Source organism: Dromiciops gliroides, chromosome 2, assembly GCF_019393635.1.
Source record: "Dromiciops gliroides isolate mDroGli1 chromosome 2, mDroGli1.pri, whole genome shotgun sequence".
In the NCBI taxonomy this organism is placed as follows: domain Eukaryota; kingdom Metazoa; phylum Chordata; class Mammalia; order Microbiotheria; family Microbiotheriidae; genus Dromiciops; species Dromiciops gliroides.
This window is the reverse complement of record NC_057862.1, coordinates 328012249-328080463: the sequence shown is the minus strand read 5'-3', so window position 1 is coordinate 328080463 and position 68215 is coordinate 328012249. Positions and strand designations below refer to the sequence as shown.

The 68215-nt window shown below is 39.6% G+C and overlaps 2 protein-coding genes across 4 annotated transcripts; both read right to left on the bottom strand.

The window, feature by feature from the left end:
• Positions 1-20798: 20798 nt before the first annotated feature.
• On the bottom strand, positions 20799-36979 carry LSM11 (LSM11, U7 small nuclear RNA associated). Its single transcript, XM_043988105.1, has 4 exons — positions 36499-36979; positions 27832-27971; positions 26746-26829; positions 20799-26250 (listed from the first exon to the last, which is right to left on the bottom strand). The coding sequence occupies exons 1-4, from the start codon at positions 36968-36970 to the stop codon at positions 25858-25860; spliced, it is 1089 nt and encodes a 362-aa protein (XP_043844040.1). The 5' UTR covers positions 36971-36979; the 3' UTR covers positions 20799-25857.
• A 6306-nt stretch (positions 36980-43285) lies between these two features.
• On the bottom strand, positions 43286-53100 carry THG1L (tRNA-histidine guanylyltransferase 1 like). Of its 3 annotated transcripts, none has more exons than XM_043980686.1 (6): positions 52904-53100; positions 51046-51222; positions 48700-48869; positions 46992-47080; positions 45590-45697; positions 43286-44820 (listed from the first exon to the last, which is right to left on the bottom strand). In XM_043980686.1, the coding sequence occupies exons 1-6, from the start codon at positions 53098-53100 to the stop codon at positions 44659-44661; spliced, it is 903 nt and encodes a 300-aa protein (XP_043836621.1). In that variant the 3' UTR covers positions 43286-44658. The 3 variants fall into 3 exon arrangements, with proteins under 3 accessions (XP_043836621.1, XP_043836622.1, XP_043836623.1); XM_043980687.1 differs by having other exon boundaries at positions 46992-47053; XM_043980688.1 differs by lacking the exon at positions 52904-53100 and having other exon boundaries at positions 48700-48774; positions 51046-51112.
• Between the last annotated feature and the right edge of the window lie 15115 nt (positions 53101-68215).

Below are 68215 nucleotides of genomic sequence, written 5' to 3'. Positions count from 1 at the left end.
CTCCCCTAGACAGCAGGTAATCTGATATAGGTTTTATATATATATATATATATATATATATACACACACACACACACATATATACATATATATGTATATATATATACATACACATACATACATATATATACACATAATAACATTAATCCTATTTCTGCATTAGTCATTTTATAAGAGAAAAAATCAGAGCAATGATGAAAAACCTCAAAATAGAAAAAAACAACAGCACCAAAACCAAAAGAAATAGTATGATTCATTCAGCATCTATATTCTGCAGTTCTTTTTTTGTTTTTTTCTTGGATTTGGAGATCCTCTTCTATCATGAGTTCCCTGGAACTCTTCTGTACCATTGCATTGGTGAGAAGAATATAGTCCATCACAGTAGATCAACACTCAATGTTGATGATACTGTGTACAATGTTCTTCTGGTTCTGCTCATCTCACTCATCATCAGCTCCCGCAAGACCCTCCAGGTTTCTCTGAACTCCTCCTGCTCATCATTTCTTACAGCACAATAGTATTCCATTGTATTCATATACCACAACTTGTCCAGCCATTCCCCAATTGATGGGCACCCCCTCAACTTCCAATTCCTTGCCACCACATAAAGAGCAGCTATAAATATTTTTGTACATGTGGGTCCCTCTCCCCTTTCCATGACCTCTTTGGGAAAAAGACCCAAAAGTGGTATTGCTGGTTCAAAGGATATGCACAGCTTTATCGCCCTTTGGGCATAATTCCAAATTGCTCTCCAGAATGGTTGGATCAGTTCACAGCTCCACCAACAATGCATTTGTGTTCCAATTTTCCCACAGCTTCTCCAACATTTATTATTTTTCTTTTTTGTAATTTTAGCCAATCTGATAGGTGTCAGGTGGTACCTCAGAGTTGTTTTAATTTGCATCTCTCTAATCATTAGAGATTTAGAGCATTTTTTCATATGGGAATAGATAGCTTTGGTTTCTTCATCAGAAAACTGCCTGTTCATATCCTTTGACCATTTCTCAATTGGGGAATGACTTGTAACATCCTTTGTTTTTGAATCTCTGGTCATGAAAAATAAAGCAGATGAGGGGTCAGTGGTCCTTTAGACTCTTCTTTCTGTTTCTCTTGTGGGTGGCTCTCCTCTCTCCAAGCTACTAACACACACTAAAGCTTATGGCCCTGTCCTCAAATTAAGGTTCTTGTAAGCAATCAGAGAACACAAAGTTTAGCTTGCGAAGGTTTTTCCAACCTGAGTATCATTAGGCTGAACTAAAACATGCATTACAGGTTTGTGTAATGAACAAGCCTCCAGTTAAGTTCACCAGGCTCCGGTTATCAATCATTGCATGACTGAATTATTTAGGAAGGCACTTTTGCAGTGATTTTCATTTAAGTTTTGCCCCCTTGATATATGTTTGTAAAAATGACTAATCTAATGGACACAGCTATTGTACTTTTGCATCCATCACTTTCAAGCCATTCTTCATAATTGGTTTATTAATTATAGCATCTTAATGATCTGTTTAAAATAAATAAACCATTTACACCATTTCAAAGGTATTTTGTGATGCTCAGCTGATATTAAAATAGCACCAGCCTTATGTGCTTTTTCAGCAAGTGACCTAATTAGTTAATAAAGTAATTGAATATTAAAAAGGATGTTGCAAGTGATTAAAATTTAAGAGCCTTCAGAACATTATTAAAGCTATAAATCATACATCACTGTTTTAATTTGCATAGCTACAGAATTACTAATGGTCCCACGTGCATGCAGTACTTGGCAATTAGTCCTTTAACAAAATGTTGATGATGATGGGTTACCACCAAATTCTTTCAGCTCTTTCAGATTTATACAGCTGGCAGCTGGCTTTGGTGGAAGAGTCTCCAGGTCAGGAGCCACCAGTTGGGGTCACTTTTGACTTTTGGCAGTACCACAACCTTAGTTCCAATCTAGGCATTTGTGGGTTTGGAGCAGGGTTACCAAAGGAAGCCTCAGTATTTGCACTCTGAAGGGGAAGACCGTATCATAGTTTCCCAAGTCAAACCTCAAAAGCTGTTTCTTAACCTCACAAACTTGACTGAACATATTGTGGTTAGTACTGTTGAAAGCTCAGGAATAATCTGTGAGTGGCACTGAGCTTTTAGAAGAGGAGGTCCTGGTCTGCCCCCATGTGCCGGGCTTGCCCTAAAGTAAGATTCCCCTTGACTGTTTATAAAGTGCTGTGTTAAGAGAAGTCCCTGAGCTTCACTGATGTGGTCCTCCTTCAGCGCTTGGACAGGGGTCCATTTTTAAAAGATAGATGATTGCAAGATAAGCTACTAGAGATTTTTAATCTATGTCTAGTTTAAAAGAACCTGGCTTTGAAGGAAAATCATGTAATTACTCTTGTCCTCAATGAATGGAAGGAGGATGAAAAAAAAGTAGGGGGCTAGACGAGCCAGTTCATCCCTTTAGAGTTAACCTGGTCCAATGATCCTCAATACCCCACAAATGGTAGTTTTCTGTTTTGTTTTGTTTTTGCTGGGCAATAAGGGTTAAGTGAATTGCCCAGGGTCACACAGCTAGTGTCAAGTGTCTGAGGCTGGATTTGAACTCAGGTCCTCCTGAATCCAGGGCAGCTGTTTTATCTACTGCACCACCTAGCTGCCCCCAGAAATGGTGTTTTGAATATAAAACCTTATGCCCACACATAGCTCAACAAATAAGGCACTAGGTTGGCACTGGAGATAGAAAGGCAAGACAGCTTCTGCTGATAAAGATATCACTGGGGAAGCTAGGTGGTGCAGTGGATAAAGCACCGGCCCTGGATTCGGGAGGACCTGAGTTCCAATCTGGCCTCAGACACTTGACACCTACTAGCTATGTAACCCTGGGCAAGTCACTTAACCCTCATTGCCTTGCAAAAAAAAAAAGTATATAAAAAAGATATTACTGGCTGGACACAATATGTACACAGGTAAGAAAATACAAGATAATCTGAGGAGGGGCAGAGATTCCAGAAAGGCTTCTTGTAGGAGAAGACAACTGAGCTGGACCTTGAAGGAAGCTAACAATCTTAAGAGGCAAAGGTATGGAGATGAGAGATGGAGGGCTAAGCTCAGGGAATAGTGAGTAGGACTGGCTGCCTGACTGGAATATAGTATGAAGGGAAATCATATTAATTAAGTCTGGAAAATTAGGTAGGAATCAGATGGTTGAGGACTTTAGATGCCAAGCAGAGAAGCTTCTATCTCATCGAAAAGGCAGTACAGAGCCACAGAATCAGACCTGTCCTTGAGAAATGCTAATTTAGCAACTGTATGGAGGGTTGATTAGAGAGAGAAGAGACTAGAAGAAAGATCAAGGAGGCTATTACAGCAGTCCAGGTGAAAAGTGATGAGGGCCTGATCTAAGATAGCAGCAATGTGGTTGGTTGGATAGAAGGGAAGAGATGCAAGAGGTGTTGTGAAGGTAGTAGAACCACCCAGACTGATTGAACTGGGAGGGGGGTCTTGTTGGAGGCGGTACCAGAGCTAGTTCCTATTAACTCTGGAGAGCCAACTGTTAAATTTCCACTGTGAGCATTTACAACTCTGAAACTAGCAAACCTAGAAATTAGAGCTTGACTTAATTATATTATTGATTGTCTATACTTAAGAAAGTGATGGAGAGATTGTACATATATAACCTATATCAGATTGCTTGCTGTCTTGGAGAGGGAGCAGGAAAGGGAGGAAGGGAAAAAAATTTGGAACTCAAAATCTTACAAAAATGAATGTTGAAAACTATCTTTACATGTAATTGGGGAAAATACTATTAAATGGAGGGGGAAAGAAAGTGATGGAGAAAATGTTAATAATGCAAATTAAACTTAAAAGTGGACTGTGAGGGGGGCAGCTAGGTGGCGAAGCGGATAAAGCACTGGCCTTGGATTCAGGAGGACCTGAGTTCAAATCCAGATTCAGACACTTGACACTTACTAGCTGTGTGACCCTGGACAAGTCACTTAACCCTCATTGTTCCACAAAAAAAAAAGTGGGCTGTGAGTACAATTATTTTTTCCCTGAGAGCCAATTGTTAAATATTTACTGGCACAACCCTGGGTGAGGGTGATGTAAGTAGTTGAGGAATTTCAGTAACCAGGAAGGTGGTGGTGCCCTTGACAGAAACTGGAATTTAGGAAAAGGGATGGGTTTCGGAGGGTTGAGAGGGGAAGGATAACAAATTCCATTACTGAACAAGCTAAATTTGAGATTCTGAGGAGACATCCAGGTGAAGATGTCCAGCAGATAGTTGACAATATGAGATGATAGTTCCAGGAGGTTAGAAGAGAAGGAAGAAAACACATATTAAGTGCCTATTATGCGCAAGTCACTGTGCTAAGTAGTTTACAAATATTATTTTGTTCAATCCTCACAACAATCCTGTGAGATGGGTGCTGTTTTACAGTTGAGGAAACTGAGGCAGACAGAGATTAAGTGACTTGTCCAGGGTCAAATGGCTAGTAAGTGTCTGAGGCAGGATTTGAATTCAGGTCTTCTTGACTCCAGGTCTCTATTCTCTATGTCATCAGTTCCCTTTAGATTAAGGTCTCGATATATAGACTTGAACTTATATGTATATGCTTCATGACAGAAAACATTAAGAACTGATGAGATCACTGAGGGAGAATGTAGAGATAGGAGAGGACCCAAGACAGAACCTTATGTTACATTCACCCACAAAAAAAGTCTAATTTAAAAAATCAAAATGACAAAATTTTCTTATGATAATTTAATAACACCAAAGGTAATGGATTATTTAATGGTTCTAAACCATTTTTTATTTTTTTTAATTCCATGCTCCCCTAGTTTGCTTATGGTATCACCCTTTAATCCTAAATTATGTATCCATTTTGACCTTATCTTGGCATATGGTGTGAGATGTTGGTCTATATCTACTTTCTGTCAAACTGCTTTCCAGTTTTCCTAGAAGTTTCTGTCAAATAGTGGATTCTTGTTTCAAAAGCTTGGATCTTTGCATTTGTTAAATATTAGATTACTGTGGTCATTTACTACTGTGTAACTTATACCTAATATATTCCACGGATCCATCACTCTATTTATTAGCTAGTAACAGATTATTCTGATGATTTACCACTTTGTAATATAGTTTGAGATATGGTACAACAAGGCCACTTTCCTTCACATTTCTTTTTCATTGAGTCCCTCAATATTATTTACCTTTTGTTCCTCTGGTGAATTTTGTTATTATTTTTTCCAACTCTATAAAACAACTTTTGCTAGTTTGATTGGTATGGAACTGAATAAGTACATTTATTATATTGGCTCAGTGTCGAACAATAGTGGTGATATTGGGCATCCTTCCTTCACTCCTGATCTTATTGGGAGTATTCTAGCTTTTCCCCATTACAGATAATGATTGCTGATGGCTTTAAAAATTTTTATTATTGTGATCTTTCATAACTGCACTTCTTTTTTTCTTTTCCTTAACATTTTTATTAAAATTTTAAGTTCCAAATCTTATCCCTCCCTTCCTTCCCCCTTCCCTGAGACAGTAAGAGTAAAAAATAGCATGCTTCAGTCTGTATTGAGTCAATATCTGTTCTTTCTCTAGAGGCAGATAGTATGTTTCATCATTAGTCTTTGGGATTGTCTTGGATCATTGTATTGCTGAGAATAATTCACAGTTCTTCACTGAACAATATTGCTGTTACTATGCACAACATTCTCCTGGTTCTGTTCACTTCACTATGCATCAGTTCATGTAAGTCTTTCCAGGTTTTTCTGAAATAGTTCTACTTGTCATTTCTTATAGCACAATAATATTTCATTACAATCATATTACATAGCTTGTTTAACCATGCCCCAATTGATGGGCATCCCTTTGATTTCCAGTTCTCAGCCACCACAAAAAGAACTGCTATAAATATTTTTTGGGGGTGAGGCAATTGGGGTTAAGTGACTTGCCCAGGGTCACACAACTAGTAAGTGTCAAGTGGCCGAGGCCAGATTTGAACTCAGGTCCTCTTGACTCCAGGGCTGGTGCTCTATCCATTGTGTCACCTAGCTGCCCCTGCTATAAATATTTTTGGTACAAATAGGTTCTTTTCCCCTTTTTTGGCTGTCTTTGGGATATAGACATAGCAGTGGTATTGCTGGATCAAAGGGCATACACAGTTGTATAGCCCTTTGGGCATAGTTCCAAATTACTCTGCAGAATGGCTAGCTCAATTCATGACTCCACCAACAGTGTATTAGTGTCTCAGTTTCCCCACATCCCCTAAAACATCCAACATTTTCCTTTTTTGTTATATTAACCACTCTTCTAGGTGTGAGGTGGTACCTCAGAGTTGTTTTTATCTGTATTTCTCTGATTAATAGTGATTTTTGCTATTTGTTTTAGATAGACACTACTTATCATTTTGAGGAAACTCCATTTATTCCTGTTTTCTATTTTTTTTTTAAATAGGAAGGAGTACTGCATTTTGTCAAAAGCTTTTTATCTTTTGAAAATATATGACTTCTGTTGGTTTTGTTATTGATATGGTCAATTATGCTGATAGTTTTCCAAATATTGAATCAGGCCTGCACTCCTGGTATAAATCCACCTGGTTGTAGTGTATGGTCTTTGTGATATATTGCTGTAATCTCCTTGTTAGTATTTTATTTAAAATTCTTGCCTCAATATTCATTAAGGAAATTGGTCTATAGCTTTGTCTATTTTGGTTCTTCCTGGTTTAAGTTTCAGGACCATATTTATGTCATAAAAGGTAGGACCACTGTCTCCCCCAATCCACCCAACCTTCTATCAGCCACCCACTTCTCTTATCCTCCTCCTCTCCTACTTCTCTGTATAAGACAGATTTCTATACCTGAGTATCCCCTCTTTGAGTCAATTCCAATGAGAGTAAGGTTCTAATCTCCTCATCTTCCCCTCCACTGTAAAAGCTCTTTTGTGATTCTTTTATGTGAGATAATTTACCCCATTTTACCTCTCCCTTTCCCCTTCTCCCAGGACATCTCTCTACCTCACTCCTTAATTTATTTTTTGGATATCATCCCATCATAGTCAACTCACATCCATTCCCTCTGTCTATTTATATTCCTTCTAATTGCCCTAATAATGATAAAGTTCTTAAGAGTTACAAGTATTATCTTCCCATGTAGGAATATAAACAGTTCAACCTTATTGAATCCTTTGTGATTTTCCCCCTGTTTACCTTTTTATGCTTCTCTTTAATCTAATATTTGAAAGTCAAATTTTCTGTTCAGTTCATTTCCTTTAATTAGGAATTCTCAAAAGTCATCTATTTCATTAAATGTTCATTTTCCCCCCTCTGATGGATCTTCTTTTCATTCTTTATATTGTGTTTTATTATTTTTTGATGTCTCATAGAATCATTAGCTTCCACTTTCCCAATTCTAATTTTGAAGGAATCATTTTCTTCGGTGAATTTTTGTACCTCCTTTTACATTAAACCAATTATGTTTTTAAGGACTTCTCTTCAGTGGATTTTTGTGCCTCTTTTACCATTTAGCCTATTTTCTTTTTTAAGGTGTTATTTTCTTCAACATTTTTTGTAATTCTTTTACAAAGCTGTTGAGTCTTTCTTCATGATTTTCTTGAATAACCCTCATTTCTTTTCCCAATTTTTCCTCTATCTCTGTTATTTTATTTTTTAAACCCTTTTTGAGATCTTCTAGAAATTGGGAGGGGAGGCTAAGACCAATTCACATTTTTCTTTGAGGCTTTGCTTATAGCTATTTTGACACTAATGTGTTCTTATGAGTTTGTGTTTTAATATTCCCTGTCACCACAGTAAATTTCTACAGTTAGGTTCTTTTTTATTGTTTCTATTTATTGTACCTATTTCTTGACTTTATGTTAAGGTTGGGCTCTGCTCCTGGGGTAGAGGGGTCTCTGTTCCAAACTTCGGGTTTTTTGTCTGGCTTTTTTCTGAGCTAGTTCTGGGGGTCTGTAAGTTTTCAGTTTTTGCAAGGTGGTATGATCTAAGGAGAGGTGTGGTCACCACTCTCCTGGTCTGTGAGTGACCATACACATTCTTTTCTGCCCTGAAACTGTGACCAAGGTCCTAAATCTTGCTGGTGCTCTTCCTCACCTAGGGACTGTGACCTTCAACCACATATGGGCAATGCTACAGAGTCCTGCTCCCAGTGCCAGAAAAGGATCTCTTATAATCTCCTGTTGACCAGTTATCTCACCCCCTTACCATCTGTGAGTTGAGAGCTCTGGAAGCCACCACCTCCAATTTAATTGCCTTCAAGGCCTCTTTTTGGCTTTTTGGAGCAGTTTGTGCTGGCCAGGCCTATGCTAGGACCACGTTCTACTCTCACCCCAGTGAGAAAAAACCTTTCCTGCTCACCTTCCTCAATGTCTTAGGTTGGGAAACTGTTTTGCTCCATCATTTTGTTCTGCTGCTTCAGAATTTGGGAGCATTCTTTTCATTCATGCATTCATTCATTCGTTTGTTTATTTATTTATTTAATTTGCGGGGCAATGAGGGTTAAGTGACTTGCCCAGGGTCACACAGCTAGTAAGTATCAAGTATATGAGGCCAGATTTGAACTCAGGTCCTCCTGAATCCAGGGCCAGTGCTTTATCTACTGTGCCATCTAGCTGTCCCTGGGAGCATTCTTATAATACTGTTTGGTGGGGAATTTGAGGGCTCAGGTGAGAGTGCCTGTCTTGATTCTGCTGTGTTGGCTTCACTCCCCTCCAGAATGTTTTTAAGACAGAAGAATTCCAACCCTAGCACCCTTAGCTTCCTTCAAGGCTTAGCCCAAGCACTGCCTCCCACACAAAGCCTTTTCTGATGGCCTCAGTTCTTAGTTCCTTCCTTTCCTCTTGCAAGAAAACCACCAGGAGATTGTACATATACAACCTGATTGCGATCTTGTGGAGGGGGGAGGAAAGGGAGGGAGAAAAGTTTGGAACTCTAAATCTTATGAAAATGAATGCTGAAAACTACCCTTACATGTAAATGGAAAATAAAATAAATGTTTGTTGCTTAAAAAAAAAAAGAAAAGAAAACCACCAGGAAATAGGACTGAGAAGATGCCAATTTATTTTGGAACTACATAGATCCTTGGATAAACCACATGGGGAACGGGGAAGGCCAGGACCAGTTCAGATGCAGTTGGGCCTGGCAACAACAGAGAATATTCTTGTTCGGGGAGGCAGCCTGGTAAAGAAACTTCAGAAAGAAATTGCAATGGGAATCCAGTTCCCTTTTCTGCCTCTAATTCACTATGTGACCCTAGGCAAGTCACTGTATTTTTCTGGGTCTCAGTTTCCTCCTTTGTAGATTCTGAGGGTTTTGCTAGATGACCTCTAAGCTTCCCTGTAGCTCTAACATTTTATGCTTTTTTGGGTCCAGTTTCTACTGGTTCAGTAGAATCAGCACAATGTCCCAGCTTCTAAAATAAGAAACCCATCTAAAATAATAGCTTTCCTTATGGGACTGCAAAGGTGGGAGCACCTGTTTTGTACCTACACATCAATCTCACAGAAGTAAAAGGAATCCTAAGTGATGGACTTGCTAATTGAACATGAACATTATCATTAAATAATATTTTTACATATTTTAGTACTTCCAATGAATAACTTCTCTTACTGATGTAGTTATGCCTTCCACTGAGGGAATACCCCCACCCCTCTATACCATCTCATCCTGGGATATTCCTATCCATGTATGTGCATAAACTTACCATAGAGGATCTACCTAAGTAACCTGAAGCCTTCATCTTGTTCTTTTATTCTCTCTGAGACACCATTCCAGTGCTCAAGCTACAATCCATTACCCTTCCCTATCCTTGTTTTACTAATTTATGGTTTGATTTTCAAATCCATTTACAACGTGGACTCCTCCCACCTTTCTATACTTCTTGCATCTTACTCCCTGTCATATACTCTGTGATCTAGTGACACTGGCCTCCTTGATATTCCTTTCAAACAACACTGAATATCCTGAGTCAGGGAACTTTTTTTACTCCAGAAATTTTCTCTGGCTATCTCCCTGCCCCCCAACAATGCCTAAAACACTTTCTCCCTTCCTCTCTGTCTCCTAACTTCCTTGGCTTCCTTCACGTGTCATTGAGGAGTTATACCTTCTGCAAGAAGTCTTTCTCATTACCTTCCCTCTAAGATCACCCCCCAATTTAACCTTAGACAGCTACATGACACAATGAACAGAACATTGGGTCTAGAGTGTGTATGCCATAACCTTAGAAATATGTATTCTCCATCCACCTGCTTTTTCCTGAATAGAAGGCTAAGCCAATCATTTTAATATTAATGTAGTATTCCATGGTTCATGGTTCAGTAGAATCAGCACAATGTCCCAGAAACAGGAACATCTGAAGAAACTCACTATCAATGGAGATACCTAATATACAGATGGGAATTGATAATATATTTGTTATTTGCATACTCTATAGACTACTGCTCTATAAATATGTACATATATTAGGGGGTGAATTATATGTTCAGTCTATAGACTTGGGCTTATATGAGGTTAAGATTTTTGGCTTTTCATCATTTGGTTTTGGGGGGAGGCTTGCTTAGCAAAATTAGTATGGAAGATATAAGTGTCTGAGTATGTTTAAATGATATTTTAAAGGAGGAAGGTAAGAAGCCAGAATTGGATTTGCTGGAAATATGGGCAGGTCAAAATTTCTAAACTATATCTTGATATCTATGTTTTAGTGATCAAGATTAGTCTTTTTCTTCCCTTTTCCATTGGCTTCTCATGAATGGTGGTTATTAGGTATGAACCTCTTGACTTCTCTCCAAGAAAATGGAACTCTAAATTATTTTCATTGGATAGGATCTTATTCAATGAGTATGGCATTCCCCAGGTCACTGAGGTGAAGGTGCTATTCTTTGTACAGTCTGATGCTGCTACCACCCTACCATCAATACAATCTGAGCTGTTTGGGGTTTATTTATTTTTTTTGCCTCTCTCCCTCAACTCCCATGTCCATTTAGCTACAAAGTCTTGTCATGTCTGCGTCCACAGCATTTGCATCTGCTCCCTTCCCTCCATTCATCCATCACCATGCTAGTTTAGGCTCTCATCATCTCTTTCTAACACTATAGAAATATCATCATAACTGGTTTCCCCTGCTTCCAATTTCCAATTCCCTTTCCAATCCACCCTCCAAAAAATTGCCAAATTGATACTATTAAAATGCAGATACGACTATGTCTTTTCCCTGCTCAAAAATCCACTGTGGTTCCCTATTGTCTCTCTAGTTTTTTTATACCGAATATCCTCTCCCCCACATACTCTGAAATCCAGTGACACTGGACTCTTTGCTGTTCCTCACATAGACACTCCACATTTCTGACACTGGGCTTTTTCACTGCAAGTCCCTTATGCCTGGAATGATCTCTTCTCATCTCTATCTCCTCAAAAAAATTCAAGGTCCAGCTACACTCCCACCTTCTACTCAAAGTCTTCCCCATCCCTCTTGATGATAGTGCCTTCCCTCTATTGATTAGCTCCAATTCATCCTCTGTGTGTATATAAATAAAAATATATACATATGCATATACACATCTACATATATGCATACACACATATGTGTGTATACATATCCATACACACGCATATAATTTGTACATAGGTGTTTGTTATCTCAGTCCATTAGACTCCTTGATCAGGGCCTGTCTCTTGCCCTTGTTAAAAAATGGCGTTTTATTTTTTCTTGACTTTCAAACCTCATCATTTAGTAGTATCTGGCACATGGGTGCTTAATAAAACTTATTGATTGACTAGGGAAAAAATACAAGATTCTCAATCTGGAACCTGAAGTCCTTCCCAGTAGAGCTCCCACCTATGTACCTTTCCAGCATCATTTCATACTGTTCCCCACCATACACTCTTCACTCCTGTCTATGTGACCTGCTATCTATTCCCTGTGATATATTACATCCTCCTCCACCACACCTTTGCATAGGCTGTGCCCCATCCCTAGAATTCCCTTCCTTCTTATCTCCACAAGCCCCAGCTTCTCCCAAAGCACAGCTCAAGTTCCACAAGGCTTTTCCTGATTCTCCCTCTTATAAGGGCTCTTTACTTCTTAAAGAATAACTTCATATTCTCTTACAAATACTTGCATTTGCCTATCCCGTGTCCACCAGTAGAATATAAGCTCTTTAAGGACAAGCTGTTTCATTTTTGCCTTTGTATTCCCTGAACCTCACACCAGTGCCTCGCACACTTGGAAGGCATGTAATATAAGTGTTTAATGAATTAGTTAGAAAGAGTATCCTATAGAGGGAGTCAGGAGAGTTGAATCCCCAGTTCTGGGTCTGTGACTTGCTAGTTCTCTTTTCTTGGACCAAAGAGTATGTGTGACCCACAGACCTTACACAGGGAGCGCCATTTGGAAGTCTCAGGGGGTAACCTGACCTTCCATTTCTTCTCATGTGGGGGTAATAATGCTTGCACTATCTCTCACCTGGGGTTGTGAGGCTCAAATGAGATTAGGTACATGAAGATTGATGTATTGCCATAGGACCCTTCAACAGGAACATTAGTCCTATTTCCTGAGAGAAAAACTGAGGTTAAGGATCCTACTTACCGACCATCACCCAGTTTAGTCAATAGCATAGCCTGGAGTATATACGGCTATACCCATATATGGGAAAGGCTTCAGGGGTTAACCCCAAGGAAAAATCAGGAGTCGGAGTCCCTTAGGCAGTTGGATGTTGGACATCACATCCCTCTGGCAACTCCTGCGGCAGCACTGGTGCCAAACTGTATTGGCTCTGCCTCTCCTTTGGATCCACCAATGTTTCAGAGAGAGAAAACCTGCTGCATGGGCAACAGCTCGTTTTCCATATTGATCCGCCCAGGCCAGCGCCCTGGAGAGGACACTCCAGCTACTCCTCACGGGGTAGATACAACACAGGATGCGGCAGTTACTGGTTATAAGTCACTCAGGAGCTACGGCTCCAGTATCAGACTGCACAGCCACACTGTGGCCTATGGCTCTTCAAGGCACTGATCCATAGTCGTCCGCGACTGGTGGAGGCCTACTACTACTACTACTACTACTACTACTACTACTACTACTACTACTACTACTACTACTACTACTACTACACCCTGGAGTCCTGTCTTATTTCCTAGATCCTTAGTTATTTGTTTTTCCAGGAATAGTGACGCTGCACCAACATTACCTAGCAGGTATCACAAAAGAGAAAGATACATGTAGTAATAGTAAGGGTTTTTTGTTGTGGTGGTGGTTCCAAATCTGTGATTTCTGATAAAAAAAACAACCTCTCTTTACCAATGCAAATCTGAAACTTAATAGTCGTAAGGCTTTGTATGGGCTACTGAGAGGTTGAGAGCATTTAGGATCTCTCAGTTAGTATGTCTTAGAGGTGAGAGTTGAAAGTATGTTTTCCTAACTCCCAGACTGACTTTCTATTCACCATGATGTCTCTCAATAATGGTAGAGATGATGTATACATAGAGGCATATCATTTTACATTTTAAAAATTACTTTCCTTGAGGGCATCTAGGTGGCACAGTGGACAGAGGACTGGTCCTGGACTTGAATTTAAATCTGACCTCAAACACTTGCTAGCTGTGTGACCCTGGGCAAGTCACTTAACCCCCCTTGGCTCACCACCCCCCCCCCCAAAAAAAAAAACACCAAAAAACTACTTTCCTCACAATGACCCTATGAGGCTGGTAGTATAAGCATTATTATTAGCATCACTTTTCAGATAAGGAAACCGAGGCTCAAAAAATTTAAGTGATCCCTTTCTATGGTCATACATTGTCAAAACTGGAACTTAATCCTGGGCCTTCTGCTTCTAAATCCAGTGTTCTTCATACCGTGGCATGTTCTCAAAAATTGTCTTTTAGTACCCATGGAGACTAAGGAAGGGGCCAGACAGCTCCATATTCACCATACTTGGGCCTTCCCAGGAGCTCCTTCAACCAAATCAGGTTATTATAAAGGGAGGGAAGGTAGATGAGAAAGGCTGAGACAATTATTTAAGAGAGTTATGAATAGCAAGGTAGCTAGGTGGTGCAGTGAATAGAGTACCAGACCTAGAGTCAGGAAGATGTAAGTTCAAAAACACCCTCAGAAACTTACTAGCTCTGTGACCCTGGACAAATCACTTAACTTTATTTGCCTCATCTGTTCCTGATATGTAAAATAGGAGCACACTGGAGAAGGAAATGGCAAACCACTCAGTATCTTTGCCAAGAAGACCCTATGGACAAGTCCATGGATTACAAAGACACTGACATAACTGAACAACAACAAAGAACAATGGACTTTTAAAAAGCATTATCTGGGAGAACTTCATTTTATCCCCAACTTCCCTTTAACTGGTCTAAAACTTTAACCAAAATGTTAATATCCACCTATAACTTTTAGTCTTAGAGGATTCTCTTAGGATCAAAAAAAGTAAGTGTTGGCTCATGTTGACATGGCCAGTTTTAGAGGTGACACTTGAAGCCACATCTTCTTGCCTCCAAATCTTTTTTTTTTTTTTTTTTGGTGTGGTGAGGCAATTGGGGTCAAGTGACTTGCCTAGGGTCACACAGCTAGTGTCAAGTGTCTGAGGCTGGATTTGAACTCAGGTCCTCCTGACTACAGGCCTGGTGCTCTATCCACTCTATCACCTAGCTGCCCCTTTGCCTCCAAATCTAGCAAAATGCCATGCTGCCTTTCATTTTAATCAATCACTCAGATTAATACACTTTCAATGAGACAAAGAATTATGTGGATAAGGGGCAAGAGGTAGGAATGACTGTGTTCCTGTCTCCCACTGATCTCTCTTCTGCTCACTTTGCCATGTGTTTCTAAGATAGCCCTGGGAAACGGGGATGTGATGAATCTTGAATCAGAGAATGTGAGAAATGGAAGAAGTGTGTTGGAGCCACAAGAGAGCTGATTATTAAGATTTAAACAAGCATTTACACCTCAGAAATCTGCAAATGATCACTATCAATGACTGATTCATTGTTTTATTATCTAGACTTAAAGTGATGGAGAAAATGTTATTATTTGGAGGTTTTTGGAGCGATCGTGTTGTGAGTCCCGAGAGTTTACTTGAGAAAATGTTAATAATCCAGATTAAATTTTAAAGTGCGTTGTGCATAACTTCTTTTTCTGAAGAGCTGGTTGTTAAACATTCACTAACACACTACTAGATGGAAGTAACCTTGGAGATCATCTAGCTATTTTGACCTCCTTCATTTTATAGATGAGGAAAGTGAGTTCCAGAGAAGTTAACTTGCCTAAGAATTGTCATTCTTTTGACAATTTAATTTAACTGTAGAGTCTGTGAGAACAGGTGCTTTTCACCTGAAGGTTAGAAAACCGTGGCTAACCCTCCCCTTAAAAGTCCTTGCAGCAATTCAAAGGAGATATTTATAACACAGTCTTGAGGATTTGAAGTTGGGAGACCTGGATTCATGTCCCAGATCTGACTGACAGTGTATGATTGTGGGCAGGTCTGGCATGACTTAGTTCCAAAGAAGCATGGGTAGACTGAGACCCAACTGAGGTCCCCAGAGCTAGAAGCAGAATTGGAAGTTTCCAGGATGAAAACCCAAGTCCTTTACATTTTCACTGTTTTCATATGATCCTATTCAAGTACTTAACCTCTCCAAAGTGTTGGACTTCTCATACTGGAAATACTCTCCACCCCAAAGCCTCTTCCTCCTATGGACTGTTTCTTTCTAGAATCTCCATTTCAAAGATGGCGCATGGGCCAGGCATGTCTTTATTCTTCTCCAAGCTGTACTCTTGATGCTCCAGACTTTCTCTATGCTTCTCCCCCCTAAGAATATCCCTCCTTCCCCTTTCAGCTTCCTTTTATGGGTGGTCTTCCCTGGCCAGAATGGAAGCTCCTTGAGGATTTGTATCCCCAGCACTTAGCAGAATACCTGGCACACAGTAAGGGCTTATTAAATGCTTGTTGACTCAACTTAGACTACTTTGTACTAGTATTGGACTCTAACTTTCAGAAAAAGGGAATGATTATGCAGAAGAGAACACAACCCTTCTTTAGAACTAAGTCATGCCAGCAAGTGGTATAATGGAAAATGCACAAAATTTAGAGTTAGGAGACCTGGCTATGAATTCCATCTGTCATAAGCTGCTTGTGGCTCCATGCCTCAGTTTCTTCACCTGTATTATGGGGATAATACCATTTACATAGCCTACATTTTATGGGGTTATTATTGGACAAGTACTTTGCAAACCTTAAAGCTATGTAATTATGAGTTAACCTCATCATTCATGTATTGTGATGGGGACATTTCAGGTTCTTTGTAGCTGGCAGGACCACAGAAAGGCTGTCATATATTTTCAGAGACAACCAAAGTGTGAACTGTTTTGCTTGACTGTACTTATTTGTTACAAAGGGCTATAATGGGGGTAGAGGAAGAGCTGAGGGTCAGAGATAGTGATTAAAAAAAGGTGTCCATTTAAAACTTTCATTTGAATACAGGAAAATTAACAGAAGGAAGTTTAGAAGTGGATACAGACAAGCATGGCAGTATTGGTGCTATACTGCTGAATAGTATATATACTTTAAAAAAGACAAGCTGCATATAATGTATCTTTTCTTAAATCACAATTTGTGTCATCCATTTTTAAGGTTTTCTTAATTTTTAGAATACAAACTGTAAAAAAAAAAAAGACAAGCTCTATATAGTTGAAATTCACTATTTCACTTATAACCCCCCCTTTTTTTTTCTTTACGGAAATGTTCATGTTTGTTGGTGTTTGTCCATGCCAGAGTAAAAAAGAAAACTTACAAAAGGAAAAAAAAAGACTGTTGCTAGATCCACTGAGTTTGGATAGAATTGTGGGAGCTGCTATGGTCCAGAAAGGTATAAAACAAAGTCACCTTTATGTTCTGGTTTTGGTGAAGTATAAAGGGCTCACGTTCTCATAGAAGCCCTATTCCTTTTTTTCAAGGTTAACTGGAAAAGCATGCTAACATTGGAAGAGGTCGTTTCCCAAAAACTAAGATAAAGCAGCTTCTGATATGTAATGCAAACAGACCCACTGACCAGTGTGGAGGCCTGCACTTCCAGGATGAATGAAAGTTGAGTTCTCTATTACACACCCAACAGACTTTGGTCTCTCCAAGGTCAAGTACCACTTTGCTTTAAAACAAATACCACTCTCCCCCTCTGGGAGGGGAGTGGACAGTGAGTATAGCACAGCAAGAACCTCAGTTCTGGTCCCAGAACAATCAAAAAGTTGCAGGCTGTCTTACTATGTTTCTGGAGAATCAAAGCTCAGCACAAAAACTTCTTTTAAAAAATGAAGCAATAAGTGAGAAATTCTGACCTTCTGGCTTGTGTACCACCATAATTATCATAATAGCTGATATTTGTATAGCTGAAGGTTGGCAAAGTGCTTTTCATACAGTTAAGTATGCTCTCTCCTTTGGATTTCACGTGCTTGTGAGGTTAATTTTTTTTTTTATTTGGCAGATGAGAAAACAGATTCAGAGAGATCGTGACATACCAGTATGTCAAGCAAAGCCTCAACTGAAAGAGCATTAAACTGGGAGTCATGAGACTTGGGATCTTACCCTGTTTGTTCCACTAACTCACTGCATGTGAAAGATCTGAGTGTTCACTTTGGGGAAGTCACTCCAGCTCATGAAGCCTCAGTTTCCTTATCAGTAAGAGGTGTGTTAGACTCAATCTTCTCTGAGATCTCTCCTTGGAGGTCTCTTTAATTTAATTGCTTTAAAATCTGTTCCTGTCTATGGAAGGAAAGGGTGAAGCTAGTATCCTATGAGAGAGACCCTGTAGGGGAAAGGTAAAACCAATTCCTAGAAAAACTGTTCTCTGAGAAATCAATAGCTTTTTTCTAATGCCTTCCTCTAGCAGCAAGTATATACACACTGATTATGCATCGACTGATTGCCAAAGGCAGGGCCAGGCTTACTTAGTTGGTTTCCCTCTGCTTCAAATTAAGTAAGTTCAATATTGATAAGAAATGTTTATGTTGCCACTTGGGCTGATTATATCTTGTTTCTCCTTTATTGCCTCAGTCCAGGCTGGTAAATGTTCAGCAATAAATAGCTACAGTGATTAGTCTACCCAGACTCCATCACCTCTGGGACGTCCCTTTAGTCATTACCCTTTAGCCGACTGCCACCTTGTGGTGATGGAGCAAATTTTAAAATGCTTTATTTGAAACAAGCCATAGCTTGGGTATAAGCAAATGATATCTTCCTTCAATGGCTGTACCAGCTTAGTGAGAGAAGAAAGAAGGGACCGATGTATTAATTCCAGTTTTCTACAACATCATCCTTCCCTCTTTCTTTAAAGTTACATTGATGCCTCTTTTTTTTCCCACCAGACATTTTCCAATATCCCTCCCAAAGAAAATAGAACCTTCTCTTGTCACAAAGAAAACATTAATACCACCCAATATAGCCATCATTTCAGACAGAATATGCAACATTAGACACCCATAGTTCCCCATATATCTACCTAGAGAAGGGAGATATATCTGATCATCTATACTGTGGGAAAAATATTGGTCACTGCCTTTTAGTCTGAATTCAGTGACCATTTAGTGTTATTACAGTAATGTTATAAAAGTTGTGTATATTCTGCTTTCTTTGATCTGCATCAGTTCATACAAGTCTTCTCATATTTCTCTGAATTTTCATATTCATCTTTTCTTACAGAATATTTTATCACATGCATCTTATGTTTATTCAGCCATTCCCCATTATATGGGTACCCACTTATTTTTCTGTTGTTTTTTGCTATAATCCTCTTAAATTTGGTATATACAGGACCTTTGGCTCTAATTTTGACCTCCTTAGGGTACATAACCTCCTACAAGATAGCTGAGTTAAAGGGTGTCACTTTTCTACCACTGTTCCAAACTATTTCCCAGAATTATTAGACCAATCTACAGCCTCTCCAACACCGTATCAGTTCTTTAAACAATTTTTTTGGCATCTCATGCATAAAATGTCAAGTTAGTTCTTTTCTTCTGTCACTGTGAAAAACAAAAGCATTTCTACTCCAACCTGAAAATGTCAGTTTTCTATAGGATGCCATGAAGTGAAGGATTCAGTTCCCCATCATTCTTACTGTGTGGTTATAAACTTCAACACTTGACTGTGTGATCGTAGGCAAGTCAATTTTCCTGGGTCTCTTGTTTTTTCACCTCTAATATAAGGAAGTTGGGTTAGATAATCTTTGTTGTTACTGAGTTATTTACAGTTGTGTCCAACTCTTTATAACTACATTTGGAGTTTTCTTGGCAAGGATACTGAAGTGGTTTGCCATTTCCTTCTCTAGGACATTCATTCATTCATTTATCATTATTAATTAATTAATTAATTAACTAATCAATCAATTAATTAATTCATTCATTTATTTATTTATTTTTGGTGAGGCAATTGGGGTTAAGTGACTTGCCCAGGGTCACACAGCTAGTAAGTGTTAAGTGTCTGAGGCTGGATTTGAACCCAGGTACTCCTGCCTCCAGGGCCGGTGCTCTATCCACTGCGCCACCTAGCTGCCCCTTCTCCAGGTCATTTTGCAGGTGAGAAAACCAAGGCAGAGTTAAATGATTTGCCTAGGGTCATACAGTTAGTAAGTGTCTAAGGGCAGATTTGAACTCAGGAAGACTCGTCTTTCTGACTCCAGGCTTTACACTCTATCCTCTGCACCACATGGCTGCCCAAATAATCGCCAAGGTTTATCAATTCATATTTAGAGCTAGATGAGACAGAGTTCATTGAATCCAATCCCTCTCACTTAGAGATAGGAAACTGAGGTCTAGAAAGGCTGAGTGACTTGCCTCTACCAAGAGAAGACTCAATATCACAGTGAGCTCACCATGGCAGAGATAGGAACTAAATTCATGTCTCCTATCTCCTAGGTGTTAGTATTCTACCTATACCCTTACCTGCCTTCCTGCCAACTCCAAAATTTTGATTCTGACCCTGTAGTCATGTTCCTGAAAAGCAGCAAATTGTTTTCCCAATTTGTTTCTTGGTGAGGTGGGGAAAAAAACAGCCCTTCCCCACAGTTTTAGGTGCATCCTGTCATTTCAAATAGTATCTATTGCTGTTGAGTAGTTCTGAATCTTCATGACCCCATTTTGGGAAGCGTTCTTGGCAAAAACTGGAATAGTTTGCCATTTCCTTCTTCAACTCATTTGACAGATAAGGGAAACAGAGGCAAACAGGGGCAAGTGACTTGCCCAGGGTCACACAACTAGTGTGAGGCCAGATTTGAACTCAGCTCTTCTTGACTCAAGGTTTGGTACTCTATCCACTGAACCACATAACTGTACCTTCTAATAGGTGTTCTGAACATGTACAGGAGACTAGTACTCACCACAGCAAATCCTCTGGCTACTCTGGCTCATGGGTGATCAGATGGGCAACTTGGTGACACACTTTCAAGTTTTTTAAAATGTGGGAGCAGGGATGTGGGGTTTTTAGCAGAACAAAAAGGTAATAGGTTGATGTTACCAGTAAGCTCATACTTACTGCCATAGGTCAAAGCTGACAATGGTGGTTCAAACGTATTTGGTTACAAGCGGGGGGGGTGGGGGGGGAAAGCTGTACCAGTTACCAAGAGGAAGATCAAGATAATATGTTTGGCAAAGAAAAGGTACCAAGCAGCAACAGTGATATTGACTGCTGTAAGCCACATGATTTTCCTAACATCAGGCAGGTGTTCATGACCAGCATGGGATTTCTCCCCATGATAGAGATTTACCAAAAATCAGCAGAAACCAAACAGCCAGTGTATTATTAAAATCATATTTATTGCAGTTTACAGACCTCATGTACAGTACTTATAACTAAAGCAGAACATTGCAGATTCACATTAAGGTTCTTAGCAGCAATTTGTCCCTAAAGAGCAACTGTTTGGGTGAACTTGACAGTAAGAAGCAATTTACAAAATAGATTCCAACTCATGGTTTTTCCCATTATAGCTGGTATCTGAATAGTGCAAATAGAAATGCCTATGTTCACCCCAGTTTAGCTTTTTCTAGAAAACAAAGTAGTAAGCCAGGGTGTGGATAGATAGCCACAGAACCCCTGGGGTATACCAATGAGAAGGGTTCTTGAGACAGGTCTAGGAGGTAAATAACCTGCTTTTCCCAACATTATCTGCTGTTTGCTTTACTGTCATGACAATATAATACGTCCTAGCCCAGGGGGTGCCTCTGGGATTAGAACACTTGAGAATCAGGCAGCCTACCTTAAATAATGCCCTTTAAAAAAGTTAAATATTTTCCCCAGATATAACAGGATGATAACACTAACTGTAGTCACATTTTGCTTCAAAGCTATGAAAATCAAAAACAAGTGCAAAAGTAGGGGGACTGACTTTCATATCTTTCCTGAGAGACAGTTCCCATCTTTTCAGAAGGGATTTAAAAAAAAAAAAAGACCTTATGCCTTCACATAAGATGATCAAATTATTCTTCATTCTAAATGAATACATAATAGATTGAAGGTCTCTGGTATACTTATTTTTCTCCCCTACATCTCCTGAACGATCTTAAGCTGCTGCTTGACTAAATCTTTTGTTTCTATTTATTGAGAAAAAGAGCCCTTCCAAACATGTCCAAAACGACTCATGAATAAGGAGCAAAGGGCTCTTAATCCTGCTCCTTCTGCACCCCTGAACTTTGACCAGAACTCTGTGTTCAAATCAATTTCCCCAAGGGGGGGGGGGAGATTAGCCACCTTTTCCAACACTGGTTAGGTAGGCTGAGCTTTCTTTGCTCAGGACCACTGAGGAAATCCTTCTGCAGATCAATCTACAGTCACCTCTTGAACAACACTTACTAAGTACTATTTGTGTCTGTGAGACACAGAGACTGAGGCTAACAAAATAATTAAAACCTTATTATTTAAAAGGAATCCATTGAACTCTGTACCTGACCTATTGTGAAATAAGAAATTCCAAAGATTATGTATTTAGAGGTCATTATTACTCCTGCACCAACAGTTGTATCATTAGAGAATTTTCCTTACAAAAAAGAAAAAGGTTTGGGGATAGCACCAGTGAATGGCTGAATGTCTTTGGATGCCTTCTTCCCTAACTGGCAAATATGTAGATGAATACAACTGGTGGAAACAATTCATGAAATACAGTCCCCAATGTGTGATTTTCCATTGGCAGCTAGGATAAAGTAGTCCAAAGAAACATCAATATTCACAGCAGACTTAGCCTTTTCTAGAAAGACAGGAACAGGCCAGGTCTACTGGCCTACATGAATTCTACACAGTTCTGTCTAGATAGGGGAGAAGAGAGGAGGAGCTCACTTATAGCTGCCTGACTTTTCATGGCAACAATTTCTGTTCAATAAGGTCCCAATTAATGAATCCCCTGAAGAAATTGGATATATTTGAATTTGCAATATTTGAAGTTATCATCATTTAAAATAATAGATCCAGCCCAATGGAAATACAGAATGCATATTTGAATGTAACGACCCTTTGAGATGGGCTTATTTGTGTTAACTGGGACCTGGCTATGCTTCTAGCTTTCAGTTTTGCTAATTTATTGTTCTGATTTGATGCATACAATCTGTGCAGAAAATGGTGCTCAAAGTCTTGAGTTATACCCACTGCTAACCCCGGGCCAACCAGATTGCACCTTTGTCCAAAAGCTAGAAAGGGAAAAAAGGCCCAGATGACGCAGCAGCAATCTGTCCCTACTACTGGAAAAATAACTTAAAGTGCATATCCTTTTAGTGGTAAGTTTGTAGTAAGAACTATGTATGCACAGGATAGCTCCTGAAATTAATTTGGCAAACACATGAAGCTACCTATTTCCTTTCCTACCCACTCTAATAATTAATAAGAGACTTCAGCCAATCCAAAGAAGTTTCAGCTCTTGAAATATTTAAATGATTTATTACACACAGTGATCAATTTGTCAGAATAACATAATTCCCTCTATCTACCAGGTTTACTACATATGGGCTATATTGTTTTAAGGTCTTTTTTCAGACTGGATGCTTCTAAGAATCCTATTTTCCCTTTCCTTACCTTTTCCCTCATTTTAAAAATTATGACTTTAGCTATATTTATTGCAATCATCATGAATTCTGAAAGACTATCTTTGAACAACAGATAAATGCCCAAGGAGTGATTTTTTAAAAGTTTTAAAAGAATATTTCTTTAGGAATAAAGAGAAATTATTGTTTTTCTTTTCCAAGCAGAGTATATGAGTTATTTTTAAAAGCCCAATCTATTAAGTTTTCAACACAATACCACTTGCAATTTTGTTTTTAGATAGCAATCATTGCAGAATCAAGACCCTAGCCATAACCAAGAAAACACTCATGATATAAATGATCAAGTATGGTGAATCATATACAACTTATAAAAACCTTTTAGATGAACTGGGTTCTGAAACTGGATAGAAAAGTGGTGAGCTCCTGAACACAAGGAGTAACCTGCACACTTTAGATACAACCTTGAAATTATTCACCAATTTTGAAAAATTAGGTGATGTTTAATGGAAATCAGTCAGCATGACTAGTGAAAATTAAGCATGTTTTTTTCTAAGTCCTTTCGGTTATTTTCCTGGGATATGTTTTTCTGGGAAAGTAAGTATTCACTTTAGTTTTTAGCCTGAGGGCAGAGGTGGGAATAACTAAAATGGCCATACTTTTAGGTGGGGCTGATGCCCATGTTGTCACATACACCCTCCCCAATACAATTTTTGAAGATTCACTCTTGTAAAAATGTTTTAAGGATCACACAAAAAACAAAAACAAAACAACACTCATTTTGTCAAGTTTCAAAGGTGATTTTCATTTGGCTGCTGTATGATTTTCTAACTCTAGCATTTATAATTACGTTCTAGAAGTAGATTTCAAAAATTTATTTAAAAATTAAAGTAAAAAGCTCCCCATGATTTCCCTTGGAAGGTGAGGCACTTTTAGGGACTTGTTCTTTTGATGGCACTATAATCCCTTAGAATAGTCTAGAGCAGATTCTTTGTAAATACCAAAAGAAAAGACAAAGAACAGAGGGATAAAGAGTTAGTGATTCTCAAATTGGAACTGTCTTCACATTTATGGTATTTTCCTAAGAAATACAATTACTCTTTAGAAATTGGGAATAGAACACAGACTTTCCTAGAAAATGGTTCCTAAGAACCTGATATGGGAAGATACCCCTAACGATAAATAATGTCTATCTTATATAGCACCTACCCTGACCACAAGATAAAGCCTTGAAAGGCTAGGGAAGAGTTAATAAGACCATACCTGGCACTTAAATAACATACTTTGTTAATGTCAGGTTGTTCTTCCCAATACCCCTGTGAGGTAGGTGTCTTATCTCCCCATTCGACTGATGGGGAAAACTGAGGCAGCAAGGGGTTACATTGACTTACCTACAGTCACAAGATGAAAAAGCAGCAAGTCAGCTTTCTATACCTGAGCTCCTCCTCCTTTTCTAAGAGTTTCTGCCACAAGTTACACAGCACTTTTCCTTCCAAATACTTGAGCAACTAACCATATAGTGAGTGTATTCTCATTCTGCACAAAAGCTAACTCTTGCTGTAGGAGAAAAAAAAAAAAGAAAACAGTCAACCTAAAAACAGTCAGGTATAGCCTAACAGTCTATTTCAGGATGTAGCCTGTTCTGCACTGGCTGAGTTAAAGAGCAAAGAATCATTACAGTAGAAGCACAACAGGTTTGCTGGAAGTCACATTTCTATGGTGTTCTTGTTGCACCAACGTCCCTCTGAAACACTACCTATCATCGTAGCTTGCAAAAGCCTCTTTGGCCAGATATGAGGGGAAAACAATCTTCCCCTGTTTCATATTAGAACCAAGCTAAAAAGCACCCTTTGTTCCCAGCTCCAGGAGAGGGAGTTCTAGCAGTTAAGACAAGTATATGTTACTGAGTTCATGCTGAACTTACTTAAGCTAAATTAAGCACAGCAATTTGCATGGCACCACAAATGCCACACAGCTCACAAGACAACTCATACTGCATTAAATGCCATGCCACACCAGCTCATGCACCAATAGCATGCCACACAAATCAGAGACAGCAAAAGGACAAGACAGGATACGATTCCCATCTGGTTCACCATACGCAGAAACTAACTTCATCAGGACAGTGAACATAATAATTAAGCTACTAAATTCACAATGACAACAGGTAGAACTATGGTGTATTTACTACTGGGTGTTTATAACATACCACCTGCATAAGTCCCACCCGAATCCAAATTGGTGGGTATTTCATGGGTGTTAAAAATGCTCAATAAAGCTCATAAATTCTAGTCCCTCATCAAGAGAAAATCCAGAAAGATGAATGGTGTGATGTAAAATGCAGCAGTAAGTGCAAGGATGGCAGCCTAATTCATACCATTATCTCTTAGAAAGAAATTCTATGAGCACTTTCCATAGATACCACACCATTTTAAGAACAGATTCCCTTTTCGTGCTGTGGTATGTGTGGTGAGTTATAGACACATCATGACCATAGTAGAGTCAAAAAGGCTATCATTTTTCTAGTTTATCTCAAGAGTATTTGATAGTAGCAATGAAACCAAATCTAATTTATATCTATGAATAGAAATAAAATAGGAATAGATCTATATTTTATAATGATGCCTTCCGCCTCTGAATAGCCACCCATTCTACAAAAGGTACCTTCACATGGTAGCATGCTGTTCCCATCTTTGTGGACAAGCAGTGTCCTAGACTCAGTTCCTTCCTCTCTACATCCAAGATCAGAGGGAATCATTCTAAATTAGCTTTTCACTGAGATGCTAAGGAGCACAGTGCAAATGCAATTCATGCAGTTTATTTCTAAAAATAAAATACTCAAAGCTCGGTTGATCACTGGGCAAGGTGGACAAGTAGAACATTCTCTCCTCGGATAAATATCTGGTTAATGTGTCGTGTGAATACTTGCTGGTAATCCACTTTGGGCTTCTGCCTTTTCTTACGAGACCGGCCCCTTGAATTAGAGCCCCCTGCACTAGAGCCCTCTGTCCGTGTAGTCCTGCCGGACAGGTCAGACCTGGAAACCTCCTTTCCAGATGCCAGAGTCGAAGAAGGTGCTGAGCGGGAACGTTTCTGTGACCCCCTATCCTCATCTTCTCTCCCCCACACTGTGGCCATCTTCCAAGTGGACGTCTGTGAATAGCGAGACAGTGTGGAGTCCTCAACCATCGATCTAGAGTCAGCTTCCTTTTTGGAGGAATCCTGAAGTCTGAGTCGGTCAAACAGCTATGGGAAAACAAGCCAAACATCAGCTGCTCTCCTGACATTCTATATTCCCCTTTAAAAACACATTCCTGTCACCTTCCTAAATTGGTCAACACCAATTTCTCCCCTTCTAACCAGCAGTTAAGTCAACAAAGATACCATCAAGACAAAAGTCACATGCCATATTATGTGACATTACATTATACTGACAAACAGGTTAATTTTTATATTGAACTTCAGTTCAATCTTTCAACTTCAGGTGATGCAACTTGTTACAAAAGTCACATGGAGATCAGACTTAACTGGGATGTGTGGTATAGAAAAAGCAAGACTCTACCATCATCATATCTTGTTTCCAGCATTGAAGCTTTCATTAATTGGAAATGTGGAGAATAGTGACACCAGTCCCCTGATCCCTCACCTCTGTCCCCACCTTACTTCCCCCATCCCAACTCAATGCCTTGTTTCCTATTATTGAAAACTTGGGTTGTTAGTAAGCAGGGGAAAACTTCTTACCCTGGTGAGAGTTAAAGGAGGTTCACGTTCAAATGCTTTGCCCAGAACTGGTTTTCTATAAGTCTCATCCACATCAGTAAGTGCCTTTGAAGAAAACAAAAAGAGAAAAACTGAAAAGTGTTGTCAAAAATCCCAGCAGATTCAAAATAGCACTCTCATCATTAGGCAGCCACAACCACTAGCTATCTTGGTTCACAAGAAGAAGAAAATAAGCAGCACTGGTAACAAACAAGTAAAAGTAATTTTGATACTATTTCCAAATCATCTATGGTCAAAAGTTGCAAAATGTCAAAAGTTCACTTTTACTTGTAATCCTTATGCATTTTTTCCCCTGAAAATCCTCTGGCAACACCAAAATGTGACACCTGGATTGCTCTCATTCCCATCTTGGGAGCCCTTTTAAATACTCTCAAGTTGCCTTCCCCTTCCCTGCTATCTATTTCAGCAACTAATAAGAAATGACTTATGTTACACATAAGCCAGTAATAACTCCCTAGTCAATCAGATCTCATGACATTACCACTATTGTGTGCTAATTATCACCTACTACCTTCCCTTTGATGGTATTTAAGAATAAGACATCATTTGTCAACTCTGTTTAGGAAAATGTATGTGGGGGGTGTTAAAGTGCAGTGAATAACTTGGAAAAGTTGTAGGAGGAAAGTAACCACAACTCCTGGAGAAGAAACTCCAGAATGATGACACCTATGTATTACCTTGTATTATAGTTATTTGTGTACATGTCTTCTCTCCATTACTAGATTGTAAGTTCCTGGAGGGCAGGGTCTTTGTCTTATATATCTTTGTATCCCCCCTACAGTGTCCAGCACAGGGCTTTGCATACAATAGATGCTCAAAGAATACCTGTTGAATGAATGGATAAGAGAATTGGATTTGGGGGAAAAGGAAGTAAGTGGAACCCAGATATTATGCCTGTTCCAGCAGAGCTCAAGGATGCCAGCTCTTCTCTAATGCAGTTATCAGTATAATTGCTATTCTAAAGGGGTTATGTTGATTTCCTAGTCAAATAAAGGGGTTAATCCCTATGAGGGTTTTTTTTCCAGCTCCATAAAAAGAACTAATTACCATATTCCAGAATTTGTCAAATGCAACCAGGAAGCCAGAGCAGACACCCCGAAGTCCTTTGAATGTGCGAATGTGAACATTGACCTTCACGCCCTCTCTGATACAGCGATGAAGTTCACCCAGTGGGCTGCCCTCATGAACTGGAATAAAAAGAGAAGACAGTCAGGGTAGGACAAGAACGTGTATGCCAAGAGTCACTGAGACAGAGCTCTTTACTAGAATCTACTGAATAAAGTCCAATATAGTTTCCATTTTCAGTCTACCCTTGTAAGCCTACGACTTCTTTGTATATACACTACGTTCTAGTAAAAGTGGCCTGCTCCTGTCCCATGAATATGTCCCACACATTACATTCTATGCTTCACAATGCAGCACTACCCAAGCCCCCCCTCCCCCTCCTTCAGCCACACGGGAGGAGGACCACCCGGCTTTGGGGGAGACACTCATCTAGGCAAGCTGGTGGAAGTAATGAAAGTCCTACTATAGTCCTGGCCCTTGCCCAGCAACACCTCCCTTTCAAGACTTCAAGCATTATTATTCATCTGCCACCCACTAGTACCCCTACAGCTAATAACCTGGCACTTTTCTCTCTCCCTATTCCTAGATCACTCAACTACCCACCACACAGGAGCAAACTATTCTCAATCTCCACTTCCCATCCCCTTACTCCCATCCTCCTCTCCCACCTCAAGCCTGCCTACTCATTCCATTCCTGTTCATAGTGAACAAACTTCCTTTATTCTGGACCTCTTTCTATTGTTCTCCTTCCATTTACTGACTTCATTAAGAAAGCACTTCTCCCAGATGACTGCACCTGCGATCACCTTCTCCATCAGTGCTCCAAACTACGACCCCTTGAAGGGAAGTCAGAATACTCTGTGCTCCCCCACTGTTACTGATGTCACTCAGTGACATCTTTTGTTTTTGTTTTTTTGTGAGGCAATTGGGGTTAAGTGACTTGCCCAGGGTCACACAGCTAGTAAGTGTTAAGTGTCTGAGGCTAGGTTTGAACTCAGGTCCTCCTTTCTTCATCTCAAAACCTCTTGATATCATCTCCAACTCTTACTTTTTTTTTTCTTGTCTCAGACAAAGAGGCCAACCTCCTTGTCTAGAGCCAACCCATCTACATGATCCCTTGAGCATGCCTTTTCCCATTTTTCCAGCAGATGGCAACCTTAACTAGCAACTTCTTAATTTTCAACCTCTCATATACTAGTTCCTTTCCTACTGTCTTCAAATATGCCCAAGTCTCTCTTCTAATGAAGTTAAAAAACTAGAAACCTTTGCTAGAAACTACCATTTTCTCAAGCTACTAACCTATAACTTCCCTTTCTCAGCTAAAGTCCTATTTTTAAAAACTGTCCGTACTCCTTCCCCTCTCCCCCAATCCCTAACCCTTTGTAAATCTGGCTTCTGACCTCATCACTATGCTAAAACTGCTCTTTCCAAAGTTTTCAGCAATTTCGCAATCAATATAAATCTGATGGTCTTTTCTCAGGCCTCATCCTTCTAAACTTATCTGCTTCATTTTACATTGCTGACCACTGTCTCTCAATAGAAATTTTCTCCTCTCAGCCTTTGTGATACTACTCTCTTGGTTTTCATCTGACATGGGGGCAGCTAGGTGGCACAGGGGATAAAGCACTGGCCCTGGAGTCAGGAGGACCTGAGTTCAAATCTGGCCTCAGACACTTGACACTAGCTGTGTGAACCTGGGCAAGTCACTTAACCCTCATTGCCCCCCCAAAACAAAAAACACATGTCATCTGACATGTCTAACTGTTCCTTTTCAGTCTCCTCTGCAGTTTCATTATTGATACATAGCCTTTAAATCTGGGTGTACCCTAAAGTTCTGTCCTGGATTCTCGCCATTCTCTTGGTGACCTAATCAGTTTCCACAGGTTTATTATCATCTCTGTGGAGATGACTTTACATCTTTACATCCAATTCCAGTTCTCTCCCCTAAGCATCAGTCCTGAATTGTCAATTACCTTACCAGGCATTTCAAACTGGATGTCCCATAAAAAAAAAATCTCAAAACTCAATGTGTCTAAAACAGAACTCATTATCTTTTCCCCAAAATGCACTCTTTTTTTCAAACCTCCCTATTTCTATTAAAGGCACTGCCATTCTTTCAGTTTACCGAGTCCATAACCTTAGTATTATCTTCAGCTCCTCCATTCCCCCTCAGCTACATTTTGGCATATCAGTTGATTAATCTTGCCATTTCTTCCTCCATGATATCTCTTGCATTTAGCACCTTTTCTCTACTCACATAGCCACCTTAATTCAAGTCTTCATCAGCTCTTCCCTAGGGTACTGCAATGGCATCCTAAATGGTCTTCTTGCCTCATTCCAGTTCATCTTTGACCAAATGATTTTTCTTAAACACTGAACTGACCGTATCACTCCCTGCTCAATGAACTCCACTGGTCACTATTGCCTATAGGATAAAATATAAACTTCTTTGATTAAGCTTTTATAGACTTTCCCAACCTGACCACAACCTTCCTTTGATTGTGATGCAACCTTTATATTCTTCAAACATGACACTCCACTTCCCATCTTCATGCCTTTGCACTGGCCGTGCCTGGAATGTACCCCCCCCCTTCCTCACTTCCAAATTAAAAAAAAAAATCCTTCTTTTCCTTCAAAACAAAGTTCTAGCACCACCTTCATAAAGCCTTTCTTCATCCTCCTCTCAACTTCTAGTGGCCTTCCTCCCAAACTACCATATATATTGCTAATGTATATTTATTCTCTTTGTACTGGTTACACACACACACACACACACACACACACACACGTACTTGTTTCCTCTGTCAGAATATAAGTGCCTTGGGAATAGGAGTCTTTCATTCTTTGTATGTCCAGTACACAGCACCTGCCATATAGCAGGCACATAAAAAAACAGCCTGCTAAGTGACTGACTGGAATACCCTTCCTATCTCACCAGCTACAATCCTACCTACCCTTCAAGAAGGTTCCCTGATTAACCCCAGTCAAAAGGGTCTTTCCCTTCTCAGAAGTCTGATGGCACTAAGACTTTGCTTGCTTATGCACTTACCATGCTCTCTTTTGTATTATAGTTGTGTGGTATCTTATTCCCCTAATATACTGTAAGCTCCTTAAGGACAGAGTCTTGGTCTCTTCTATCTTTGTGACTCTCTCAGAGCCCAGCAGAGCACCCTGCACACAACAGGCATTTAATAAATGGATGATTAATGAACTTTAAGCTCCGCCCAATCCCAGAACAGAACAGTTTATGCTGTGAAATCTCACTGTTACATTCCCTATACATAGCAAAATGGTAAGTCCCCAGAATAATATGGCTAAACCATATATATGTGTGTGTGTGTGTGTGTGTGTGTGTGTGTGTGTGTATATGAATGTGTGTATGCTACACACATAGAGACATATAAATGTACACATACATTTTATGATATATGATCTGCATCATCCACTAGAATGAAGATTTTCTTCTCACACTGGCTCACTCTATTATCTATCATATCAAATCTACACAGTACTGTCTTCAAAGTTTTCTAACAAAATGTTCTGTTCCATTCACCTGAATATTTCCCATTCCCTTTGGCAAACTTTCTACTCAAGCCAATTTAATCTGTTTTCCACATAACCTGCATATTCAAATTGTTCTCAATTCTGTGCCTTGAAACACTGCTTTTAATAGGTTCTTCTTGAATTGAATCCGTCTGAAAGAACTCAACATGTACATGTTTAGAGGAATGGAAAACTTAATTTGCCCTCCATATAATACAAAAATATCTGTAAACACTATCTGGATGCAAAAGCATGGTCTACTCCATTTCTGAACTCCCTGCATTTTACTACACATTGTCTTCCTGTCATGAGAAATACTGGTTGTGTGTAACCAAGCTGTGATTGTGTAAAAGAACATGCCAAGCACATGGATTCTATAAGACTGAATAGGTGCCACGTAAAAGGAGCACTATGACTCACAGGAAGAATTTTGGGACTATGAATTTCAGCTTTTACGGTTCAGCTCAATGAGGGAGCCTTAAGGACAATGCTGAATTTTATTAAAACTATTATTTAATTTTTTAAGCACTCACAGCATGCTAGCTGTGCTATACCAAAGATATACACTGCAGAATCTTTTAGAATAGATATGCCAAAGACTTTATCTATTATACTTCTTACTCTCTGCTGTTGTCATAAAGAAAAATAATAGTCTCTGTTCTTGTTTAAATTTCTAGTTTCCTATTTCTCCCTACTCTACTTATGAATTGGCTTGTTGTAGTCCAGACATGAATTAGTAGTAGAGATAACTTTTTGAGGAAGTGAAGGAAATAGGTTTGGCAGATGTGACATGAGAGGTTATTTCACCTTGAAAAGGTGGAAAGAAAGTTTGGCACAAGTTCACTTCCAGCTGTAAGATTCTATGATCCTAAAAAGGAACACTTAGGGCAAATACTTGAACCTTACTTTAGTCTTTTATCTCTCCCATATCATTATTTCTAATAATATCTAATAGTATTTAAAAAAGAGCTGGAAGAGATTGACGACTCTAACGTTCTACTTCACCCACACAATTTAAAACACACAGAGTCAAAGAGAAGGGTTTTAATTTTTGTAAGCATTATTACTTTATAATACTGGCAATATGGTACACTTATCAGCATGTATGGATATGTACCAATAAAGTTGGTGACCTTTTGTGAATGTTCCTGAAATAACTTATTTTATGCATATTTTAAAATTCATCTTGTTTATTTACTCACCCTTGTGTATATTGCTCGCTCTTTCTCCCTCTCTCTATGGTTATATACACACATGAATATATACATGTAAATGTATACATACATACACACATGCACACATACATGTGTATGCATTTGTCTAGACCTGTGATTTCAATGGTGCAGAGAACTCCTGGCAGTGGGGAAAGTCCCAATACTAATGCAGATCCACACCTGGCACAGTATAGTCTTAGAGAGTTGTCCTTGGAACAGGGCAGTTAAGTGACAATCAAGGTCACACAGCCCACACATGTGTACTGCAGTACATATGCAGGGCTTGAACTCAGGTCTTGTTGACTCTGAAATCTGCTCTATATTCACTATACTATGTTGGCTTTATGTAGCTATATTACACATATATGCTTACGTCTACATATGTACATGCCCAATTATGAGAGAGAGACACAGAGAGAGAATATGTGTGAGAGAATATGTGTCCAAATGAGTGCTTGGGAGGTAAAGCCTTATTTTTTTCTCCAGTTAAAAAGAAAAAGAAGAAAAAAGAAAATAGGAATGGTGAAACCTATTTTCTAAAAATGCTCTGTGGCTGCCCCTATTAAATAAACTTTGAAAACCAATTAGTCAAATAACAAACCTAATTTGGGGCCTTTCAACTCACATCTGTGGCTTTCATGTGCATTTTTTCCCTTGAAAGGTTTTAATAAAATGTTATTCCAAGAAGCATTCCTTTCCAGTTCCTAGAAAGAACACATTCGAGGGCAACAAAGCCATATATTAGTAGGGGAAAAATCAACTTGGTGTTGTCAAAATACAGCACCAGCACAAAAAGACAAAGCAAAAATTAGCCCCCACATCTGTCATTCCTTCTCTAAGTTAATACCACTTGAAAATCCATTAAACACCTAAAACTTCAAAAAATATGCTCTTCATTCTTTCTAAATGTCTTCTCAATTTCTTCTAATACTATTCATTCAACATATAGTTATTGAGGACCCACTATATTGTGATGGTAAAATTTTATGTGTGGTAGCCTTATTCCTGTCTCAAGTGTAGGGAAAACTAGCTAGGGTTTACTTATAAATTAGAAGCTTTAGCACCAGTTTTGGGCATTAAGCATTTATTAGTGAAAGAGAGTCAGAAAGCCAAGAAAAAGCCTATCTAGCCTAGCATCCTCAATTCCTCCACCACCAGCCTGTTCAAGTGAAAAGGCAGAGGAAGCTCCCTCTGTGCCCCAAGAAGTGGTCCTTCCACCCTGCTTCAAGCTAATTGGCTAGCATCACCCAAATTCATTGGTTCACTGGACTTGAGGGTGGTCCCTGTTGAGGTCAGAGTCCACAGCTTCTGAAAATAATACCTTCTTGAGGGCCAAGCAGGTGTGGTCTCAATTGAATAAACTTTAAGTGAGTTAATCAGCAGAGTCAGTCTCACTCAATCCAATCAAGCTGGGGCTTTTGGGCATTCCAAAACCCGTAATTTTCTCATAATATGGAAAGCACTGTAGGGGATAGAGAAAAATGGCCCTTGCTTTCATAGAGCCTTTAGTTTAATAAATGAGTCATCACCTTCAGAACCTTGGAATCATTTGCCACTTCATTCTCTACTATGTCTTTTTCACCCTGTTGTCACTAAATCCTGTCCAAATCATTCTCTCAGACCTGTTTCTAATTACAAAGCCACTAGTCTAATCCAACAGCCTTACACCAGCCTCCTAGCTGGTCTCTGTGCCTCTAGTCTTCTGGAATTACCCTGTTCCACACAAACTTGTTTTAAAAAATCTCTTTCAATGTTATCATCATCTCACTCAATCTAGAGTGGCTCCCTACTTTTAAGAACATCAAATCCATTCTTCAATCTTACAAGGTGTTCTACCAATACAACCTCCTGCTGCTACTCACTCCTTATCTCAGAATTCATTTCTCTTTGTGACCAACACCAAGTATCTGCTCCACCAAATCAAATGTTCACATCACCCCTCCTACATGATTTGTTCTTCTGCATACTTACATATCTTCTCTTTTCTACCCCCTCTCCTTTCCTTCCTTAAGAGCCTAAGGTTCACTTCCTTTAGGGAGCCATGCCAGCCTGATAATTCTCATTTTACATTTCCATTGGTGTTCTTGTACTTATTTTGCTCTAGGCATTATCACTGAATCTCTTCCTTTGTGAATGCTAATAATTCCTTTTTATTAACATGTGTAATACTAACTGCTTCTGGTAATAATGAGAGATTTCTGTTCCCAGTACAAGTTTCCCAAGCACTCCAAGCATGATTTGGGGTGTGGAAGATTTGACCCTACAATTTTTGTCAATTAAAAGGAGCTCAGAGCACTGCTTCCTACAACTGATTATTCTAAGAATGTTCTGTGGTCTCACTAATGTGGCATTTTGACAACAATGCAAGACAACTATGTAGACAGTGGCCTAATTAGTGTTACAATCTTAAGACCTAGCTACCTAATTCACGAAGGAGATGTAAGCTCTTATTGTTCCCATTTAGGAACAACTTATAGACATGCTATAGAACGGCAAGATGAGCTGTAAATTCATGGAAGGAATCCTATGGCACCACAAATCATTTACCTTCACTTTCTACAGCTCTATATCTTGTCAGTGGAGATGTTCTTTTTCAATAAAGTAACCACTAAGAGAAACCTAAACATCACTCATTGAACACACTGGCTCATTTAAGAGGCATATTATAACAATTAAGCTATCAGGATACAGATGCTTTGAACGGCTAAGTAGGTCACTGTGTTCACAGGGCAGATGTCAGAACTGCCTGCCTTATGACAAAGGTATAAGCCTGGCTATGTTTATTACATTTATACAAGACCCAAATCGCACATTCTAACAACCTCTGTCTCCTACAGCTCCACTATCAGAACTTATTAACAGGTTCCCAGAAATTACCTCATGCTATTTGAACCTCTGGAATTTAAAGAAACTCATGATTAGAATAATATGAATCCACACACATAGTTGCATGCACCCAGAAGGCATACAAAGTGTTCCCCCGCCCCCCCCCACTGGCAGCCACTGCATGCCAAATTTCAGATCTTTTGATTAAATGGTGTATGTTTAAAGATTCTAGAGTCTACAGAAGACTCCTTACATCAGCAGAGGAAAAGGTGGGAGAAAAGGGAGAAACTGCTGAGAGGAGATGTCCTTAACCCCACCATAAAGACACTTAGCTGAAACTGTTGGCCTAGCCGACTTTCCAATCAACTATGTATGGATCTTCTTCAAGCCAGATGAACAACAACAACAACAAAACAACCTTCATCGAGTCAGCTAAGGAGACTCATTTCCAATCAAACATCAGACTATCTCCCATATCAGTCATGTAGACCTTCCCCACATCCTCTCATATTAGCAAAAACTATCCTCCCCATATCAGGCACAAAGACCTTCTACAAATCTTTCTATCAATCATGCCAACCCTTCCATTGCAGCCATGCGGGCCCTCCCCTTCCCCAATATCAGGCACGCAGACCCTTTCTAAAATTCCCCATTTCATCCATACAGACCCCTCCCACATTTCCCCATCTCACAGGATCACAGGATTATAGGATCACAGATCTAGCACCAGAGGGACCTCAGAGGCCAGTCATACAGAGACAGTCCAGACATCTCCACATTAGTCATGCAGACCTCTTCCCACCACCCCCATATTAAACATGCTGACCCTCTCTAAAACTTCCTCTATCAGTCAAACAGACCCTCTCCATACGTCGCCCATATCAACTATGAAGACCCTCTCCTAGAGTCAAGCAAGACCATCCCCTCACATATAAATAAAACTAGACCCTCTCCACTTCTCCCCATAGCAGCCGTGCAGCCCCGCCTCACCCCGTTATCAGCCGTGCAGCCCCTCCTCACCCCCCGTATCGGCTGTGCAGACCTCCCTCTCCCGCCAGGTACTCACGGGGCATCCTGGTGAGGACGTTGCGCGGCGCCTTCCTCCTGCGGCCGGGGCGGCCGCTGCTGCCGGGGCCGGTGGCGCCCGCGTCCGCCTCCTCCTTGGTCACCATGAGCCGGCGGAGCCGCTGGATGCGCTCGGGGTCCGGGACCGGCGCTCCGCGGCGGCGGGAAGTCCGGCGCGCCGAGCCGGAGGCGGACGAGGCGGGGCCGGGGGCCGGGGCGCCCGGAGCCCCGGGGCCAGCCTGACCCCGTGCCCGGCCCCGGCCCCGGCCCCGGCCGCCCAGGCGCAGGAAGCTCTCGTACTCCGCCAGGTTGTTGAAGCACGGGGCGTTGGGGAAGGGGATGGGCGGCAGGCGCGGCGCGTAGAGGGCCAGCAACGGGTCGAAGCTATCCGAGCTGACGTCCAGTCGCGGGCTGGGCGGGCTCCCGGGGCTCCCCGCCCGGCCGGGGAGCCCTCGCCGCTCCAGCTCCTCCATGTTTGAAACACCCGCAAGCGGAGGACGATGGGAAAAAGAACGCCTCCCGAGAGCCGGCAACCCGGGGCGGCAAGGCGCAGGCGCAGGCGCAGCGCCACGCGCCGCCGCGAGGGGGCAGCAGGGCCCCGCGGCGGGGCAGCTAGCGTGGGCGGCGAGCGAGCAGTCTTGGATTGACACCTGGAAGGGGGCGGGCAGGTGATGTGAATAGGCAAAGGAAGCGACTTTGCTCAGGATCACAGAGGGAATAAGTTGCAAAGCTGAAACTCTTGCTGCTTGGTAGGAGGTAGCTTCTCCAGCTGGAAAACCAGTGCTTATTCCACGAGAGCAAGAAAGGACCGTGGAGGTCATCTTGTCCGTCCCCTCCCGCCCCCCTCATTTTACATCTGAGGCCCAAAGGAATTGTCCAGAGGTAGCAGAAGAGGCAATAAATAGCAGAAGCACTCCAAGGTAGGTCCTCTGGACCAAAATGCACTGTTTTTGACTAGAGCTGGAAGAGACCTCAGAAGACACTAGTCCAAACTCCTCATTTTACAGTAGAGGAAACCAAGATTCACCAGTTCAATGACACAAGTGGTACAGAGCAGAGTGAGGACTAGAAACCAGGCCTTCCGACAGCCAGATCCTGTGTCCTACACCCACGCTGCCTCTTAGAGCAAACATTAGTATTCAAGTGGCATGCACTATCTGTTGTTATTGAATTAATATGCTTTGTGGCCAGCTCCCTCTTCCATGATAGATGATTCATGCATGAAGGGTAGAGTTGGTAAAGAGGGTTCTGAATAATCCATCTGTCATGACTTTATTGGCACTTCCCTGACTCACTCACCAACAACCCTCTCCATCACAGATGTTCCAGGGAAATGAATTAAGTTAAAATTAAAGTTGGGAAATAAATAATACTGATGGATAGACCCCAGCCATTGCTTTTCCACAGCAAAGTACACAGTCAGGCACACTATTAGGATGTAGTAGAAGACTCAGCAATAAACAAGATACTGCATTATTTAATGAGGAATCTTTACAACACCCATTTCTGAAGCATTCCTGAGCAGCTGGATCCTTTAGCTAACATGTATCTGAGGAAATATAATCTCAAGTGCTTAGATGAAGTGATAAAAGAAGATTCAAGAGTCCTTTAGTGAAAAATAGTTGGTTTTTAAATTTTGCTAAGGCTACAAAGCAGCTTAGTGACTAAGGAATTGAGTAAATTGGTGAACAGTCATCAAGATGGAAAAATATAAATCACAGGGAACTCCAGATATACAGTGTAGCAGGAATGTTAGTGTATTTCTATGTAAATAGGAAATCAGGCTGGAAAAGTAGAGTGGAAGGAAGGAAATAAGCATTTATTAAGTGCCAACATGTACTAGGCACTTTGCAAATATCTCAGCTAGGTGGGGCAGTGGATAAACCACTGGTCCTAGAGACAGGAGAAGGTGAGTTCAAATCCAGCCTCAGACACTTGACACTTACTAGCTGCCTGATCCTAGGCAAGTCACTTAACCCTGATTGCCTTTAATGCCCAGAGCCATCTCCAGTTTTCCTGATGTATATCTTGCCACTGGACCCAGATGGCCGTGAAGAAGAAAGAGAGGCTGGTGACTTTGTACAGCCCTCTCTCACTTAAATCCAATTTACTGTAAGTCATGATATCACCTCTCCATGTCATGGTCTCTTCAAGAATGAAGAACAAATAACAGTATTTTATCCTCACAACAATCCTGGGAGGTAGGTACTGTGAGAAAATAATGGGGTTTTAGGACTTCCAGAGGCCCCCTGCTTGAGAGCCTAACTCTTGGAGCCTTGCCTGATCTGTTTCAGGGTCAGCCCAGAGTTGAGTAAAGTGGGACCTAAGACTCTGAATACAGACAATAGAGGTTAAAACCACACCTACCTGAAAGCCTTCCCGTGAGAGGGTCTGTTCTCTGGACTCTGACCTCAGCAAGTACTGCTCCAGACCACCCTCAAGTCCAGTAAACCAAATAGATTTGAATGATGCTAGCCAATTAGCTTGAAGCAGTGTGTAAGGGTTGCCTCTCTTCCGGACCACAAGAATCATATGCTCGCTTGCTCACTCTCTTGGCCTGGGACTCTGAAGGGAAAAGATGTGGTTTTTTACTCTCTCTCCCCTCTGAACTTTCAGGGCCCTGTGCCCTCTCTTTACTAATATTTAACATGCTTTAATAAATGCTTAATGCCCCCAAATTGGTGCTATAGCCTCTAATTTCTAAGTAACAATATATTAGAAACCCCAGCTAAATTCCCTAAAACTTGGGACAGAGATAGGGCATCCCATAAAATTTCAAACAACACAGTACTATTATTATACCCATTTTACAGTCGAGGAAACTGAGGCAAACAGGTTAAATAACTTGCCCAGGACCACACAGCTAGTGTCTATTTGATGAGTTTGAACTGAGGTTATCCTAACTCCAGCACTCTATCCATTGAACTTGCTAGCTGCCCAGATTGTGGTAGGCCTTTGGAATAAGAGAATCTTGAGATTCTAGGGGTTGGAGGTTGGGAGAGCCTCTACAATTTCAGAATAATGTGCTATCTGTTCCTGTAATGCTGTATCATGGTTCATGTGATGTTCTAATTTGGGGGGTAGACAATAAAGGAGAAATGATAAATGTTGGAGATGTGGGAAAATTGGAACACTAATGCATTGTTGGTGGAGCTGTGAACTGATCCAACCATTCTGGAGAGCAATTTGGAACTATGCCCAAAGAACTAAGGGGCTGTGCATACCCTTTGACCCAGTAATACTACTACTAGGTCTGTATCCCAAAGAGATCATAAAAAAGGGGAAAGGACCCCAATGTACAAAAATATTTTAGCAGCTCTCTTTGTAGTGGCAAAGAATTTAGAAATTGAGAGGATGCCCATCAACTGGGGAATGGCTGAACAAGTTGTGCTATATGAATGCAATGGAATACTATTGTTCCATAAGAAATGATAAGCAGGCCAAGTTTCAGAAAAACCTGGGAAGACTTAAGTGGACTGATGCTGAGTGAAGTGAGCAGAACCAGAACATTGTACACAGTAACAGCAACATTGTGCTACAATCAACTGTGATAGACTTTGCTTTCCTCAGCTATACGTTCCAAGGCATTTCCAAAGGACTCGTGATGATGGGAAATGCTCTCCACATCCAGAAAAAAGAACTATGGAATCTGGATACAGATTGAACCACACTATTTTTACTTTTGATTTTTTTTCATTCTTGAGGTTTTTCCCTTTTGTTCTGATTTTTCTTTCACAACATGACTCATTAGTCATGTGGAAATAATTTTAATATGATTGTACATATATAACCCATATCGGATTGCTTGTTGTCTTGAGGGGGGCAGAGAGGAGGGAGGGAGAAAAATTTGGAACTCAAAATCTTATAAAAACACATGTTGAAAACTATCTTTACGCGTAACTGGAAAAATAATATACTATTAAATGCTTTAAAAAAAACCACTTGGGCAATGTTCAAAATTCAAAAATTATAAAATAAAGGAGAAACCTATTTATTCCAATGTTTAGGGGCTAGTATGGGTCTTCTCTCCCCTCCTCACCCCTCATCCCAACCCTGAGAAACATGACAAAGTCCTCAAAGTTTTAAGAGACTTTTTCATTAATTGCTACCACCAAACTAATATTTTACCTGAACACCTCCGTTAATGAACCTCTCCCACTATAGTTATTAACAAGTTAATGGTCTTGTCTTGTCCTTGAAGCTCTTCCACCTTTGAAAGACCTGTGAGAACCTCTCAGTATTCTACTAGAACACATTTCAACAACTCAGAGTAATCTGCCTACCAAAGTAAAGAATTAGGAGTAATTGAATCTTACTATTGTTATTTCTTCAAGTGTTCTTTCTCCTTGAATGTGTGCCAAACACTGTGCTAAGTGTTAGTGATACATATACAAAAGATAGTCCAGGCTTCCAAAGAGCTTATATTTGAATAGGGGGATTCAACTTACATAACTTGTTGTTTGTCCTTTGTTTTGAAGAGGACCATGACATTGGGGTGATGTCATGACTTGCACTGAACTAGATTTAAGTAAGGGAGGGCTGTGCAAAGTCACCCAGCCTCACTCTCTCCTCCAGAGCTATCAGGGTCCAGTGGCAAGCTATGCATCAGGATGACTGCAGATGGCCCCAAATGTTTAAAGCAATTGGGGTTGATTTGCCCAGGGTCATGCAGCTAGCATGCATCTGAGGTGAGATTTTAACTCAGGTCTTCTCAATTTTAGGGCCAGTACTTTATCCACTATCAGCCACCTTGCTGCCTGCAATATATATGAGTGGTGGCCAGGTACTTGTTTTGGTTTGGGAAGTTACAAGGATGATGAGTAGAGCCAAAGAGGAGTCAATCGACAAGCCCTTTTCAGAAGCAGTGGAAGTTTTGCTTTGGTTACTATTCTGAGGGGCTAAAGTGATTGTGGAGGGAACACACATAGATTGAATGACAAAGGAATAGCTAGGGCAGACAGTCAAATGGGATGTCTGAGGCTGGCTAGATACAATGGGACACGTGAATTGGTGCTGACTTGATACAGGATAAACCCAGGACATTTTTTCCAAAAGTGAAGGGATTATACAATTTGGCATGATCTCAGGTCAGATGCTCCAGAGGGATCACGAAAAATATATTAGTAGTCTGGAGAATAATAAAGGGCTAAGGAGAAAGATTAGGTGCCTGATTCAGGGCACCCAACTATGATAACTGTGAATACCTTTTTTTTTTTTTGGTGGGGCAATGAGGGTTAAGTGACTTGCCCAGGGTCACACAGCTAGTTAAGTGTCTGAGGTCAAATTTGAACTCAGGTCCTCCTGAATCCAGGGCCAGTGCTTTTATCCACTGCGCCACCTAGCTGCCCCTGTGAATACCTTTTGAGAGAATACAGGGCCCCAATCACAGCAGGCCAGAATACCAAGTTCAAATTAGTAGCATCTAAGTTCCTTAAGGGCAGGGTCTCATTTCTGTGTTTGTACATCCAGCTCATGGCACATCATAGGAACTTACTAAATGCCTGGCTGGTTGATGGTTGGCTTATGTGGCAAAGAAAATAAATTTCCCAGAAAGCACAGCACAAAAACATATCCCTGAACCAGTCACAGGATTCCCTGAGGACAATTCGAGGGCAGAGAAGCTGGAGTTTGAAGGTCATGACATAGACATATAAATGATATAAGACAGAATGAGCGTAAAGAAGAGATCTAGTCAAAGAATTTTAAGAGTTCACTTTCAGCTGTGATTGGTTAAGGCTTCAGAGTTGGACCATACATAAAAAGATGATTTTTAAAGGCAGAGGTGTTTAGGTGAGGGGGAGTAGAGAGGAGTTAGAAAAAGCATTCCAGGCATAGGGGATGGCCTGCACAAATGCCCAGGAGGGTGCAGGATGGGAAGAGCTTGTAGTCCAGTTTGATTAGAAGGTAAAATGTATGCAAGAGAGGTGTATAAAATGAGGCCAGAACAGTAGGATGGAGCCACAATGTGCAGTATTGTAAATGCCAAGACAGATCTTGTATTTTCCCCTACAGGCAGCTGTGAACCATTAAACAGTTTTAAGCAAGAAGGTGCTATTCGGGAAGATGCATTTGGCAGGTGTGCAGTATGAAGGAGGAGAACCAAAAAATAGGGGACCAGTTATAATACTAGAATACTAGTTAGAACAGTCTAGATGAATGTCCGAATTAGAGTGGAAGAAACAGTTAAGAATAACTGAAGAGGTAGATTAGTAGATGCAAAATGACAGGACTTGCTCATTTAAGGAGAGGGAAACTTGCAAGACGATTTAACAGTGACTGTGTTTACCTGTGACCTACATGTCTTACATTAGCATTTCTAGCTAGGAACCTATTGCTCCTCTACTATAGATAGCTCAATGGGCTTTGCCAAGTTTTCCACACAGAATTCCAGAAAGTTCCTAGGGCAAAGATTGACCTCTTCTTGATGGGCCAAACAAATTAAAATTAAAATCCAGCATCTAGTTCTGTGCCTTAGCCATAATATGCATTTAACTTTCTAGTTAAAGGGATAGTCAAAAATAGCTCTTAAGGAATAGGAACCCAAAGTTTAGGTATGAACCAAGGGTTGAGGTACCAAATCTTGTGAATTCAAAAAGCATTCTTTCTCTTAAAAAAAAAAAAAAGGTGATATATCTCTAAATGAGATATATCTGTCTTCTGGCTAGAGTAATGCATATACTACTGTCAGTATTAGCTATAGGACAAGCACAATAAGCCATTAGCTTTCTTTAAAGCTGATGCAGTATTGAGTTGTATCAAGAAATGAAAAATCATACCACAGACCCGTAAGCTTTTATTTGACCTTCAATAGGTTCACACAATTAGCACCAAAAATCAGCCATGTCTGACAAAAATTCCTGTTAGAATAGGAAGAGACTGGAAGTTGAACAGATGGGATGTCAACTGGTGAGAGATTTGCCCAGACTTAGACCTTTTAGTGATATATTTACTTCTTGGCTTTAAGCTTTATGAAAAAACCAGCATATGGATTCCCTGAATGAATTCCTGATGAATGCATCAGGAATTTTTATTTCTCCTTCCATTTTCCTAATTATGTTTCTTTCATTCTATCAATTCTAAATAAACTAGTACCTTAATGTTAACAGTGATATTGCTTGGTCTCGCCCTACCTCTCTCTGCTCTCGCTGGCATCACCAGCAGACATTTATAGTCCCTAATTCAAAGGGTGCAGTCCATACTGACTATATTCAAGAAGCTTTTCTACATCACTCTAAAATGAAAGCCCCTGTGGTTTTTTCATCCATCTGCCCTTCAAAACCAGTCTGAGCCTCAGAGCAAGACTCATTTACAGAGCCCCAGAAGGAAAAAAAACAACCTATATTATACACAATACTGTTATAACAAACAGTTCTGTGTTGCTATCTTTCTCCTGTGAGAGGTCTACTTACCTTGAGGAAGAACCATTACTTATATAAACTTCATTTCCCCCAACATAGTAAGTATTTAATGTCTGTTGAAAAATGCAAGGAACTAACCCACGTCTATTCCACTCCTCTATGCACTCATTCTCTGAACTTCTCCTCCCCAAAGTGAATATATTTCTTAGAAATCTGGACTTGAAATGCTACTCTTGGGAAGAAAGGTGAAAATAATAGCAGAACCCAGAGGAACAAAACGACTGATTGCCTAGTGATTCAACCAAATGAAGGACATAAAGTGGATCAATCTAGAGTTACCATAATTAAGAGATTCAAAGAACATATAATTTATAAACATGTAGTCCATGTTTATTTCCAGGTCTGCCAAGGAGAAATACACATATATTATTTAGAAGGGTAATAATTTCAAGGTCACTCTCCTAACTCTAAGCTAGTTAGGAGTAAGTGGCAGTTTTAAAAATGATTTATACCACATTCTAAAAAGATTAATTATGCAAGATATAGCTAGCTGCTTTGCAAAAATAGTAACACAATTTCATTTGTGTTTTTGCAAATGGAAACGTGTTTCTATGGTACAAAAAAGGTGCCTTGCTTTCAGACAAGTAAGGTGAGTTATCTCTTTTTTCCCCAAAAAACATACTTTTCTTGCTGCTTCCGTAAAAATGTGTATTTCACAGAACTCTGCCTAATATCAGAGGTGGATTAGCTAGCAAGAATCCAATGCCTGCATGGATAACCACAAGAAAGGAAAGACAAACAAGTCAGCTGTCATCTTCAAGGATTTCAGGATGCTCCTTCCAGAAAGTGTCACCAATGATATCACAGTGTAAAGCAACTGGTTTAGTCCTTGTCCGAGTCACTTCAACCTTCTTTTCTTCTGTTTCTCCTGGAAGCTTGATTTCCTTTGATGTTACTTCTTTAATCTACAAGTAATAGTATATTAAATAGTATATAAAAATTAAATAGTATATTAAATTATAAAAGACTATCAAGAACCAGAAAGATACCACCAATCTTTCTCCCCAACCACTCCCTGGTATTATAAAAATAGAAAGGATGATTGTATTTACTTTCATGCCTGTAGTTTAAAAAAAAAATTACATTTTACCCCAGTGAAGTTCTGTTTAACAGCTCTTATTTTTAAAGTACTTTATTACTCATACTCACTTTACATTTGAAGAACAAGGTTCAAAAAAGTTAACTTGACCAAGAACATATAGCTAGTAATTGCCTGAGCTAGGATTTCAATCTGAATCTGTGTTCTGACTCCCACAACAAACATTACAGAAAAGTTTTGTTGACTTACACATGCTGGTTGATTTATACATTTATTTGAACATTTGGGCAGGAGGAGTAGTTCTGGTTAGCGTTGGGACAAATTAATTCACTTCTCAGAGGTTGACTTTTCCTCAACCATAAAATGAAATTATTCCTCACGTCCCTGCTAGTTCTAAAATTCTATGATCTAAATTATATGTGACACAAGCATTCCAGACACTAACATTCAGACTGAGTTTATGGAATATAGACGAGTCCACATCTTTTTTCTTATGAATACCATTTTATGTATTTATAGGTAGAGTTATAAAATGAGAAGCCCAGTAGTTACTAATAGTTTATTAAAAATATAGGAGCTGATGTGAAGCTGTGGTCATTCCTCTGTCCCATCCCATTTGGAATCATACTTCTTACCTTCTTCCATATGAGTATAGTTCCTTTCCTGTACATTGGTGGTTCATTATTATAATTGATGTTGTATTCAGAAAACAAAATTTCATTCTTATCTGCAGCAAGTGTTCCCTAAGATGGAAAAAAAAATACACAAGTTTTTTTGTTTGTTTGTTTTTTTTGGTGAGGCAATTGGGGTTAAGTGACTTGCCCAGGGTCACACAGCTAGTAAGTGTCAAGTGTCTGAGGCTGGATTTGAACTCAGTACTCCTGACTCCAGGGCTGGTGCTCTATCTACTCCACCACCTAGCTGCCCCCACAAGGTTTTTTTATATCTTCCTCAACCCTACCCCCAATGTATGCCAATAAGCTAGTAAAACAATAAGGGGAAAGGAGATAAAGTTTAAAAGTGTTTTAAGGGCTTTTATCTGTAATTGTGAAATATGTTTGCATTTTAAAGAACAGTTCAAAACCTTTCAATTTCTAAAATCATAAAACTTTCCATCTGCCATTATCAAACCAGTGGCTTCACAACCCCTGTGAGCTGAGGATAGGAGAAAATATAACCAGGATAACCTTTCTTAATAGTCTGAGGGACAGGACTAACACTTGCCTTATCAACAAGCACTAACAAATGTTTTTAATATTTAATAAAATACCTGCAATCTTCCAGGCCCTATGCTAGGTACATAAAAAGGTGGAGAATTAACAGTCCTTACACTTAAGAACTTTATGAGCTAACCACATAATTGGCTTTACTAGATCTAGTCCTATCCTGACTTGATTGTAAGATTAGGAACCAAAAGGAACTTTACCAGAGGACATCTTATCCAATTCTCTCATTTCATAGATGAGGAAACTGAGGCCCAAAGATTAAGTGAAAGATTAAGTGACTTGCCCAAGATCACAAAGAAAGTGTCAGAGTCAGGATATGAATCCAGATCGTCTGGGTATAAAGCTGGTGCTCTTCTCCGACATACCCCATTATCTTGTGATGCAGCAGAATGTGGATGCCATTGACCTGTGCTTTAATGGCATTCTATAACAGTCTTTTAAAGTAACATACAACCTAGTGAAAAGCTTCATTTAAAAAATGCTAGTTGGCTTTCAAAAACATAGCATTCTCTATTGTATTGGAAGCATCTGTGGCCTGGTGTAAAGACCAATGGCCTGAATGCCAGGAGAACTAGATACTAGTTCCAGATTTATCATTAGGTGGTCTTGGCCCTTACTTGGCCTCCATTTCCTATTCTTTCAAATGAAGGGAGTGGACTAGATGACTTCTAAGTCCTTTTTACCTCTAATACTCTTGTTTTCTGGCCTATCAAATACCAATTGCATTAAGGGATACAAAATAAAGTTTTGTAGAAACATTTACACAAAATTAAATTAATAGGAAAAGAATAAGATCATAACATTTTCATACCTGTAATCTTTCTTGAGCTTGTGCTGGTGTTAATTGAGATCGCTGTATCAGCATCCAGAAAACTGTGTTATAAAGATTATTAATGTGACCTGTGGAGAAAAAGTTCAAAAATGTACACACGACATTCATAGGCCAAAGGAATCACCTTCTTTATCACTGCCCACCTGCCAGGAGACACCATTCTGACATTATGAGTTGTGTGTACATGTGTGCAAGTACATTTAAAAAAAAATAAACTGTAGAGGGGGTGGCTAGGTGGTGCAGTGGATAAAGCACCGGCCCTGGATTCAGGAGTCCCTGAGTTCAATTCCAGTCTCAGACACTTGACACTTATTAGCTGTGTGACCCTGAGCAAGTCACTTAACCCCCATTGCCCTGCTAAAATAAACTGTAGGGACTAATTTTTAATTGAGGAGTGTTAGCTAAGCAACTCTCCGCAATATTGGGGCAAGGAAGGATACCGGCAGCCTCTCTCAAAACAGAGCAGGATTTATTTAACAAGAACGAACTTAAAAAAAACCAACCCACAAACAGAATCAGTAGGATCAAGGGAAAGGAAATAAAATGGGGAAAGGGAAATTATACAACCTGAACAACACAACCACCCAGGAATCAGCTGAGAAGCCACAGCAGTGTCCTGTCACCTTCCAGCTTCAAGCTAGAATGGCGTTCCCAGCAGACCCCAGGCTGATCACACAGCCCCCAGTCAATTGGCTGGCTGCTCTGACAGTCCCATGACTGCCCTCACTAGGCTTCTGATCATTATAATTTTGCCAGGCCCATGTAAGTAGTGGTGAGTGGTGATGATGTGAGGTGCTGGCGCCATGGCGACGGCTACAACCAGTGGGTGCCATGCCGTTTGCAGAGCCCCAGAAGCCAGTGCGCACGCCGAGGTTTTTTTTTTTTTAAATTCTAGCTAAAAGATGGGGTCATAAAAACCTCAAATAACAATTAATTCTTTATATTCCCTCCTTTGTTTCGTCAAGAAACACGGGGTATTTCCTTGACGGAACAATAAATAATAAACAATAAATAAATTTAAAAAATAACAATATCATAACCAATGCTAAGAAACAATATACTAATAACAATATAGGAAAGGGAAAATACATGTTACAGATGATGTAACAGAAGGAAAAATATCATCGGGGAACTGGACTCTGGTCTGGATTCTGGCTGTCACTGGAACTGCTGGGTTTTCATTAATCTTTAATATAGCATTGTCCAAAAATGTTCAAATTAAATAATGAAAGTTCTTCAAAATATACAAAACAAATTTAAACTTGATATATACAGCATATTGGAGTCCCCCCCCCTTTGGAGGATACTCATATCCATACACAATACAAAATTGAGACAGTTATGACATTATTTTCTCAAATAACAATTAATTCTTTACAATATGTATACATACACACGCTATATATTTAAAATATACATACACGCATATAGAAAATGTATTTTACAAGTTCAATGCACATTTAAAGTGCCTACTATGTGTAAGACAAGTGGTAATATTCATGGACAAATCTTTGTTTTCAGTTACTTTTATTACTATTCTTTTCACTCAGATTAATGCTAATTGAAAAATACCTTAAGTGAACATTTCCAAAATTATGTAATTTAAATTCCTAATTTTTCCAAGTTCCTCAGTCACTAGTCAAATGAATAAAGTGTCAAAAATAGTTAGTATTTTAAAAATACGCACAATCTGCTTGTCGCCAACTGAGATAGTCCTTTAAGGTCTGGTTGCTAGGATATACGACGACTCTTCCATCAAAGGCTGGAGGATATAGAAGGTCCTGGTCCTTAAAGTAATCCTTCCAATAAAAGACATAGCTGGAGGCAAACTGAGAGGCCACGTTTGTCATAAATTTACTTGTAAGTACAAAGAAAGGACAGGGAGAAAAAAAATGTTATGTTAATATTTACATAGCATAGGGATTGTGGGAAACAATTTGGTGACAATAACTAATACTTAGTTCCCAGGGTTTTTAAGGAAAGTACTACCCACAACCTCTTTCCATGCCTAGAACAGTTCCTTGAACTTAGGGGCACTTAACGTCCATTAAACTAACTATTTATATCATTTTTCTCCACAGTAATTCAATTCAAGCAAATGTATTTAGTATTTTTTATGTTATAGGATAGCTAGGCGGCATAGTAAATAGAGCACTGGGCTTGGAGTGAGGAAGACCTAAGTTCAAATCCAGCCTCAAGACACTTACTAGCTTTGTGACTCTGGGCTAGTCACTTAACCCTGTTTACCTTAATTTCCTCATTTGTAAAATGAGCTGAAGAATAAATGGCAAACCACTTTAGTATCTTTGCCAAGAATATGCCCAATGGGGTCACAAAGAGTTAGAGACAAGGCAACAACAATAACAACAAATGTTACAAGCACCGTGGTAGGTGCTAAGGATACAGAGACCAATTTTACTGGGGGGAAAAAACATATAAACAGATAAGTATATGCAAACTATATAACATTAATTGGGGTAAACTAGCAACTGGTGGGATAGGGGAAATCAAAAAAGGTTTTATTTGTGAAGTGGCATTTAGCTGTATTTTGTAGGAAGCTACATAGATAAAATGGGAGAACACTCCTGGAACAGGGGTAATCTATGCAAAGGTACTGACATGGGATACAGAATGCAGTAGCCATGGGGGCAGCTAGGTGGAGCAGTAGATATAGCACCATCCGTGGATTCAGGAGGACCTGAGTTTAAGTATGGCCTCAGACACTTGACACATACTAGCTGTGTGACCTTGGGCAAGTCACTTAACCCTCACTGCTCTGCAAAAAACAACAACAAACAAACAAACTAGAATGAAGTGGCCTGCCATAGGATATAGAAGGAAGTAAGCCAAGGTGTAGTTACAAGCATTATGGTATTTAAATACAGAGGAATTTGATACTATAGGCAACAGTGAGCCACAGTGAGCTATTTAAATAATGAAGTAACATTTTCAGGTCTACGCTTCAGGAACATCAATTTGGTATCTGTGGAGGATGGATTTGAAAGGGGAAAGACCAGAAGGAAGAACAATTATTATGAGACTTCTGAAAAAACAGCTTAGAAGTCATAATATGGTAGTAGTTCTATTAGCAGAGAGAAAAGGTAAAATATATTAAGTTACAGACTGTTGAACTGGAAGGGATCTTAGAGCTCCTTTAGTCCAAACCTCTCATTTTCCAGAAAGAAACTGAAGCCCAAAAGAAAAATTAGCTTAGCAAGGATATAGGGCTAATGAATAAAGGAGACAGGACTAGAACTTAAATGTCCTAATTCATAGTGGAGTACTCTTTCACTATACCATAATGTCTCTCTTAAAGGACCAATATGTGTTTTGAAAAGGACACTATCTTTAGTTTTAAAAAGTCTATATACCTAGCAATTTGTTTGCTATGATGCTTTCACAACATTGCTATACCTCAAACTTCCAGCCCTTCCAAAGAAACACTGTAGTCTATGTAAGAGCTAAGTAGAGCTCTTTTATCAATTTCACATTGCTTCATTTCTAGTCCCTGAGAGTCTAAAATCGCAGGTCAAACTAGAAATCAAGACTTCAAGAGGAAAGGAAAAGAAAAGGAATAAAAATGAATAGATACCAGGAAGATTTACAAAAACTAAAAGGATATGTTAAAAAAATCTATGATATTGTTTTCCTGTCTTGGGGAGGGGGTGGGCGAGAAGGGAGGCAGAAAAATTTGGAACTCAAAAATCTTACAAAAATGAATGTTGAGGGGGCAGCTAGGTGGCGCAATAGATAAAGCACTGGCCCTGGATTCAGGAGGACCTGAGTTCGATTCCGGCCTCAGACATTTGACACTAGCTGTGTGACCCTGGGCAAGTCACTTAACCCTCATTGCCCCCCCACACACACACAAAAAAAAAAAAGGAAAAAAAAATGAATGTTGAAAACTAAAACATAATACTATTTTTTAAAGGGCTGAGACTGGGCTGCAAAAAAAATTTTTTTTTTAATCTATGACTAAAATAAAAGGGACAATAGCTTAACAGGATGATATGAGAGATTCAAGAGGAATTACCTGGCTCTTCTTCTAAACCAATTGCTCTTCCGTTTGAATACAAAGCTATACTCATCACTTTGTCCATATGCCATAATAATATCTTCTAGTTCTGTCATTACAGTCTGGGCACATCGGGTCATCAATTCCAGGGCTCGGCCATCATTGGGTTTTGTGAAGTTGTGTTTTTCCGCAAAACTTATTGTGGGAAGAAGGAGAAACACAGGTGACTTTTCATAAAGGAAGTTAAGCAAAGATATTGTAATATCAGGAACAACAGAAGCAGAGTGGCATGCAAGGCTCAGAGTCAAGAAAACTAGGTTTCAAGCTGTGTGACCAAGGGGAAGTCACCTAACATCTTTGATTCAAGCAACAATTTAAATACCATGTCAAAAGTCTATCAAAGTTGGGGGCAGCTAGGTGGTGCAGTGGATAAAGCACTGACCATGGATTCAGGAGGACCTGAGTTCAAATCTGGCCTCAGACACTTGACACTTACTAGCTGTGTGACCCTGGGCAAGTCACTTAACCCTCATTGCCCAGCCAAAAAAAAAAGTCTATCAAAGTAACAGTACTTTATATCTCTTCACTTCTCTCTTCAAGGGCCTTTCCTGCTCTGACCAGGTGAAGGAAGTGGGGTTATTCCATGATTCTATCTTTCCTTCAGTTCTACACCACTTTTCTGCTCCCTTGCCCCTTTCTCCCTAAGTAAATTCTGGCACATCTGGACAATTTATGGAAACCAGTTAAATTAAAAGTCTGCAAGTATGGGCATTTGATAAATATCAAATCACACAATAAACATTAGAAACCATTTATTCTAACCCCCTCAGTTCAGAGGAAGAAAACTAAAAATTCCCTAGAACAAAAAAGTCCCTAGAAGTGACTTGTCTTCAAAAGTAGTATGGGGCAGAGCCATATTCACACTCTGATTCTTTGCCTTTTAGAGGACAGGGGGCCTTTTACTTCCTGTATGCCACCCCCTCCCCCAAAGCCTAAACATATTTTGTGTGTGTGTGTGTGTGTGTGTGTGTGTGTGTGTGTGTGTGTGTGTGTGTAATGTAGATACATAGGATCATTTAGTTAACCCTTTGCAAACCTGAGAGAAGAGATATCATGGGAGGGGGGTATACTTGCAATCAGTTCTCTGGGCTGCTGATAATCGAATCAAAATCACTTTCAATCTAAGCCCCAAGAGAGATTCCTGTTCCTATCGATAAAGTACTTCCCCCCCCCCCACTTTTTTTTGGGTGAGGCAATTGGTGTGAATTGACTTGACCAGGGTCACACAGCTAGTAAGTATCAAGTGTCTGAGGCTGTATTCGAACTCAGGTCCTTCCGACTGTAGTCAGGCCGGTGCTCTATCCACTACCCCACCTACCGCCCCCTATAAAATATTTTTAAGACCTATCAAGCCCTTTCTTCACAACACTCCCCAATTCCCTTCCCAGGGTGGCCAGTTAAAAAACTGTTGGACAACTCCTCTCCCCCATTTCGAAAAAGGAAAAGGTGGCTCAAAGTTTGTTAGAGTGACTTCCCCAAGACCACACAGCATGTAATTGGCAGAATTAGGGCTGGAACCCAATTCTTCTTGCTCCAAGGCCAGTCCTGTCTTCCTATGAGAACTGAATCTTCTTTCCTTTCGAGCTTCAGTAAAGGCCAAGGCCCCTGTCCAAGCTTTTGGCCGCCTCTCCAGTGGGTGACGCTTCCTACCGCAAGCTCATTGGCTGCGGAGTTCCCCTGGTAACAGAGAAGGGAAGTGGCTGGCTGTGAGGGAAATTCAAGAGAAGAGAGGGACAAGGGAAGGGGGGGGGCGGTGAAAGGGGACCCGCCCCGGAAGCGCATGAGAGCCACGCGAGCACCTGGGCACTACTCTCACCGATGGAAGTTCCTTCCGTCCAGCCGCACGACCACCCAACAATGGGCTAGGCATGTGTCATCCGTCTCGAAATCCCGTACATACTCGAACTTACTCTTCGCCATGACGGCCCTGGTGCTAACGAAGACTCTACGACAAGAAGGAGCAACTGCCGAATGGACACGAGAGGCGACTATGGCAGTATTTATAAACCACATTTCCGGCCCGGGGAAAGAAAACGCCCCGCCCCGGAAGTGGCTGTTCCCGACCTGGCTCCTCTAGCCCTCCTGGAGGACCTTCTTCTCGCTCTACTCTTCTCTTTCGCCCCTCCTCCTCTCTGCGTCTCCAGTCTGGTCCCAGATCGTTCACTAGGCTTAATGGAGGGAATTTCCATTTCCTCTGTCCAGGGTTTCTTTCTGGCCACTTCGCTTTTGTGTAGAAACCGCACTCACGAAAATCTCTCATAGCTTCCTTTTAGACAAGTTTCTTATCCTTTTTATTCCAGTTGAACAAACATCTAAGTGCCTCTCGTGAGCAGGATTGGGGAGGAGGGGGGCGGGGACGGGACGGGGGGGGGGGAGAGGGGGTTGGGCAACACAAAGAGGACAGCCCCTGCCCATAGGAAGTTTGCTGTTTAATATCAGGGAAAGGAGCCAAGAGGCCTGGATCTGAACGTGCTTCACACGCTAGCTGCGGGACCCTGGGCAAATCATAAACTTCAGAAACTCAGGTTCCTTATTTGCTAAATGAAAAGGATAATACTTAACATCCTTTACAGTGTTGTAAGGGAAAAAAGAGCTTTGAGAATGAGGTATTCCGTAGATCATTGATACAAGGAGTATAGCGAGAGTCGAGGGGAAAGTATTAAATGACTTACCCAGCCAGTCCACAGCTAAGTGTCAGGCAGAATTCAAACTCAGGTCTTTACGGCTCCAAGTCAACACTCTACGTTGGACTCTATGTACCATGTCTTCAGAATTTAGAGTTGAAAGGGACCTTCAGATTAGTAGTTTAGACGCAAAATGGTATGGGGGAAAGAGTACTGGATTTGAAATTAGGAGAAACCTGTGTTTGACTTCTACCCTTGACTGTGGGATCATGGGCAAGTCACAACTTTTTTGAGCTTCATATTCCTATTTATAAAACGGGGTTAATAACTGTAGCACTTATAGGACTACTGTGAGGATAAAAAGAGCTGATACGAATTAAAGTACGTCGTAAACCTGAAAGTGCTATATAAATGTCAGCTATTATTATATAATTTAACCCCTTGGTTATATGGAGGAAGAAATAGAGGAAAAAGTACAAGTGTCTTCCTCAACTCGCTTCTATCTCTCATCATCCATATCCAATCTGTTGTCACAGGTTGTCTCTCCAATAAAACCCTTTTTCTCCCCTGACATAGCCACCACTCTGATGCAGACCCTCAGTACTTCCCAAGATGGGCTATTACAGTAGCCCCCTGGTGCATCTGCCTGCCTCAAGTCTTTTCCCAGTCAAATTTATCCTCCATTCAATCACTAAAATGGTTTTCCTAAAGTGCAGGTTCAACCATGTCACCCCATGCTCAATAAACTGCAGCAGCTTCCTTTTGCTTTCAGGATCAAATACAAAATTCTCTTTGTCCTTCATAACCTAGCCCCTTCCTTCCTTTCCTGTATCTTTATACCTTACTCCCCACATCATACTTTTCAATCCAATGACACTGGGGTTTTTTTGCTATTCCAAGAACAAGACACTCCATCTCTCAGTTCTGGGGTGTCCCCCATGCCTAAAATGTTATCCCTTTGCATCTCTGCCTACTAGCTTCCTTGGCTTCCTTAAAGTCCCAATTAAAATCTCATCTTCTACAGGAAGCCTTTCCCAACCCTCTTAAAGTGCTTTTCCTTCTCTTAATTATTTCTTGTTTGTCCTGTATATAGTTTTTTAAAAATACACTTGTTTATTTGTCTCCCCCATTATATTATAAGTCCCTTGAAGGCAGGGACTGTCTTTTTTTTTTTTATCCTCAGAGTTTAGCACAATACCTGGCACATATTATCGGGGTTTTTGTTGCTGTTGTTGTTTTTGTTTGTTTTGTTTTCACGTATTATTGTTAAGTCATGTCCAACTCCTCATAACCCTGTATGGAATTTTCTTTGCAAAGATATTGAAGTGCCATTTCCTTCTTCTGTGGATTAAGGCAAATGACCGTTATTTGATTTGCCCAGGATTACAGATAGTGAGTGGCTGAGGCTGGATTTAAACTCAGGTCTTCCTGACTCAGAGGCTCAACCCTCTATTCATTAAGCCACCTAGCTGCCTCCAGTACATAGTAGGTGCTTAATGAATGTCTACTGACTGATTAACAGGTAGAAGAGCCAGGATTTTTATCCAGATCCTCTTGACTTTAAATATCTTATGTTCTCTACATTCCAGCTAAAGCAAACTATCCTCCATCCCCTGTCTTATTGTGCTATCTCCAAGGCTGTCTCCTATGAGTAAAATGGATTAATGTCTTCCTCCCCACCCACAATCTGTCACTGCTAGTTAAAGCCCCTTCCTTTTTTTCACTGTACCAGTATAGGATATGAGTTGAGCCTTAAAGGAAAGGTATGACTTCTGTGAGGCAGGGTTGAGAAGGGAACACAGTCCAGGAATGGAGACAGTCTATGCAAAAGAATGAAGATAAGAAATGGAACATCATGGGTCATGAACACCAATCTGGCTGGACTGCAGAGAGGATGATGGAGAACAGTGTGAAATAAGTCTAGAAAGATATACTGAAGCCAGATTGTGATGTGATCAACATGCCCACCAGAGGAGTTTGTGTTTTATATCAGACATAGCAAGAGGGACCCAGTAGAACCTCTTTGCTGATCTTTTGGATGACATCCCTTGTGCTACTTCTTATGGGTAATATTATGGGAACTAGATTACATCCTACTTATACCCATCTTGTCTTTCTCCATTGCCCCATAACTTAGATTATTTTCAGAACTCATAGTGCTGCTATTTTATGATTTACAACATCAGTCAGGAGGATCTGAGTTCAAATCTAGCCGCAGACACGTACTAGCTGTGTGACCTTGGGCAAGTCACTTAACCCCGATTGCCTCAAACAGAAAAAAAAAAAGGAGGAGGAGGAAGAGAAGAAAGAGGAGGAAGATAATGATGTTAAACAAGGTGAGTTTTATGCCAGGGATCCAGCCCCTTGGGGTCTTTGAAAGTGCTGCATAACCTCCTAAATGCAATCTAATCTGTTCTCTTCCTTTTATCCAGTTGTTTGTGTGCAGTTCCAGTCCCAGGTATATGGACTGGTGAATTAACTTAATTGCTGCATGTAATAATCTAAAATATAAGTACACTTAATCTGTTTAGTTTAATTATAGATCATGTTGAGATGTTTTTTATTCAATAAACCTGGTATTATCAATATATATGCTTAACAGAATTATCACTGTTAAGAAGTTTCCCAAAAATCACAATATAAGAAAAATTCAAAGCCTAGGAATAAGGTTGTTAATTTTATTAACAATGTTATGTTATGGATTTTAAAAAGTGTAATACAAAACTTTTTGCCAGTCAAAAAATATCAATTTGGTTGAATGCATTTCTGAATCATCTTACATAGTAAATTACTTCATACATCTATCAATTTTATATTCTATACTACTTGGATTAAAAACCAGTATAGAGTTCTCATTTATGCAGTTTCTCAAAATATTTCCTTAATGCCAAATATCAAGTGTATTTCATATTAAGTTCTGATCTACCTATGAAGGGTCAAACATCGCAATTATATCACTTTTTTTTTTTTTTAGTGAGGCAATTGGGGTTAAGCAGGGTCACACAGCTAGTAAGTGTTAAGTGTCTGAGGCCGGATTTGAACTCAGGTACTCCTGAATCCAGGGCCGGTGCTCTATCCACTGCGCCATCTAGCCGCCCCAATTATATCACTTTTTTTTTTTTTTTGCGGGGCAATGGGGGTTAAGTGACTTGCCCAGGGTCACACAGCTGGTAAGTGTCAAGTGTCTGAGGCCGGATTTGAACTCAGGTACTCCTGAATCCAGGGCCAGTGCTTTATCTACTGCGCCACCTAGCCGCCCCCCCAATTATATCACTTTTAATGAGCCTGAATTATAATTTAGTTTCAGGATAAACTCAAACAAACTAAATCTGAATTATAATAAAAATAATATCATTCAAAAACTTAATGTACTTATGGGTCATTAGCTGCCAGCACCTCAAATTATAGAATGCACTGTGATGGTAGTCTCACATTCTTATCTCCTTCCTAAAATATTTCAACATTTACATACACAAACACACACACAACTTAAAAACATAATTTGAAAATTTACAGCAGAGAGATTACATTTCAGTTATAGATTTAGTCTATAATTAGTTCATAAGCCATACATTTCTACCAATCAAGAAAAAGATTTCCTGGAAAGAACAGAAATCTTTGCTTGTCTGTGTTTATCTCTGTAGTCTCAAGCTGGCCAGAGCTAAAATGACAGAGAGAGAGTTTCTTGCAGTATTTTTTCTTTTTTTCTTTTATTTTCTTCCTAAAACTTTATCTCTTGCAGAAAGTCAGAAGTGAATATAACTTCCTGCCTATTGGGAAGGAGAATTTAGCATCAGATTACGGAACTCTGGGAGAATTGTTTCAAGTATGAAACTATTAATCTTCACCACCATTCTAAACTCTCTTTACATTTTTTTTTTTACATCAAAGTCTTTATGATTGGATGTGTAGAAATCATCCAAGGTAGCAGAATTTACAAACAACACTAAACACACACAGGTTTTCCTAATAAGTTTCTAGGGAAGGTGAAAAGGGAGAAAAAGGGCATTCTTGGGATATATGTATTCAGACCATGCTGAACTTTGGACAACAGTTTATATAACTAATACACATCTGACCTTCCATCATTAACCTGGGGTAGTTCCAAATTAATGGGTGTAGGGCTGATGTTAGGTTATCAGTTTGTCAGAATTACATAACTGAACTGTATTAGGGCAAGACAAGACATAGCACAAATATCTGATAAAGGAATCCCTCCCAGCAGTTTCTGTGGTTGAACTATTTGCCATTGTTTGAATTGTGGATAATGGTGCCATACTCACCAAGATATCAGGGCAGCTGCCTCCAGTATATAGTCACAGGCACAGGTATCTGGTCATTTCTAATCATCATAGAAGGCTTGAGGGAAGTACAAGAAGAGCAAAAGAAAGACAAGAGAGACAGAGACAGAGGTAGCCAACAAAGGACTAATGGCCAAATTTAAGAGATGACAGCACTGCCTCCCAGAACTCTTGGGTGATCAGCCTCAAAAATTCTACTAATTTAACAATGAGGGGACAGCGAGGCTAGTTCTAAACCTGCCTTGAGCAATTCCCTGGGTCAGGGTGTCACATATCCCCTTACATTATGTAGAGTTCAAACAAAGGAAGAAGGATTGTGTTTCACTTAAACCCCCAGGTAGTCATCTTGCCGATTAATCTCCCACCTGCCCTTCCCCTCCACCATCACAGACCCTGCTGGTAATTTGAAAATCAATATCCCCAGAGGATGATATAATCATTATCAATGGAAAATAAATTCTTCTTCTCATAGACTATTGTCCTTGTGATTAAAACAAACTGTTAATTATTTAATTGGGTATATTTTGTTTAAAACAGTAATTATTATTTACCCTTTGGGAAAGTGCCAAAGACCTAGTAAAGTTCTTAGAACTCTATGATGTTCTTTGGAAACTTGCCATATTTTCAGTGCCCTGCATCTTTAGTCTTGATGAGGTAATAAAAATCTTATTAATTCTGTGAGAAAAGTTGCTGAAAGAATGTTGTGAAGCTCTAAAATAATGGACTCATCATTCAACTGAAACTGTTCTCCAAAGATCTTTTAATTACTAAATTTTATTTTCTTCCTAAACTTCATATGTTTTGGCCTCTCTGCAACATCTGACATGGTTGAGCATCCTCTTCCCCCAATACTTTCCTTTCTGGGTGTTCTTTATAATTTAATATTTTATTTTCCCCAATTACATGTAAAAAACTATTTTAATGTTCTTTTTTTTCTTCAAATTTTGGTTTATTTTTGTTTTTTGTTTTTGCAGGGCAATGAGTGTTAAGTGACTTGCCCAGGGTCACACAGCTAGTAAGTGTCAAGTGTCTGAGGCTGGATTTGAACTCAGGTCTTCCTGAATCCAAAGCCAGTGCTTTATCCACTGCCTCACCTAGCTGCCCCTTCTTCAAATTTTGAGTTCCAAATTCCCTTCCTCCCTCCCTTTCCCCACCTTGAGAAGGCAAGCATTTTGATAAACATTATACCTTTGTAGTCATGCAAAACACATTTCCATGTTTGTCATTCTGTGAAAGAAAACACAGACAAAAAACCCCAAGAAAACTAAAGTAAAGGAAAAGCATCTTCCATCTACAGTCAGGCTCCACCAGTTCTTTCTCTGGAGATGGAAATCATCATAAGTCCTTCAGAATTGTTTTAAGTCATTGTGTTGCTGAGAATAGCTAAGTTATTTACAGTAGATCATCATATAGTATTACTGTTACTGTGTACAGTGTTCTCCTGGTTCTTCTCATTTTACTTTTGGTCAGTTCATGTAACAATTTCCAGGTTTTTCTGAGAGCATCCTGCTCATCATTTACTATGGCATAATAGCATTCCATCACAATCATATACAATGACTTGTTCAGCCATTCCCCAACTGATGGATATCCCCTCAATTTCCAATTCTTTGCCACCACTAAAAGAGTTGCTATGAATAGGTTTGTACATATAGGTCCTTTTCCCTTTTGGTTTTTTATTTCTTTGGGATACAGACCTAGTGGTAGTATTGCTTGGTTAAAGGGTATGCATGTTTTTATAGCCTTTGGGGCATAGTTCCAAACTGCTCTCCAGGATGATTGAATCAGTATACAACTTCACTAATAGTGCATTAGTGTTTTAATTTTCCCACATCCCCTCCAACATTTGTCATTTTCCTTTTCCGTCATATTAACCACTCTGATAGTTATGTGGTATAGGCACAGAGTTGTTTTAATTTGCATCTCTAATTAATTGTGATTTAGAGCATCTTATGTCTACAGATAGTTTTGATTACTGTGCCTAAAAACTGCCTGTTCATATCCGTTGATCAGTTGATGAATGGCTCTTATTTCTAGAAATTTGACTCATTCCTCTATATATTTGAGAAATGAGGTCTTTATCAGAGAAACTTGGTTGTAAAAAATTTTTATAGTAATGATTACAGTGACAATTGGAGTGACACCACCTACTGAAGAGATACTATAGGAAAGCTCCGCCATGAGGAGAAGGCCTCTGAGGGCAAGCCATGTGGCTTGGAAGGTCAGTTCCTTGGTGTCAGGAAGTGACGTTTGCTCGTGGGTACTGTTTATCAAAGCTACCAGCCAATTAGCTTGGAGCTGTGTGTCGTGAGGCTCTCTCTCTCTCTTGCTCTCTTTCGTGAGAACCTCAGGGGGGAGAGGAGCTGGAGACGCTGGCTCCCCGAGATAGATAGCTGAATCTAGGCCTCTTTCTCTCTCTCTTCACCAAATTCTTATGCTCCTTAATAAATGCTTAAAAAGTCTAAACTCTTGCTAAAGCTTCTAATTTATTGGTGACCAGTCATTAGATTTTCAGGCAGTATAGCTAGAATCCTAGCTACATTACCAACTATGTATTTCCCTCCATTCTTCCCCTCAATTTACTCTACTCTTTTACTCCTTTCACCCTGTCCATTCTTATAAGTGTTTTTGCTTCTGATTTTTACCTCCCCCAATCTGTTCTCCCTTCTATGGCAACCCCCTTCTCTTACCTCCTTTCCCTTCTACTTTGCTGTATGGTAAGATAGATTTCTACACCCAAATGAGTGTGTATGTTATTCAGTCTTTGAGCCAGTTATGATGAGAGTAAAGTTTATACATTTCCTCCCTCCTCCCACCCCATCTTCCTCTCCACTGTAAAATCTCTTTTGGGCATCTTTTATGTCAGATAATTTACCCCTTTTTCCTTATCCCAGAGCATTATGCTTTCTCACCTCTTAATTTTATTTTTTTAGATAATCATCCCATCATATTCAACTTACACCTATGCTTTCTGTCTATGTATACTCCTAACTGCCCTAATACTGAAAACGTTTTTAGGAGTTACAGTCATCATTTTCCCATGTAAGAATGTAAATTTATTAAATTCCTTGTGGTTTCTCTTTCCGGTTTATTTTTTTATGCTTCTTTCGAGTCCTGTATTTGAAAGTCAATTTTTTTTTTCTTCAGTGCTGGTCTTTTAATCACAAATGCTTAAAATTGCTCTGTTTCATTGAATATCCATTCTTACCCTAAAGGATTATGATCAGTTTTGCTGGGTAGGTGATTCTTTGTTGTGATCCTAGCTCTTTTGCCCTCCAGAATATCATATTCCAAGCCTTCTGATATTTTAATGTAGACATTTCTAAATCTCGTGTTATCCTGACTGTGTCTCCATGATATTTAAATTAATTTTTTCTGGCGGCTTGCAATATTTTCTCTTTGACCTAGGAGCTCTAGGATTTGCCTATAATATTCATGGGAGTTTTCATGTTATGATCTCTTTCAGGAGGTGATATTTCAATTTCTATTTTACCTTCTAGTTCTAGGATATCAGAGCAGTTTTCCTTGACAGTTTCTTGAAATGTAATATCTAGGTTCTTTTTTTGGGGGGGGGGTTAAGTGACTTGCCCAGGGTCACACAGTGTCTGAGGTCAGATTTGAACTCAGGTGCTCCTGAATCCAGGGCTGGTGCTTTATCCACTGTGCCATCTAGCTACTCCTAGGCTCTCTTTTTTTTTTTTTTTAAGTCATGGCAGAGATAAGGAAGGAAACTACATCTTGCTAAAAGGTACCATAGATAATGAAGTAATATCAATACTAAACATATATGTACCAAGTGGTATAGCATCTAAATTCTTAGAGGAGAAATTAAATGAGTTACAAGAGGAAATAGACAGCAAAACTATACTAGTGGGTGATTTTAACCGTCCCTTCTCAGAACTAGATAAATCTAACCACAAAATAAATTAAAAAGAAGTTAAAGAGGTGAATAGAATTTTAGAAAAGTTAGATATCATAGAGTTCTGGAGAAAATTGAATGGGGATAGAAAGGAATATACCTTTTTCTCAGCAGCCCATGGCATGTACACAAAAATTGACCATGTATTAGGGTACAAAAACCTCACAGTCAAGTGTAAAAAGACAGAAATAGTAAATGCATCCATTTCAGATCATGATGCAAGAAAAATTACATGTAATCAAGAGCCATGGAAAGGTAGACTGAAAATTAATTGGAAACTAAATAATCTCATTCTAAAGAATGAGTGGGTCAAAAAACAAATCACAGAAACAATCAATAACTTCATCCAAGAGAAGAACAACAATGAAACAACATACCCAAACTTATAGGATGCAGTTCTTAGGGGAAATTTTATATCTCTAAGTGCTTACATGAATAAAATAGAGAAAAAGGAGATCAATGAATTGGGCATGCAACTAAGAAAGCTAGAAAAAGAACAAATTAAGAATCTCTAAATGCTAAATTAGAAATTCTGAAAATCAAAGGAGAGATTAATAAATTTGAAACTAAGAAAACTATAGAATTAATAAATGAAATTAACACTTGGTTTTATGGAAAAAATCAATAAGATAGATAAAGCTTTGGTTAATTTAATTTAAAAAAGAAAGAAGAAAACCAAATTACCAGTATCAAAAATGAAAGAGGTGAATTAACCACCAATGATGTAGAAATTAAGGCAATAATTAGGAGCTATTTTGCACAACTGTATGCCAATAAATTTGACAATCTAAATGAAATGGATGAATATTTACAAAAATATAAACCACTCAGACTAACAGAAGAAATAAAATCCTTAAATAAGCCCATTTTAGAAAAAGAAATTGATCAAGCCATCAATGAACTCCCTAAGAAAAAATCTCTAGGGTCAAATGGGATTACAAGTGAATTCTACCAAACATTTAAAGAACAATTAATACCAATACTATATAAATTATTTGGTAAAATAGGCGAAAGAGTTCTACCAAATTCCTTTCATGACACAAATATGGTATTGATACCTAAACCAGGCAAAGCCAAAACAGAGAAAGAAAATTATAAACCAATTTCCTTAATGAATATTGATGCAAAAATTTTAAACAGACAAATCAAGGAGATCAGAGCAATTTATCACCAGAATAATACACTATGACCAGGTGGGATTTATACCAGGAATTCAGGCTGGTTCAACATTAGGAAAACTGTCTATTTATTTAGAATTTTATTTTCCCAAATTACATGTAAAATGCAAATTTTGACATCAATTTTTTTAAAACTCTGTGTTCCAAATTCTCTTCCTCCCTCCCTACATCCCTACCAAGAACTCAAGCAATTCAATATAAGCTATGCATGAGCAGTCATGCAAAACATTTCCACATTAGCCAGGTTGTGAAAGAAAACAGACCAAAAAAAAACTTCAGAGAAAGGAACTAACAAAAAAAATTATGCTTGAATCTGTATTCAGATACCATCAGTTTGGGGGCAGCAAGATGGCTCAGTGGCAAAGCACCAGCCCTGGATTCAGGAGTACCTGAGTTCAAATCCAGCCTCAGACACTTGACACTTACTAGCTGTGTGACCCTGGGCAAGTCACTTAACCCTCATTGCCCTGCAAAAACAAAAAACAAAAACAGATACCATCAGTTCTCTCTCTGTAAATGGACTGCATTTTTCATAAGACCTTCGGAGTTATCTTGGATCATTACATAGCTGAAAATAACCAAGTCATTCACAGCAGATCATCTCATAGTATTGTTGTTATTTTGTATACAGTACATTTCACTTTGCATCAGTTCCTGTAGGTCTTTCCAGGTTTTTTCTGATAGCATCCTGCTCATCTTTTTTTTTTAATTAGTAAACTACATTTATATAGTACTTTAAAGAGAGAGTTCCTTACAATAAACCCATGAGGTTGACTATTGCAACAACAGTAATGGATAGCATTTATATAGTACTTTATACCTGACAAAGAATTTTCTTCACAATGGCCCAGAAAAGTAAAATATGGTTTGTCATTGTCATCATCAATCATCAATCAATCATCACCCATCAATCCTCATCATCATCTTCAATCAATCCTCTTCATCACAAATTAATTCTCATCTTCATCAATCAATCCTCATCATCAATTAATCCTCATCAATCTGCTCTTCATCAAATCATCATCAATATGTAAAGAATTAATTGTTATTTGAGGTTTTTATGACCCATCTTTTGGCTAGAATTAAAAAAAAAAACCTCAGTGCGCACACACTGGCCTCTGGGGCTCTGCAAACGGCACGGTGCTCCACCCACTGGTTGTAACCGTTGCCATAGCACTGGCACCTCACATCATCACCACTCGCCGACGCCTACATGAGCCTGGCAAAATTATGATTGGAAGCCTAGTGAGGGCAGTCATGTGACTGTCAGAGCAGCCAGCCAATTGGCTGGGGGCTGCCTGGGGTTTGCTGGGAAGAGGGAGGAGATTTTCACCATTCTAGCTGGAAGCTGGAAAGCGAGAGGACCTGCTGTGTGTTCTCAGCTGATTCATGGGCAGTGATGTTATTCAGGTTGTATAATTTCCCTTTCCCCATTTTATTTCCTTTCCCTTGATCCTACTGATCCTGTTTGTGTTTTTTTTTAAAGTTCGTTCTTGTTAAATAAATCCTGCTCTGTTTTGAGGGAGGCTGCCGGTCTCCTTCCTTGCCCCAATATTGTGGCAAGCCACTTAGCTAACACTCCCCAATTAAAAATTGGTCCCCACAAATCCATCAATCAATCAATCCACCATCTTCATTGCCATCTTACATTACTCTTACCTCTGCTTCAAAATTTTTCTCACAATTACTATTGTTAACTGATTCCCTCCCCATGATATTTACTCCATTTTATATCTTCTTTTACTCTATCCCTCAAAAGTGTTTTGCTTCTGACTGCCCCCTCCTCCACTCTGGCCTCCTTTCTTTCACCCCTCCCTCCTTATCTCCTTCCCTTCCTATTTTCTTACAGGGTTAGATAGATTACTCTACCTAGTTGAGTGTGTATGTTATTCTCTCCTTGAGCCACCTCTGATGACAGTAAGGTCTTTGAGCCAATTCTGATGAGTTAAAAGCTCGATCACTGCCCCACTCCTCTCCCATCTCTTCCCCCATTCCATAAGCCCTTTCCTGCTTCTTTCATGTGAGATTTCACCCCATTCTACCTCTCCCCTTCCCCTCCCCCAGTGCAATCCATTTCCCTCTCAAATTTACCCTAAATATGTCATCATGGAGCAGCTAGGTGACACAGCAAACAAAGCACCTGCCCTGGACCTGGGAAGACCCGAGCCCAAATCTGGCCTCACACACAAGACACTCACCAACTCCATGACCACAGGCATGCCACCCAACCCTGACTGCCCCACAAAAAAAAGATCAACAAAAAATAAATGCTTTACAGATATCATCCCTTCATAATTAGTTCCCATCTGTGCCCTCTGTCTAAATTTATTCCTATCATCTACCCTAGTACTGAGAAAGTTCTTATGAGTTAGACATATCATCTTTCCATGTTGGAATGTGAACAGTTTAACTTTTTAATATCCTTCATGATTTCTTTTTCCTGTTTAACTTTTTATGCTTCTCTAGGGTCTTGCATTTGAAGATAAAATTTTCAGCTCTTTTCATCACTAATACTTGAAAGTCCTCTTTTTTATTGAAGTCCATTTTTTTCACCTGAAAGATTATACTTATTTTTGCTAGGTAGGTGATTCTTGGTTGTAATCCCAATTCCTTTGCCCCCTGGAACATCATATTCCATGCCCTCTGATCCTTTAATGTAGAAGCTGCTAGATCTTGTGCTATCCTGACTGAGGCTCCACAGTACTTGAATTGTTTCTTTCTGGCTGCTTGCAATATCTTCTCCTTGACCTGGGAGCTCTGGAATTTGGCTATAATATTCCTGTAAATTTCCATTTGGGGATCTCTTTCAGGAGCTGATTGGTAGATTCTTTCAATTTCTATTTTACTTGTTTCTAGAATATCAGGGCGATTTCCCCTAACAATCTTTTCGAAGATAATTTCTAAGCTCTTTTTTTGGTCATTGTTTTCAGGTAGTCCAATAATTTTCAAATTTTCTCTCCTGGATCTATTTTCCAGGTTAGTTTTTTTTTTCCAAGAAGATATTTCACATTGCCCTGTATTTTTAAAAATTCATTTGAATTTGCTTTATTGTATCTTGGTTTCTCATAAAGTCATTAGCTTTCATTTGTTCAATCCTAATTCTTAGGCAATTATTTTCATCAGAGAGCTTTTCCATTTGGCTTTTCAATCTGCTGAGATTTTTTTCACCACTTTCCTGAATCACTCTCATTTTTTCCTCTACTTGTCTTACTTTATCTTCAAAGTCTTTTTTGAGCACCTCTACGACCTGAGACCAATTCATATTTTTCTTGGAAGCTTTGAATGTAGGAGCCCTGATGTTGTTATCTTCTTCTGAGGGTGTACCTGGGTCTTCCTTGTCACTAAAGAAACTTTCTATGTTTCACGTCTTCCTCAGTCTTCTCATCTTGCCCCCCTATTTCTTGACTTTTAACTCCTTCTTAAAGTGGGGCACTGCTTCCAGGTTACACTATCCCAAGCTTCAGCGGGGTCCAAGATGGTACAATTTAAGGAGGGGCAGGTTCTTTACTCCCCTGATCTGTGTCCAGTTCTGTAAATAACCCCAAGCCTACTTGCTATCTAACCATGAAACAAAAAGTGTCACTGAGTTAATAGCTCTGGCAAGCCTGCACCCCTCCCCCACATGGTCCGCTGCCACTTGATTTCTTCCTGGTTCCCTCCTGGGGTAGAACAACCAAACTTCACCTCAGCTCCAGCAGAGACCCCTATATTCACCCCCGGCCAAGCACTCAGCCCTCTCACCAGACTGTGAGTTTAGTTCCAAAAGACATCAGTGCTGTAGGTGATTCAGAGGCTCTGGGGGTAAATTTCTCTGGTGCGGCCTGACTGGGGTTGGACTCCACTCTGACCCCAGAACAACAGACCCCTCCTGCCAAACTTCTAAGCCATTTTTGACTGGAAAATTACCTCAGTCTATCCTTTTGTGGGTTCTGCTGCTCTAAGAATTGTCTTATGGCATAATTTGGAGTTTTTTGGAGTAATTCGAAAACTATCAACACAATCAACCACATCAATAACAAAACTACCCAAAATCATATGACTATCTCAATAGATGCAGAAACAGCTTTTGATAAAATACAGCACTCATTCCTATCAAGAACACTAGAGAGCATAGGAATAAATGGAGATTTTCTTAAAATTATCTACCTAAATTAATTTATTTATTCAGTGCCATACCAATCAGACTACCTAAAAATTATTTTATAGAGCCAGAAAAAATAATAACAAAATTCATCTGGAAGAACAAAAGGTCAAGAATATCAAGGGAACTAATGAAAAACAAATCACAGGAAGGTGGGCTAGCTGTACCAAATCTGAAGCTATACTATAAAGCAGCAGTCATCAAATTTATTTGGTACTGGCTAAGAAATAGGATGGTGGATCAAGAGAATAGGTTAGGCACAGGAAACACAATAGTAAATGACAATAGTTACCTACTGTTTGATAAACCCAAAGACTCCGGCTCACTATTTGACCAAAATTGCTGGGAAAACTGAAAGATAGCATGGCAGAAACTAGGCAAAGACCAACATCTTATGCCATATACCAAAATAAGGTAAAAATAGTTACATGATTTAGACATAAAGGGTGATACCATAGGTAAATCAGAAGAGGAAGGAATAGTTTGCCTTTTTCAGATACATGGAGAGACCAAACAAAACATAGAGAATATTATGAAATGCAAATTGGATGATTTTGATTACATTAAATTAAAAAGGTTTTGTAGAAACAGGAGCAATGCAGCCAAAATTAGAAGGGAAGCAGAAGGCTGGGAAATAATTTTTATAGCCAGTGTTTCTGATAAAGGCCTCATTTCTAAAATATATAGGGAATGAAATCAAATTTATAAGAATGTAAATCATTCCTCAATTGAGAAATGGTCAAATGATATGAACAGGCAGTTTTCTGATGAAGAAATCAAAGCTATATATTGCCATATGAAAAAATGCTCTGAATCACTATTGATTAGAGAAATGCAAATTAAAACAACTCTCAGGTACCACCTCACACCTATCAGATTGGCTAATATGATAAAAGGAAAATAATAAATGTTGGAGAAGCTGTGGAAAATTGGAGCACTAATGCATTGTTGGTGGAGTTGTGAAC

What these genes read in the sequence shown, in the direction of transcription:
- LSM11 (XM_043988105.1), bottom strand. Translation starts at nt 36,970, where the DNA reads ATGGAGGAGCTGGAGCGGCGAGGGCTCCCCGGCCGGGCGGGGAGCCCC. An exon ending in TTGACAAATTCTGGAATATG is followed by an intron (nt 26,830 to 27,831) that starts GTAATTAGTTCT and finishes TTTTCTTCAAAG; the next exon opens with GCACTTACTGATGTGGATGA. An exon ending in CTCCTTTAACTCTCACCAGG is followed by an intron (nt 26,251 to 26,745) that starts GTAAGAAGTTTT and finishes GTTTTCCCATAG; the next exon opens with CTGTTTGACCGACTCAGACT.
- THG1L (XM_043980686.1), bottom strand. Translation starts at nt 53,100, where the DNA reads ATGTGGTTTATAAATACTGCCATAGTCGCCTCTCGTGTCCATTCGGCA. An exon ending in CAGTTGGCGACAAGCAGATT is followed by an intron (nt 47,081 to 48,699) that starts GTGCGTATTTTT and finishes TTTTCTCCACAG; the next exon opens with GTCACATTAATAATCTTTAT. An exon ending in CTATACTCATATGGAAGAAG is followed by an intron (nt 44,821 to 45,589) that starts GTAAGAAGTATG and finishes TATTACTTGTAG; the next exon opens with ATTAAAGAAGTAACATCAAA.